At 42.1% G+C, this 72,089-nt stretch overlaps 2 protein-coding genes across 2 annotated transcripts; one reads left to right on the top strand and one right to left on the bottom strand.

The window, feature by feature from the left end:
* The first annotated feature begins 46,034 nt into the window (after positions 1-46,034).
* Positions 46,035-49,611, top strand: LOC147861977 (uncharacterized). Its single transcript, XM_087323032.1, has 6 exons — positions 46,035-46,446; positions 46,777-46,943; positions 47,220-47,913; positions 48,008-48,116; positions 48,265-48,423; positions 48,876-49,611. The coding sequence occupies exons 1-6, from the start codon at positions 46,083-46,085 to the stop codon at positions 49,234-49,236; spliced, it is 1,854 nt and encodes a 617-aa protein (XP_087179158.1). The 5' UTR covers positions 46,035-46,082; the 3' UTR covers positions 49,237-49,611.
* A 5,374-nt stretch (positions 49,612-54,985) lies between these two features.
* LOC147861976 (uncharacterized) lies at positions 54,986-60,331 on the bottom strand. Its single transcript, XM_087322296.1, has 6 exons — positions 59,515-60,331; positions 57,524-57,668; positions 56,791-56,920; positions 56,233-56,266; positions 55,734-55,932; positions 54,986-55,626 (listed from the first exon to the last, which is right to left on the bottom strand). Exons 1-6 carry the CDS (start codon positions 59,728-59,730, stop codon positions 55,505-55,507), a joined length of 846 nt encoding a protein of 281 aa, XP_087178422.1. The 5' UTR covers positions 59,731-60,331; the 3' UTR covers positions 54,986-55,504.
* Positions 60,332-72,089: the final 11,758 nt, after the last annotated feature.

Genomic DNA, 72,089 nt, shown 5'->3' with positions numbered 1-72,089 from the left:
TTACGGGGAGGGGAGCCTATAACCTCGTACGGATCCGACCAGGAGATGAATGGAAGACCGCGTTTCGCACTAGATATGGGCACTTCGAGTATACAGTCATGCTGTTCGGCCTCACTAATGCGCCAACAGTCTTCGAGCACATGGCAAATGATATATTCCGAGATCTCTTGGATGTTTGTTTGATCATCTATTTGGATGATCTATTGGTTTATTCGAAGACCCAAGAAGAGCATGATTCTCATGTACTATTAGTACTAAAACGACTTCGAGAACATGGTCTTTATGCAAAGCTGGAAAACTGTAGTTTTGGGTGCAACCAGGTGGAATTTTTGGGCTATGTCATTTCCTCAGAAGGCATCTCCATGGACCCATCTAAGGTCAAAACTGTGGTAGAGTGGCAGACTCCGCGTTCGATGCGAGATGTGCAATGCTTTTTAGGCTTTGCCAATTTTTACCGGAAATTCATACAGAATTACTCAAAGCTCATTCTGCCTCTCACACAGCTTACTAGGAAGGGACAATCGTTCGTTTGGTCTAAAGAAGCGGACATGGCTTTCGAGAGTCTTAAAAAGGTATTTACATCGGCTCCAATTCTAGCTCATGTCGATCTGGAAAAACCATTCATTATCGAAGCAGACGCATCGGATTTCGCATTGGGGAGCATTCTGTCACAACGGGGTAATGATGAGAAGCTACATCCAATGGCTTTTCAGTCACGCAAGTTTGACGCCACCGAAATCAACTACGAAATTCATGATAAGGAACTATTGGCAATAGTGGATTCTTTTACACAATGGAGGCCTTTTCTAGAGGGATCCTCTCATCAAGTCACTGTATTCAGTGACCACAAAAACCTTGCCTACTTTCAGGACGCTCGTGTGTTAAATCGACGTCAAGCTCGGTGGGCCCACTTCCTCATGCGTTTCGACTTCAAAATTACATATCGTCCGAGGAAGCACGGACTATCGGCAGATGCATTATCACGACATTCGTACCTAGCACCGCATCACGGCGAGCCAGCTTTTGATAACCAAAAGCAAGTAATCTTGGGACCGACACGACTGCAAGCAATACAGGTCTTTGGCATGCCAATGGATTCCCACGTTATCGATACTATATGTGAGGACTTGAAGACCGATGCTTTCGCCCGAGCCATTCTAGCACAAATTGATCCCTCTCGAGCATCTTGTTCACAGTCGCAACCACCAGGTATGTGTTAAGAAAACGTGAAGAAGGCACTCGAGCTCTTCTTATGTGCGCGGCGGATCGTGGTGTGCTAGATCGTTTATTGCTCAAACACAGAAGGGAAGGGGGAAGGAGACTTACCTCTGTAGCAGCCAAAAACTTCTTCTATTTTATTATGCGCAGAGCTCTACTTGCTCTCGTTTGTTTCTCTCTCTTGCTCTCACTCTCTGAGTTCTTTCTCACTATACTCTATCTCTCTCACAGAGTTCTACTTCCTGTATATCTCCTTCTCTCCTTTTTTCTTACTCTCTTACTTTCTACCTAAGTAATAAGTTACTTACGTATGCAGCTAATTAGCTGCCTGTAGCTAATTAGCTGTCAGTCGCTAAATAGCTGTCAGTAGCTAATTAGCTGTCAGTAGCTAATTAGCTGTTTCTCCTTTATGTTCACAAGTAGCTAAATAACTACTATAGCTTATTTCCCAATAAGCATCGCATACCATGTTGAGCTTGCTTCTCAACACTCCCCCTCAAGCTCAACTTATCCTTTCTTGGGGTTATCTACAGCTTCTTTTTCATGATGCTTTTCAGCCATCATATCAATGTCTACAACTCCCATCATGTTCCGAAACTGTGTATGCTTTTCCACACTCAATCCCTTTGTGAGAATATCAGCAACCTGCTGATTTGTATTCACATACACCAGATCAACTTCTCCTTCAATCACTTTTTCTCTAACAAAGTGATAATGCACTTCAATGTGCTTTGTTCTTGCATGGAACACTGGGTTCTTTGCAAGCTGAATGCTGCTCATGTTGTCACACCAGATTGTGACAATACCATCTATATACTCTCCCAAATCAACAAGCAATCTTTTAATCCATACCTCTTCACAAGTGGCTATGGCAGCTCCTCTGTACTCAGCTTCAGTACTAGACAATGCAACAGTAGCCTGTTTCTTGCTACTCCATGAAATACCTGCACTTCCCAATGTAAAGATATATCCACTTGTGGATCTTCTATCTGTTTGGCTTCCAGCCCAATCAGCATCTGTATATCCTTCCAGATTTATGTCCAAATCAGCCCTGTAAAACAATCCATAGTTCTGAGTAGCTTTTACATACCTCAGAATTCTTCTAATGCAGTCCAAATGCGGCTTTGTTGGCTGTTGCATAAATTGGCTAACTAATCCAACTGCATAACTCAAATCAGGTCTTGTTATGGTCAAATAAATAAGGCTGCCCACCATAGACCTGTACATGTTTACATCTTCTATTTTGGCTCCCAAATCAGCCCTCAATTTGCAGTTTTTATCTAGTGGTACTCCAATAGGTTTGCATTCAAGCATACCATACTTTTTCAACATAGTTGTTGCATATTGTCTTTGCAACACACATATACCACTTTCAGATCTGATGATTTCAATACCCAAAAAATATCTCAGATCTCCCAAATCTTTCATATGAAATTTCATTTCCAAATTTCTTTTCAGCTTACTTATCTCATCCATGAAATCACCTCCAATGATGAGATCATCAACATAAATCAGAATCACAACCATACAATCATCTTTCCTTTTAACATACAATGATGAATCAGCCTTTGACATTTTGAAGTCAAGTTTTTTCAGATAATCTGAAAGTTCCCTGTGCCATGTTCTTGGTGCCTGTTTCAGTCCATAGAGAGCCTTTTTCAGCTTACATACATAATCTGGATGCTTCCTATCTTCAAAACCTGGTGGTTGACACATATACACTTCTTCTTCCAAGTTACCATGTAAAAAGGCATTTTTTACATCCATATGATGAAGAAACCATCTTCTGGCTGCACCTACAGCCAGTAATGTCCTCAATGTTGCCATCTTTGCAACCGGTGCAAATGTCTCATCATAATCAATTCCTTGCATTTGGGCATATCCCTTTGCAACCAATCTTGCTTTATGTCTACTTACATTCCCACTGGAATCATGCTTTGTCTTGTAGACCCATTTGCAACCTACCACATTTTTTCCTTTTGGTAACTTCACCAAATCCCATGTTTTGTTTTCAGCCAATGCATCAATCTCTTCTTGCATTGCGTCCACCCATTTCTTCTCAGTTTTAGCCTCATCAAAACTACTTGGATCAGGGATCTGTACCACCTTAGACATGTATGCATAATGCATAGCCATGTATGTATCATAACCAAATCTTTCAACAGTTTTTTTCTCTCTATCTGATCTTCTCAGTTTCTGATTTGCATCCTTCAATGCTTTTTCCATACCAGGGATTTTCAATCCTCTTATACCAAGAAGATCATCCAATGACACATCTGAATCCTCATCTTCCATGTTTTTAGACAAGTCATCCAACATTTCATACTCTGGCATTTTCTGTTTTCCTTTTTTATCATCACATTTTTTGTGTCCACTTTTTCCACTCCAAGAATTTGAATCAGATTTACCATCTGAGCTTTTTGATGGTCCAGAACATTCTGTTGATGTTGGACTTTGCTGTCCAACCTTGCTTCCATCTCTGTGGCAGTCTTCTACATTTTCAGATTTGTCTTTGTCTTCAATCTCATTGTCTTCATCAGTCTCTGGATTCTGTTTTGGACTATACCAGCTGGCTAACTCATCAAAGATTACATCCCTACTTGTCACAATCTTCTTTGTTACAGGGTTATAGCATCTATACCCTTTTTGTTCTTCTGAATAGCCAACAAAAATACATTTTTCTGCCTTTGGATCCAACTTACTTCTTACTTCTGCAGGCACATGTACATATGCAAGGCATCCAAACACTTTTAAGTGTTCTATACTAGGTTTCCTTCCGTAGAAACACTCTTCAGGAGTTGTTTCATGTACTCCCGATGTTATACATCTATTTAGAATATAATTTGCTGTATTTACAGCTTCTGCCCAATAGTACAATGGCATATTCTTCTCTGTCATCAAAGCCCTTGCAATGTTCACCAATGTTCTGTTTTTCCTCTCAGCAACTCCATTTTGTTGTGGAGTATATCTACATGTGAACTGTCTTCTTATTCCCTGATTGCATAGAAAATCAGAAAATTCATTGGAGAAATACTCTCCTCCTCCATCAGATCTTAAACATTTTATTCTTGTACCTGCCTGCTTTTCTACCATGCATTTAAACTTACGAAAACATTCAAACACTTCACTTTTTTCTTTCATGAAGTACACCCATGTTTTCCTTGAGCAATCATCAATAAAAGTTACATAAAATCTGCAGCCACCGATAGATGCATTCTTAGTTGGTCCCCATACATCCGTATGTACCAAATCCAACAAATTTTTACTTACATGTCTTTCATGAGGGAATGGCAACCTATTTTGCTTTCCATATTGACATGCTTCACATATCTTTCCCATTTCACAATTTTTCAGTTTTGGCAGTCCAGCCACTGCATCTTTTCTCAACATATTCTTTAGGGTTTGCATACTTATGTGGCCAATCCTTTTATGCCACATTTCCACATCTGAGACTACACTCATTCCATTTGCAAACATAGCTGAAATCTGTCTAGGCATGTCAACATCCAAAATAAACATTCTTCCTTGTCGTTTTCCTTTTGCAATGAGCTTCCCATTCTTTTCTATATAGCATCCACTTTGCTTAAACTTTACTTGCATACCTTGCTCTACTATCTATCCAACAGAAATCAGATTCTTAGCAAGATTTGGAACATGCATTACATTCAACATATACTTAGTCTTTCCTTTTACTTCCCACAATGGAATATCTCCAACATGTTCTATTTGGTGAGTACTATTATCACCCGTCTGTACATAGCCAGGAATCTCTGGTTCTCTCAACCTTTCAAACCAGTTTGCATGTCCAGTCATATGATTAGATGCCCCCGAGTCTACATACCATGTAAACTCTTCATTACATTTCTGTGAGCTTTCAGCCACTGCTGCTATCTCATGTTGTACCACAAATGCACCATCTTTTTCACAATCTTCACTAGTTTGGGCATAGTTATTCTGCTGTCTCTTTCCTCTTTGCTCATCATTTTGCTTCTTGTAACATTCAGCCTGTGTGTGGCCTGGTTTTCCACAATACCAACAGCCATCATCATTTACATATGTTTGCTTACCTCTACCTTGGTTGCTCCCCCTGCCTCTGTTGTTGTTTCTTCCTCTAATGGTTTGTTGTCCTCTTCCTTGATAACCATTATTGTGGGTTCTTGCTGAGCCAAATCTTCCATGGCCTCTTCCTCGGCCTCTTCCAGCACTATTATATAGGGCTTGCCCCTCATTCTCAAGATTTCCTTTATTTACATCATCCATCTGATTCCTTTCTTCTACTACAAGCATTGAAATCAGATCTGAGAAACTTGGGATACTATCCCTTGTAAGCATAGAGGTTTTAAAGCTTTTGTATTGGGGTCCCAAGCCTCTCAAGCATATTTCTACCTTATCATCATCTTCTATCTTTACATTGATAGAAGCAAGTGATTCACATATGCTCTTTATTTTCAAGGCATACTCATTTATTGACATCTTACCTTTTTCTAAGGTATTTAGCTCAGTCTTCAACTGTAGCTTTCTAGCTTTTGTGTTTACTGCAAACAGTTTTACCAAACTGTCCCAAGCTTCTTTTGGGAGCATAGCATCCTGTATGTGCCCAAGCATCGAATCTGAGATGCTAAGTGAGAGCCAATGCATTACCTTCCTTGCCCCTTGATTCCAATCTTTGAATGCTTTAATCTGTGCTGCTGTGGCATTTTCTTCTGGGATCTCCGGAGCCTCTTCTAGGTCTCCTTCAATGTAATCCCAGTATCCTTTCCCCATTAGGAAATTTGTCATTCTAAATTTCCACGCCGGGAAATTGTTTTTATCTAGTTTCTCTGTAACTATTTGGCCCGCATTCTCTGCAGCCATTATCTCTTCCAACCTAGGTTTTCTGTTACAATTACTTCAACAAGTAACTTTCTGATTCAGATCAGCAAACAGAGAAATACCTTTCTCAGATCTATGCACTTTTGTACTCTTCTTTATGAGCAACTCTGCTCTGATACCATGTTAAGAAAACGTGAAGAAGGCACTCGAGCTCTTCTTATGTGCGCGGCGGATCGTGGTGTGCTAGATCGTTTATTGCTCAAACACAGAAGGGAAGGGGGAAGGAGACTTACCTCTGTAGCAGCCAAAAACTTCTTCTATTTTATTATGCGCAGAGCTCTACTTGCTCTCGTTTGTTTCTCTCTCTTGCTCTCACTCTCTGAGTTCTTTCTCACTATACTCTATCTCTCTCACAGAGTTCTACTTCCTGTATATCTCCTTCTCTCCTTTTTTCTTACTCTCTTACTTTCTACCTAAGTAATAAGTTACTTACGTATGCAGCTAATTAGCTGCCTGTAGCTAATTAGCTGTCAGTCGCTAAATAGCTGTCAGTAGCTAATTAGCTGTCAGTCGCTAAATAGCTGTCAGTAGCTAATTAGCTGTCAGTCGCTAAATAGCTGTCAGTAGCTAATTAGCTGTCAGTAGCTAATTAGCTGTTTCTCCTTTATGTTCACAAGTAGCTAAATAACTACTATAGCTTATTTCCCAATAAGCATCGCATACCATGTTGAGCTTGCTTCTCAACAGTACGGACTATCGGCAATTCAAATACCATGATGGATTACTATTCTTTAATGAACTCTTGTATGTTCCTAATGGTTCTTGCCGCCTTCGAGTAGTCCAAAACTGTCATGACATATATACAGTTGGGCATTTTGGTAGTACTAAAACATTAGATTTAGTACAACGGTCATTTTAGTGGCCCCGTATGCAACAATTTATCGAAGATTTTGTTGAGACTTGTGATACATGTTGCAGAGCGAAAATGCCAAGGCATCATCCATATGGTTTATTAGAACCATTACCAATTCCAATCAAGCTGTGGCAATCCATTGCTCTAGACTTTATCACAGATCTTCCAGTCTCTAAGGGGTTCAAAGCGATTCTAACAGTCATAGATCGATATACGAAGATGGTTCATTTCTTGCCATGTACTAAGGAGATATCCAGTGAAGAAACCGCTAAAATTGTCATGTGTGAAGTATGTCGGCATCATGGCCTTCCCGATAGTATCATCAGCGATCGTGGAGCCCAGTTCGTATCGAAATTCTGGAAGCACCTTTTTAAAATGCTGAAGGTCACGTGTAACCTCTCTTCTGGCTACCACCCATAAACGGATGGCCAAGCAGAACGAACAAATCAAACACTGGAGCAGTATCTTCGTGCTTTCTAAGTTATCATCAGGATGACTAGGTAGATATTCTCCACTTTTCCGAATTTGCCTACAATAACTCTGTCCACGCATCGACTAAAGTTACGCCATTTTATATGCTTATACGGGTTCTCACCCCGGTGGTGTGTCTTTGAAACCCTAAAGTTGTCCACAAATCCTTGAGCAGAGGATCGTTTAGAGCGGTTACGCAAGATACAAGCCGATTTATCTACTCATCTCCAACAAGCTCAACAAACACACAAGGTTTATGCGGATCACCATCAACTCCCATCCAGTTTTAACATTGGAGATCGGGTATGACTACTACGATGACACATCAAGACTACTCACCCATGCGAGAAGTTGGATTATCAGCGATTAGGTCCTTTCCGTATTATAGGAAAGATTAATGATGTCACTTTTCGTCTCGATCTACCTCCGCAACTTCGGATCCATCCGGTGTTTCATAGTTCTCTCTTCGAACCCTATCAAGAGAGCACCATCCCAGGATGTATTACACAGCTTCCACCCCCGATCGAGCTTGAAGATGGACCTGAGTACGAGGTTGCCGCCATCCTTGATTCCAAGATTGTTCGCAACAAGCTCTACTATCTAGTCGATTGGCTAGGATATAGTCCCAACGAGCGTACTTGGGAACTAATAGAGAATGTGACCAATGATCATGCTCTTCTTGAAGACTTCCATCGTCAATATCCAGACAAACCGGGTCCTCAATCCAAAACGACTCGTAACACTCGTTGTTTTAAAGGGGGGGATAGTGTCATGATATGGCAAAACTCGAACCCATGACCTTATGCTACATGGGTCGAGCTCTTGACCATTAGACTATACAGAAATGTTATTTTCATTTTTTATTATAGAAAAATTGATGTATATTCCAGATTTCTCTAGAACATTCTAGAAACTTCAAGAGTATTCCTTAGAACACTATAAAAGGAGGCACAAGGCATTATTTCGAACCAAATCGGTTCAACGCCAGTCTTAAGCCTCCTAGCTACTACTATACATTCTCTTCACATAATATATATATATCTTTTCTTATCATGTCTCTCTCTCTCTCTCTCTCTCTCCCTCCCTCCCTCTCATTCACTCTTTCCTTCTCTCGAGAGTTGTTCACCTCTCTTAGTACTAATACTTCTTTTAGTACTAATTCCTTCTCTGTCTTAGTACTGTTCCTGACAGAGGGAGTTGTCGGATTTCGACATTTGAAAGCCGATTTGATGAAGATATTGTGTAATCTTCGAATGCCAAGCACGCGGTGCTTGCTTGAGGCCGTAGAGAGGCTTCTTGAGTTGGCATACAGCTTTTGGATGAATGTGCGATTCGAAGCTGGGTGGTTGTACCATGTACACCTCCTCGTCTAATTTGCTTTGAAGAAAGGCATTCTTGACGTCCATTTGGTGGAGGTGCCACACTTTTGCCGCTGCAAGTGCGATCACGGTCCGCACCGTCGTCATCTTTTCCACCAGGTCTCTTCATATTCAACTCCTTGTGTTTGTGCGTATCCTTTCGCTACGAGTCAAGCTTTATAACAGTTTACGGAGCTGCCGGCATTATACTTCACCTTGTAGATCCATCTGCAGCCAATTGCCTTCTTGTGCGGTGAGTGGGGAACGAGATCCCATGTCTCGTTCTTGGAGAGTGCTTGCATCTCCTCATTCATCGCTTCGATCCATCGTGGGTCCTTCGCGGCTTCGGAAAAGGTTTCCGGCTCTCGTACTGTTGCTACCTTCATCATAAAGGCGTAATGGTACGCCATATAATTGTTGTAGCCAAATCGGCTTACGGGGTTCTTTTCACGGGCGGATCGGCGGCGCTTCTCGTTTGAGGACAATATGGCTTTCTCCGCTCCATTTGTCCGGATCTCAAGGCCTTCGAAGTCACTATCGAGGGAGTGAGTCGATTCGTTGCCGTCGAAGTGATCGTCTTCATACTCCAGCATTTTCACCTTCCCTTTGTCCATCTTTGGACTTGGCCGAGATGTGCTTTGATTGCTCGGGGGCTCTTGTGGCCCTCTAAGCCTTGTCATAATTGGGCTTTCTTTGAACATGCACGTGAGTCGATCTTCATCTTCTATCTCTATTTCGGCGGAATCCGAGTCGAGCGGAATCAAAGTTGAAGTTGTCTTTGGTGTGTACCAGGATGCAGACTTGTCGAAAACGACGTCTCGACTTACTCGAGATTTTCGAGTTGAGGGGTTGTAGCACTTGTTCCCCTTTGGCTCCAATGAGTATCCTACGAGGATACATTTCTCCGACTTCGGGTCAAGCTTTTGACGCTTCTCGTTGGGGATGTGCACGTACGCAATGGAGCCGAATATCCGAACATGTGATCGGCTTCTTTCCGAAAAACTTCTTGTGCGGAGTAAGTTCGTGCACACCGGATATCGTACACCGATTCATGAGGTATACGGCCATGTTGGCCGCTTCCGCCCAATACGATTTCGGCATGTGCTTTTCGTTAAGCATAGCTCGTGCCACTTTAAGGATGTGTCGATTCTTGCGTTTGGCTATTCCGTTCTGTTGTGGCGTATGTCGACATGAAAATTCTCGCCGGATTCCTTCCTTTCAGAGATACGCAGTAAACTCATCCGAGAAATATTCCTTGCCTCCATCTGATCGAAGACATCGTACATGTCAGCCTGTGGCTTTCTTGACTTCATTCTTAAATTTTTGGAAGTGTCCGAACACTTCACTCTTTTGTCGCATGGGGTAGATCCAAGTGTGCCTGGAGAAGTCGTCAATGAAGGCCACGTAGTATCGGCATCCGCCGAATGTAGCCGTCTGGGCCGGACCCCATACATCGGAATGACTTACGCCGAGTATGCCTTTGCTCACGTTCCGCTCCTTCGGAAATGGGTGCCGATGTTGCTTGCCGAATTGGAAAGCGGCACACACGGCTTCAATCTCGTTCTCCGTGAATGTCGGGAGCCCAATGACGACTCCTTTCAATTGCATTGCCTTGAGCTTTTGGAGGTTGATATGGCCAATCCGCTTGTGCCATAACTCGATGTTGGAATCGACTTTCATGCCTTTTGCGAACATGGCCGATTTTATCTCATGCGAGTCGAGAATGAACATTCGGCCCTCTCTCCGTCCGTGCGCGATGAGTCGGCCCTCTTTTTCGATGAAGCAACCGCCTTTATTAAATCGAACTTGCATTCCTTGCTCTACAATTTGGCCGAGGGAGACCAAATTCTTTGTGATAGATGGTACATGCAAGACATTTTTAATATAAGTTTGCTTACCCTCTTCTCCCAACGGAACATTGCCAATGTGCCAAATCAGGTGCGTAGTGTCGTCTCCGGTTTCGACATAGCCGGGTCGGTCCGACTCTTGAAGTTCTCAAAACCATTCTTGATGCGACGTCATATGGTTCGAGGCACCAGAATTGACGAACCATACGTCTTCTGGACCAGAGGCAATAGTAGAAGTAGATGCTGACATAGAATTCGCTCTATGTCTCATCACGAACATTCCACCGCGATCATCATAGACGGAGTTGATGGCGTAGTTGGTGAGTTGTCGGCTAGTGGAAGCCAACTCGTGTATCTTCTTATGACATTCTTCTTCGTGGTGACCGATTTTTCTACAATATCTACATTTGACCGAGCTTTGTCGGTTCGGACTGGAATGGAAGCTCCCCCTTCTTCCGAAGGTTCCTTGATGGCTTCTGTCTTGATGCCGAAATTGTGAGTTGTTTTCATAAGTCAGGCCTCGTCCGCCTCGTCCTTGGCCAAATCGCCCTCTTCTTGCACGACCGCGTCCTCTTCCTCCGTTCGAATGTGTGTAGAGCATGTGGCCTTCCGAGGTGTTGCTCCTCGTTCGAACATGGTTTTCTTCGACCAACAACATAGATTGAAGATCGAAAAAGGAGGGTGGATTCTCCCGTGCTAGTACGGCAATCTGCATCGCACCGAATCGTGGTGCAAGGCCGCCGAGACATATTTGCACCATCTCATCATCATCCACATTGACGCTTATCGAGCCAAGCGAGTCGCAAAGCTCCTTGATCTTCAAGGTGTAGCTTGTGATGGACATATCCCTTTGTTAGATGTTGTTCAACTCTTGGCGGAGTTGAAGGTTTCTCGCGGTAGTGTTGGCGGCAAAAATCTTTTGTAGATTCTCCCACGCTTCCTTCGGCGTCTCGGCTTCTCGAATGTACCTGTTGGGAGACAGGTCCCTCCAGATGGGAAGGGAGAAGAACAGTGCCAAGGGAGACAGGTCCCTCTCGAAACCGTATGAGGAGGACCCGACTACGGAGAGCCGGATGGTGCAGACCCGGTACGAAACCGTATGAGGAGGACCCGGCTACGGAGAGCCGGATGGTGCAGACCCGGTACGAAACCGGATGAGGAGGACCCGGCTACGGAGAGCCGGATGGTGCAGACCCGGTATGAACCGGATGAGGAGTACCCGGCTACGGAGAACCGGATGGTGCAGACCCGGTATGAACCGGACGAGGAGTACCCGGCTACGGAGAACTGGATGAAGAGACATATTCGTAAATATGTTTTCTGATAGTCCACTGAGGCTATATTTGTAAATAGCCGAAAAGTCATATTAGTATAAATATGACTTAGGGCAAACTTTAGTTGTTGTTGTCATTCTTGTTGGTGCAAGAATATAGAGAGAGCACGTAACTGTGTACAGAGAGAGAGAGAGAAAGAGGTTGTTACCTCTGTTGTAACTGCCGCCTGTGGCGAAGATCTGTGAGCACGAGGTCGGTGCCTCAGTGAACTCACTATTGTATATTCTTACATAGTGACAATTTGCAGCCCGTGGGCTGCCGTGGTTTTTCCCCTAGTTTGGGGTTTTCCACGTAAACATCCTGTCTACCTTTTTCTCTCCTTTGTGTCGTGCATTTGTTTCCCATTTTCTGTGTATGAAAAGAATCTCGGTTGTGGCCGAGCATTGGACATAAGGATCCTTGAGTTCCCGTCAGTACCCGAGCATGTGGTCGTGAACATATGTCTCCAAGCAATACTGTTGAGCGGCAAGCTCAACCGGATCTAGATCGGCTGAATAAGCCTGAGCCGGATCGACATCCGGAAGGATGAAGCCGGATCGGTGAGACGGATCGGCGAGCCAGCGAGCAATTGAGCCGGTGAGCTAGAACAAACAGTAACCGGAAGTCTAGTAGTAGCCTAGACTACTAGGTAGTTAATAGTCTCGTAGTTAGTGTCAGACGCTCAAGTGAGCATTGAAGTACGTGGTACTTCTGTCAGTCCTCTTAGGACTTGTATAAATAGTGTTGTTGAGCACGTTTCATGTAGAGAGAACTATTATTGTTTTGAAATGGATCAAACTTATTCTGCTCCTTCTTTGACTCTCCCGCGTACTGTCAAGCTCTCCATTAAACCTGCGTTCCTGTGTTCGGTTTCCTATTGCTTCCGCATGCTATTCCTTTTTACATGGTATTAGAGTGCGAGGGTGGAGAACCTCTGCAGCCGACATAGCTTGAGAGAAAAACCAACCAAGAAGAACAGGTATAACCGATGGATAGAGGGATGGGTAGCTCGCTTCCGACGGAGAAGCTCGACAGAAACAACTACGCATCTTGGTCCTACAAGATGCACAAGTACCTGCTTGAGCATGGTTACTGGAGCTATGTCGACAGATCTAACGACATAGCACCTGATGTGACACACAAGGACTTCCCAATTTGGGAACAAGCAACAAGCAAAGTGATATACTGCTTTGCGTCCAGTGTCAGAGACCAGCTACTAAGCCATATCCGAGACGCCAAGATGCCCAAAGAAGCTTGGGCAAATCTGAAAAAGGTCTTCGCCGCAAGCATTATAGCCAGGAAGCTTCAACTCAGGCAAGATTTGAGCAATGTACGACAACGAGATATGTTGGTGGCTGCCTACACCACCAAGATTAAAGAAATCTGCGACTCACTCGCCTCCGTCAACGTGAACGTCAAGGAGGACAAGATGGTGCAGGTTTGTCTTGGCGGGTTAGCGTCTAAGTTCGGAGCTTTCCGAATGGCGGTTTGTATGAGGGAGAATACACCATCATTTTTCGACTTACAGTCGATGCTCCTTGTAGAGGAGAAGCACGCCGGTGCGTTAACAAGTGCACCCACCGACAACCAGATGTTGTACACGGAGGCAGATCGGCCCCGTGGGCGTGGTGGACAAGGTGGGTCGGACCGCAATGGTAGTGGCCAACAAGAGCAGGACCGAAGGCATAGAGAACGTGCCGACAGTAGTTCCGAACCCTCCACAAGCAAGGGGAGTCAAGGTGGCGCCGGAGGCTGGCAAGCAAAGGCCGACACGGAATACTAGTACTATGGTAGAAAGGGCCACAGAGAAAGCGAGTGCTGGAAGAAGCGCGCCGATTCGGATAAATCCGGATCCGGCAAGGCCAACAGAGAGAACCGGCAACACTCGCACTATACAGATGGATCGGGAGGATCCAAAACCGGGAAAGCTGGTAAAGGGCCAACCTTGGTGATGAAACACGAGCCTAACTCGAAGAAGAAGACCACTTTCAAATCAGAGGAAGTGTGGTACGTTGATTCTGGTGCATCGAATCACATGACTAGCCACAAAGAGTGGTTCTCCTTCTTGGAGAAACCGGAACAACCGGGAGTCGTCGAAACCGGAGACGACACTCCTCACCCAATCGTGCATGTCAGAGAAGTCCCTTTGAGCCACGTCGGACAGAGGGGGAAGCTAATGAACGTATTACACGTTTCGACTATCACAAAGAACCTGGTGTCAGTCGGTCAGATCGTTGACCAGGGGATGCAAGTGCGGTTTACACACCTTGGGTGCTTCATCCAGGAAGAGCGCCAGATTATTGCGCTAGGGTGCAGAGACAGGAGGATGTTCATCCTTGACACCAATGACATAGGCACCGCTTTGTTCACCAAAGGACAGAAAGTCGAATCGGACATAGACCTGTGGCACAAGCAGATCGGCCACGTCAATTATCGGAGGCTTCAAGACCTGCAAACGAAACAAGTTGTTTTCGGTTTGCCGAAGTTCAGTGGCCGAAAGGCTCAAATATGTGAAGCTTGCCAACTCGGGAAGCAACATCAGCTTCCATTCCCCACCGATCGAAACCGTAGCCGTAACAAGCTCGACGTTATTCGTTCAGATGTATGGGGACCGACGTAGAATGTTAGTCTTGGCGGGAGTCGGTATTTCGTCTCCTTCATCGACGACTACAGCCGGCACACATGGATCTACCTCATTGAGCAGAAGAGCGAAGTCTTTGAGTGTTTCCGAAACCTGCAAAGCTTGGTTGAATGGGAAACTGAAAGGAAGATCAAGTGCCTGCGGTCGGATGGCGGAAAATAATATTTTTCCGGCCAATTCATCAATTATCTGTAGCAAAAAGGAATTTGGAGAGAGTTCAGCTACAGATACACATCGGAGCAAAACGGTGTGGCCGAGAGGAAGAACTGGTCGATGGTCAATGCGGCGAGGGCAATGCTGGAGGAGAAGAGCATGCCCCACTTCTACTGGGCGGAGGCGGTCCGGATAGCCGTCTGCATCCAAAACCGGATCGGCGACAAGGTATCCGCGCATGTGCTGTATTTCGGACGCAAGCCAAATTTGGGTGACCTTCGGATATTTGGTAGCATCGCATATGTGCATGTGCCGGATGAGAAGCGGAGGAAGTTGGATGCAAAGTCGGAGAAATGCATCCTGGTTAGTTACTCGCATGAGCAAAAGGGGTATAAGTGTTATAACCTCCGGACAAAGCAGGTCTGAGTTAGCCGGGATGATTAGTTTGATGAAACGACACCATGGTATGCCTTACCGGCTCCGGCTCCGACTTCGGACCCCGACCCAATACTACACGATGAGGCTAGTGAGCCTGAACCGGTCCAGATAGAAGATGAAGACCTCGACACTCTAGAAGAGAGTCCGATCTCATTTCAGTTAAGTGGACCGAATGAGCGGCTGAGTCGGGATGACCAGTCAGATGAGGAACTGGCGAGTAATGGAGACTCTGCCGTGCTCTCCCCGCGCAAGGAACTGAGGAGACGGTTCACGCGCAAAGAGATGGGGAAGAAGAAGATGTCAGAATACGAAACCGGCAACGTTGAGTCAAATCAAAGCAAATCCGACTACGGAAAGGATGACGATGGATCGTTGAGAATGAAGTCCGAACCGGCCAAGAAGGGCCTCAAACTAGGTAACGACGATAAGTTACACCGGTCTTCCCGCAAGAAGAACACCGTGAAGCGGTACGGGTACAATGAGTACATGGCGCATCACTATGCGTACATGACCAAGCTGGCGGAATTGCGTGAGCCGGGGAGCTACGCAGAAGCGGCAAAGGTCGCAAATTGGCGTGCCGCTATGGAGGAAGAAATGCGGGCACTTGATGCTAGCGACACATGGAACCTCGTTGACTCTCCCCGACACTATAAACCGATCGGATGTAAGTGGGTGTACAAGGTAAAGTACAATGCCGATAGTTCGGTTAACCGGTACAAGGCCCAGTTAGTGGCAAAGGGATACTCGCAGACCCACGGAATTGACTACGATGAGACCTTTGCTCCGGTAGCGAAGATGACGACAGTTCGTGTGGTACTGGCAGTTGGTGCGGCAAGGGGGTCGCATCTTCACCAGATGGACGTAAAGAATGCATTTCTTCAAGGCGATCTTGAAGAAGAGGTCTTTATGACCCAACCCCCCGGTTTCTAGACGGAGATGAACAAGTCGGTGGTATGCCGACTGAAGAAGTCACTCTATGGGCTGAAGCAAGCTCCCCAAGCTTGGAATGCAAAGATCACGCACCAGTTGCGTAAGATGGGGTTTGCAGCCTCCAAGTTTGACTCTTCGTTGTTCATCCGGCAAGTTCCGGACGGTCCGGTTTGCATCTTGTTGTATGTTGATGATCTAGTCATCACCGGACCCAGACTAGATGAAATCAGCCGAGTCAAGTCCCAGTTGTCGGACACATTTGAGATGAAGGACCTGAGGGACCTTCACTATTTCCTTGGGATCGAGGTGATCTGAACCCCCGACGGCATATTGCTCTCACAAAGACACTATGTGTTGAATATGCTGTACAAGTTCGGCATGACGTAATGCCGACCGATCTCCACACCCCTGGACCAGAACAAGAAGCGCTACCCCGACTCCGGACCGGCCTGCGATGAGAAGCGGTTCCGAAAATCGTCGGAAGCCTTAAATAGTTGACAATCACCCGACCCAACATCAGTTATCTGGTCGGCGTGATTAGCCAATATATGCAGAAGCTGACTGTGGAGCACCTTCTATGCACGCATCAAATTTTGTGATATGAGAGCGGCACGAACGAACGGGGACTGTTATACTGGCATGGTAGAACCGAAGAGCTCGTCGGCTACACCGATGCCCACTGGGCCGGCGATGCATCGTATCGCCGATCCACCTCCAACTATATGTTTTCCCTTGGTAGCGCGGTTGTTGCATGGAACAACAAAAAGCAGCCAACAGTGGCCCTTTCGAGCACTGAGGTTGAGTACCGGGGCGCTATCATTGCCACCTGTGAAGCCATTTGGCTACGGCGACTACCGCAAGACCTGCGGATCGAAGTGCCGACCCAGATCCTGATCTACGGCGACAACATAAGCAGCATGCAGCTCACCAAGAACCTCGTATTTCATGCTCGCACAAACCACATAGAAGTGCACTACCACTTCGTGCATGAGCGTGTCCTGAGCGGTGAAGTCGAATTTCGGTATGTTCATACGGATCGGAAGGTTGCCGACATCTTCACCAAACCGCTCGGATTGGACAAGTTGCAGCACTTCACTGAAATGCTTGGTTTTCAGCATCTCGACATGCCACACTTGAGGGGAAGAACGAGCAAAGACACTGGAACGGGCAAAGGCAAAGAAACTGCTGATTGGGCCGGTGAGGGAAGAACCAACAAAGGGGGAGACAAGAAGAAGAAAGGAACCGAGTCGACAAAGGAAGTGGACACATCTGAAAAAGTCGGAACTCGCGGCAGCGGATGCAGAGTGGTGAAGGGCCTGGAATCGAAAGACGAATCAGGAGCGACCGATTCGGACAAGAGCTGGAACAAATCGGAGACAGTCGATTCGGTTCAACAGACGGATTTGGAAGAACCGGATCAACTGAAGGCCAAGCGGACGAGAAGGTGGCGGAAGTTGACGCCAACATGAAGGAACCAACGGGTTGACAAGAGCCGAAGTCACAGCAGCAAGGGAGTTTAATTGGGCCCGTTGAGCAAACAAGCCGATCGAGGAGGTCGAGGTGCGCAAAATCAGAAGGGTCGCATCAAACGGAACCGGACCGGACGAGGAGCGCGATCGAGGTGGAGTGATGCTCGAAGGAGCCGGGTGGAAGGACCGGCGGCCATGGAGACTGACACTATGATCCGACCTTAAGTTGAGCTTGAGGGGGAGTGTTGTGCGGCAAGCTCAACCGGATCTGGATCGGCTAAATAAGCCTGAGCCGGATCGACATCCGGAAGGATGAAGCCGGATCGGTGAGCCGGCGAGCAATTGAACCGGTGAGCTGGGGAGCCGGTTAGCTAGACCAAACAATAATCGGAAGTCTATTAGTAGCCTAGACTACTAGGTAGTTAATAGTCTCGTAGTTAGTGTCAGACGCTCAAGTGAGCATTGAAGTACGTGGTACTTCTGTCAGTCCTCTTAGAACTTGTATAAATAGTGTTGTTGAGCACGTTTCATGTAGAGAGAACTATTATTGTTTTGAAATGGATCAAACTTATTCTGCTCCTTCTCTGTCTCTCCCGCGTACTGTCAAGCTCTCCTTTAAACCTGTGTTTCTGTGTTCGGTTTCCTATTGCTTCCGCATGCTATTTGTTTTTACAAATACATCACTCGGCTTGCTGCTTGCTCCCATGTTGCATAGTCAGCGTCTTCCGGGTTGGGTCGTTTTTCTTGTGCTCCCTTGATGTAACCCCAATAGCCTTGGCCGACAAGGTATTGGTGCATCTTGTATTCCCAAGATGCGAAGTTGTTTCGGTCCAACTTCTCGCTAGGGAGAACGCTCCCTATTTGAGTATTCATTGTCGATTAAGCTTCCTTTCTTCTTTTCCTTCTCTCTCGAACACGAGCTATGTAGTGGTACTACGATAATGATGAGCCGGTTTTTCTGTAACGTTGGCATAGAGCACAACACACGATCACGATGAGGCGAGTGGGCTAGATTGAGCTACCAAATCGCTTTGATACCATGTAAAGAATCGATGGTGATTCTTGTGTAACAGAAGAGATGTGTGTTATGTGTATGTGTGAGAGGAATTAGAGGAGAGATGAAAGAACACAAGATAGATAGAGAAAGGAATACTCAAGAAGATGGTGTATATTTCACAAGTAGAATAAGAATTACAAAATGTAGCATAATAAGGAGTCACAACCGACTTAATGAAGTATGAGGAGGGTGCTTTATATAGAGTCACCCTCTCTCTTCATTAACTTACAACAACCACTCTCTCTCTCTCTTGGGGAATGTGAACACTCATAGCCATGGGGAATATGCAACTCATTAGTTGTGTCATAGAATATGATTCTATGACACATAGTTAATGTGTAGAGAGTAGTGGTGTGACTCTTGACCTTTGAGTAATCATAGATTCTCAAAAGGTGTGTTCATACGTTGTGCTATGTTGAGCTTGATTCTCAACAGAGTTACATATTTGTTGAGAGACAAGCTCAACATTGGGTGCGTAAACGGGTACGTAACCCAGTGCGTAGACTGGGTGCGTAAAACCGTACGCAAAATATGGTTGTGGCGGTGTTTAAACTGAGAGGCCGTTAGAGTGTTATTCCTTGAACGGAATAATTTTTGAAGTATACACAGAGAGAACATACTGAGAATTATTTTGAACATAGTTACATTTTTTGCTCTCTCTCTCTCTCTCTCCCTCTCCCTCTCTTTCTATGTGATTTTTGCATTTCACTGAACTTTCATATTACCGAACCGTGTACTCTGTGTTCTTACGCATACAGTTCCGCACACGTATTCTTTTACATGGTATCAGAGTGTGAGGGTTGAGACTCCTTTACATCCGACAGAAAAGCTTGCGATAAGACAGAGAATTTCCTCTCAGCCACGTCGGGCAGAAAGGGAAACTTATGAGCGTGTTGCACATCCCGGCAATAACCAAGAACCTGGTGTCGGTCGAACAGATCGTTGACCAGGGGTTGCAAGTTCGATTCACACACCTCGGGTGCTACATCAAAGAGGAAGGCAAAGTTATTGCGCAAGGGCGCCGTGAAGGGAGGATGTTTATCCTCAACACTGTTAAGAGTCTATTACAAATCAATAGACCAAACTAAAGTAAAAGAAGGAAAATAGAATGGATAGAAGAACCTGTTCCACCCGACCACCCCCGAGCTATGATCTAGACATAGCCAACCTACCACCGATGTCCCATACCGCCGGATATTAGGATGACTAATACCTTGGAAGAGATAAACACGATGATCGAGACGAAAGCCTAGCCCACACCACCGGTGTCTAAGACAACAGCCTTCTGACGTAATGTGATTATGAGGGTAGCTAAGCCTCATATTTATACCTTTTCCTAGTCCCCTTGAATAGATGTGCCTTTCTAAAAGGCTCTCCATTCATTGGTTGTCCAAATCATGATAGTGCATGCACCTATCACTCCTTCTATCCAATCATTAGTCCCCTTTTTAACATTAGGGAACATACCCTTCACTAATGTAAATATTGGTGACCTACCCTCACCAGCATTATGTGCACATAACATACTCCCCCCTACTTCAGAAGATTGCACTCTTGCAATATAAAGTGAGGAAATTGCGGCTTAAGAGTATGCTCGCGTTTCCATGTGGCATCATCAATAAGTTTATCCATCCATTTGATCTTGAATAGCCGAATCTCTTTAGAACGTAAACGTGAGAGTCAAGAATTCGTTCAGGAACATGAGGTTTGTAAGAAAAATCCTCTAATGTTACAAGATCTTGGATTGTCATGGTGTTATTACCAGAGCTTAAAAATGGTTTTAGACGATTGACGTGAAAAACAAGATGAATACCAACGTTACGGGGTAAGGCAAGGTGATAAGTAGATGACCCAACCCGCTTAAGGATTTCAAATGGGCCACAATATCGTGGGGCTAACTTAGCGCACTTGCCCGTAGAGTCAGTAGGGACATGCAAACAAACTTTTTGACCAATAGTAGATGCACGAGGACGTCTATCCTGATCAGCATAAAATTGAGCACGATCTTGAGCCGTGTTGACATTCTCTTTGGCAATATGCAACATTTGGTTCATGTCTTGCAAAAAATTGTGTGTACTGTCTAATGTATCACGATGAATCGTGACATCAACTAGGGCACGTGGCTGAAAACCATACATCAACATAAAAGGACTATATCCAATGGATGTATGTTTACAGCTATTATAGGCAAATTCTAAGATAGGAAGGTATTGCTCCCACTTAGAAGGGGTTTTTGCTACATAAGCTCAAAGCATGTCCTCAATAATTTGATTAACTAGTTCAGTTTGTCCATCAAACTGAGGATGATCTGCGGAACTCATGCTCAACGTAGTTTCTAGTTTCTTAAAGACCTGAGGCCAAAAGTCACTAGTAAACTTGGAATCTCGATCCTAACAATATCCATCAGTAATCCATAAAAGAGAAATAACTCATCAACAAATTGATAAGCCAATTTTGAGCGGTTTTCATAGGAATAAATCTGGCCAATTTTGTTATTCTGTCAATGACAACCCAAATGGCATCATGACCCCTCTGTGTACGAGGTAAACTAACAATAAAATCCATCGAGATACTTTCCCATTTGTTGTTGGGAATATCTAAGGGATGTAAAAGACCAACAACTTTAAGTCGTTCTGACTTATTAATCTGACATTGGAAGCATTGAGTTACGTATTTATGCACGTTAGAGTGCATCTTAGGCCAAAAAAAAGTACTCGAGATGAGAATGAGTGTGCGTTGTATTCCAGGATGACCAACAGATGGTGCATCATGACATTCATGAAGAATTTTCTATTTTACGTTTGGTAAATCTGGAACATAGACCTTTCCAATACGGTAGAGCAAACCGTTTGTAATGTGAAAGGTCGCCTTCGAGGGTAGGGTGCTAGTATTGGCATCTAAACCAGATTCGGCTTTCGTCTAGTATTTCGAAAAATAACTGTCATGAAGGTATTTCCCTCGAAGGTGATCTAAAAGATCAGATTTTATTTCCATGAAGCTTAGCATGTTAACTTCTTTAATGCAACTAAGAGCATCCGCAACAATGTTCATAGAACCCTTGCGATACCGTATGGAAAAATCAAAATCTTGCATAAGGTCATCCCAACGGCCTTAACGACCAACAAGATCTGGCTGGTCACAAAAATACTTCAATGATTGATGGTCTATTGTAACCACAAATTTATTTCCATAGAGATAGTGCCTCCATGTTTTAAGTGCATGTATTACCGCAAACAATTCTTTCTCTTGAACTGAATACCGAGATTGAGCAACATCAAGCTTCTTACTTTCAAAAGAAATAGGGTGACCGCCTTGATAAAGAACGGCACCAATAGCATAATCATTAGCATCGGTTTCGATTGAGAAAGGCTTAGAAGGGTCCGGTAATAGAAGAGTGAGAGCCAGACACACATGCTCTTTAAGTGTCTCAAATGATTTGTCAAGTTGTTCATTCCATGCAATTGGTTTGACAGACTTACGTGGATGACCTTTTAAAAGGTCAATTAATGGCGTAGTCAATTTCGAATAGTTACAAATTGATTTTTGGATTTTCCCTGAGAATGATCGCAGTTCACAAATATTACGAGGAATGGGCCAAAGTTTAACCTTTTCAATATGAGAAGGTTCAATTTCAACACCAGTCTGGCTGAAAACTCAAATGTCTTTGGATCGATAATGGAGGAGAGTTCAAATCTGAAGAATTTGTCAAATTTTGCCGACAACGCAGCATTCGACGTGAATATACGACACCCTATCGTCCGGAGCAAAACGGAATTGTCGAGAGGATGAATCGGACAATTCAAGAAACGATAGTTTCCATGGTCCAACAGTCCGGACTGTCAGATGGCTTCTGGGTGGAGGTCCTACTTACGACAGTACACATTATCAATATGTCACCGAGTAGGCTTCTAGGACTTAGATACCTTAGGAATTAAACCGAATTACGACAAGCTAAGGATCTTTGGGTGCGAGGCATATGCCCTCATACCGAAAGATGATCGCCGCAAACTTGCACCAAGGTCTAGGAAATGTATTTTCCTAGGTTATGGATTAGATGACGAAATCGGATACCGACTCTGGGACCCCAAGCACATACAAATTTTTCGAAGTTTGGACTTAGTGTTCAATGAGTCGGCTATGCATAAGACGGCCGAAAGTCTTATTGAAGTCCGAAGGGTAACTTCTTCCGAAGTGGCGACCCTTCATGAAGCCCCAACCCATAACACGAGATCGGCTTCACTGTTAGCCGAATCCTCCAGCCCTCACTCGACAACGCTTGACTCGGAACAACTGAATGGTTCGGCTCTAGATTATTCGACTTCGACACCCGATGCGACTAGTCCAACCATACCTCGAAGATCCGAGAGACTGTCGTAACCCCCCAAGAGATACTCTCCTAGAATCTTCTTTACGGATGCCGGAGAACCGACATCATATGAAGAAGCATCGGCATCTACCGATTTGGCCACCTGGCATCTGGCAATGGAGTCTGAGATGAACTCCATCCGAGCAAACCAAACTTGGAACTTGGTCGCACTCCCGAAGAATCGACGTTCTCTTTCGTGCAAGTAGGTCTATCGAGTCAAAGAAACGTCTGATTCGGCCCGCCAAAATTCAAGGCTAGACTAGTAGTTAAGGGTTTTCAACAACAATATAGTGTAGATTTTGACGAAATCTTTTCAGTAGTGGTGAAAATGACAACCCTTAGATTCATGCTCAGCGTTGTGGTAACCGAGGACGTGGAGCTGATTTAGCTAGATGTCAAAACGGCATACCTCCATGGTGATCTAGAGGAGGAAATTTATATGGAGTAGCAGAAAGGCTTTGTGGCACCCAGCCAAGAACATCTAGTCTGCTGACTCAGGAAGAGTCTATACGGCTTGAAACAAGCACCGCGACAATGGTATAAGAAGTTCGATGACTTCATTTAGTCGGTCAACTTCTCAAAGATTAATGAGGACCACTGTCTCTTCATGAAAACAGCTCGAGATGGGTCACCAATCTTGCTCATTATCTACGTGTACAACATGCTAATCTCCAGTTAGCAAGCCGGAGAGCTTGCCGAACTCGTTCAGCAATTGCGGTTGAAGTTTACCATGAAGGACCTCGGTCCAGCAAGACACATTCTTGGTGAAAAGAATAGCATGTGGAAGCTTGTAGACAAACCGTCTCTACCGGATTACAACAATAAACTAGAGAAGGAAGGTTTAATGGAAGCTTAAGAGCAGAGAATACATAGGAGAGAAAGAGAGAGCAAAAAGCATAAAACTCAATTCACAAGAACAACACTATGTACATAGAATGTGCTTAGTGAGCACTTTTTATACAAGTCCACAAGGGAAAGACAAAAGTACTATGTACTTCAATGCTCATACAAGTGGCTGAAACTAATTACGAGGATCATGACTACCTAGTAGTCTAGAAGCTAAGACCTCTAAACGGCCTAATGGTAAACACGTGGGTCCGGCTCTCCGATCCGGCTCTTGGTTCCAGATACTATCCAGACACCGATCTGTCTTTGGCTTATCCAGCCAATCCGGATCCGGTTTTGCTTGCTTGCTCAACACTCCCCCTCAAGCTCAACTTGAGGTCAAATCGTGGTGTTAGTGTCTGGGGCAACCGGTTCTTTCGTCCGGCTCCTTCGGGCATCCTCCCGCCTCACTCGCGCTCCTCGTCCGGTCTAATTCCTCCTTCCGCAACCCATACAATTCTACGCTCCTCGATGTGAATGTAAGATTTGAGGAAACAATGTTACATTTGAGAAGATCAGAAATTTGTACACTCGAGAAGAAGATAAACAAGAAGAAGAAGAATAAGAAGAATATTATATTGATGGTGTCACGGACACACCAAGCGCAAACTAGGACAGAGCATGGATGATGGGACTATGAGCAACGGGTTGTGAACTTGGAGCTAGAAGTGACGAGGAAGAAAGAGATAAAACACAAGGAGACAAGATGGGGCGAAACGAGAACACTATATTGATGTGTCAATGACTGGCGTTGAATCCCTTGAAAGGGACCAAGGAGGTTACAAGTATTTATACTGTGATTCGAAGTACATGCATTAGAATATTCCGGAGAATATTCTAGAACCCTCTAGAACCTTCTCATTCTAGAACTTTCTAAAAACTCCTAGAACTTGAAATAGATAATCTACTAATAATGTACTAAGATATACATAACATGACCATATATTTGGGTGTGTTGGTTAGAACACAACAATTGACTATATACAAGAGTTCAAATCTTTCTGTCATGTCTGTGACATTATCCCCCTCTTTACGGCCACCTTTTCGAATGTGTGGTGTAGGGGTGAGCCGAAAGGGAAAACCAAAGTATGTTGAGATGTGAGTGACTATGAGCAGTCCTCACCAGAAATAGGAGCACGGGTGAACACAAGCAACCATGTGTGGTCGTCACCGGAGACTGGACACCAATGTGAGCGTGAGAAACCATGTTCGGTCCTCACCGGAGAATGGAACACCAACGTGAGTGTGAGCGACCATGTCTGGTCCTCACTAGAAACTGGGCCACCAACATGAGTGTGAGCGACCATGTGCAGTCCTCACCGGAGACTAGAACACCAACGTGAGTGTGAGCGACCATGTACGGGCCTCACCGGAGATAGGAACACCAACATGAGTGAACAACCATGTGCGGTTCTCACCAAAGAGAACAACACCAATTGGCGTGAGCGACCATGTGCAATCCTCACCGGGAATTGGAACACCAACGGACGTGAGCGACGATGTGCGGTCCTCACCGGAGACACGAACACCAACGAGTGTGAGCGACGATGTGCGGTCCTCACCGGAGACACGAACACCAACGGGCATGAGAGACCATGTATGGTCCTCACCGAAGACACGAACACTAATGGAAAGGAGCAACCATGTGCGGTCCTCACCGGGAACTAGAACACCAATGGGCGTGAGCAACCATGTGCAATCCTCACCGGAGACACGAACACCAATGGATGTGAGCGACCATGTGCGGTCCTCACCGAGAACTGAAACACCAACGAGCGTGAGAGACCATGTACGGTCCTCACCGGAGATGCGAACACCAAAGGGCATGACCGACCATGTGTGGTCCTCACCGGAGACACAAACACCAATGGATGTGAGCAACCCTGCACGGTCCTCACCGAGAACTGGAACACTTGACAACAATGACGGCTAGGCAAAGTAGTGTTGATGATGACAACAAGAGGGTTGAAGATGATGATGTCGAACATGAAGCAATGAAGGCAATGATGTTGACGAAGCAACTTTGGAAGCAATGACTTTGACTATGGCAATGATGGAAGCGGAGAAAGAGATGAAGAGGATAAGAAACATAGAGATCGAGATGTTGAGGTTCTGAAGAAACACAAAGACACATATACAAAGGATGATAGAAAACACAAAGATAGGGATGAAGGTGATAGGAAATGCAAGGAAAGTGACAAAGATAATAAGAAACACATAGATAGAGATGAAAGCGGTAGGAAGCACAAGGACAAGGATAACAATGACAAAAAATGCAAGATAGGGATGTGGAAGATGATAAGAAGTGCAGAGATAGAGATGATGGTGAGAAGAAACTAGGAGATAGAGAAGTGAAGGATGAGAAAAAACTAGGAGATAGAGATGAGAAGAAACTAGGAGAGAAAAGACAAAGACGATGACGAAAAGAAACTAAGAGATAGAGATAGCGAGGAAGAGAGAAAACGAAGGGATGTTGATGATGGTAACGCTAGAACCAATGACAGTGACAATGGTAACTCTAGAAGCAAGGGCAATGATGAAGATGGGTAATGCTTCTAGTTTGAAGGGATTCAAACTGTCACAAACACACCAAGTGCAGACTAGGACGGAGCACGGATGATGGGACTATGAGCAACAGGTTGTGAACTTGAGCTAGAAGTGACGAGGAAGAAAGAGATAGAAGTCAAGGAGACAAGATGGGGTGAAACGAGAACACTATATTGATGTGTCAATGACTAATGTTGAATCCCTTGAAAGGGACCAAGGAGGTTACAAGTATTTATACTGTGATTCGAAGTACATGCATTAGAATATTCCGGAGAATATTCTAGAACCCTCTAGAACCTTCTCATTCTAGAACTTTCTAAAAACTCCTAGAACTTGAAATAGATAATCTACTAATAATGTACTAAGATATACATAACATGACCATATATTTGGATGTGTTGGTTAGAACACAACACTTGACCATATACAAGAGGTCAAGAGTTCAAATCTTGTCGTCATGTGACAAATGGTGATGATAATGATATCACATATTGAGCCCCCCGTTACACTAGCCTTGCAACGGTTTTTATAGGTCTATCCATGCTTCTAACGTGCACAAAACCATGGGCTTGGACCCATAGTTTTTGGGCACACAGTTTTTCTTGTGGCATGCACAAAACCATGGTTTTGTGCACACGGTTTTGTACGGTTGTTTGCTATGCCTTTGGAATATGAAAAATATATGTATGTAAAGTACTTGGTAGTAGCCCTAATGGTAAGATAAATGTCTTCTATCTTGGAGGTGCAAGGTTGAAATCTTGCTTGTACCCCTCTATATGCACTTGAATGCCACTAGACCCTAGGCTAATTTTCATGTTTAAAATCGTTTGTGTAATGTGCGTGGAACCACACGATTTCACAATTTCTCCCATTGGACACGCCACATCACAATAGCTCGCTTCTTCCAGCACTCGCTCTCCCAGTGGCCTTTCTTGCCACAATACCAGCATTCCATGCCGGCTTTCGATTGCCGGTTTCCGGCTCCACCTTGACTCCCCCTGCTTGTGGAGGGTCTGGAACTGTTGTCGGCACTATCTCCGTGTCTCTGATTCTGCTCTTGCTAGCCACCGCTATTGCGTGCCAACCCACCTCATCCTCCACATTCACGGGGCCGATCTGCCTTCGTGTACAACATCCGGTTTTCTGATTGAGTGGTCCTCGACCCACTCGCGTGGTTTTCTTCGACCATCAGCATCAATTGCAGGTCGAAGAAGGACGGTGGTTTCTCATAGGTGCAAACTGCCGTCTAGATTGGCCTGTACAGTTGTGCTAGACCACCGAGGCAGATCTGGACCATCTCATCTTCGTGCACCATCACATTGATGGAGCCGAGCACGTCACATATATCCTTTATCTTGATGGTGTAATCGATGACCGACATGTCCCATTGTCGGATACTGTTGAGCTCTTGTCGGAGCTCCAACTTTTGAGCCGTCGTACTTGCGAAGAAAATCTTCCGGAGATTTTCCCATGCCTCTTTCGGCGTTTTTGCATCCCTGATGTAGCCGACCATCTGGTCGTGCACATAGGACGCAATGCAATACAGCACTCTGCTCGATCCTTCCTCCCATGCCGGGAAGCCCTTGTGTGCCGAATCCGGCGCTGCTACATTCGCTCCTTCCACGTAGCTTCAGTATTCGTTGGATAAGAACTGCAAATTTAGGGCTGATTTGGGAGTAGAAATTGCAGATGTGAACATGTACAGGTCTATGGTGGGTAGCCTCATATACTTGACTATAACAAGACTTGATTTAAGTTATGCAGTTGGATTAGCCAGCCAGTTTATGCAATTGCCAACGGTATTAGAAGAATTTTGAGGTATGTAAAAGCTACTAAAAACTATGAACAATTTTACAGGGCTGATGTGGACATAAAGTTAGAAGGATATACAAATGTTAATTGGGTTGGAAGCAAAACTAATAGAAGATCCACGAGTGGATATATGTTTACATTGGGAAGTGCAGTTATTTCATGGAGTAGCAAGAAACAAGCTATTGTCGCATTATCAAGTATTGAAGCTGAATATAGAGGAGTTGCAATAGCTACTTATGAAGAAGTTTGGATCAAAAAATTTTTTGCTTATTTGGGAGAGTATATAGATGGTGCAAGCACAATTTGGTGTCACAATATGAGCAGTATTTAGCTCGCAAAAAACCTAGTGTTCCATGCAAGAACAAAGCACATTAAAGTGCATTTTCACTTTGTTAGAGAAGTGGATCTGTTGTATGTAAGTACAAATCAACAAGTTGCTAACATTCTTATGAAGGGACTAAGCATAGAAACAAATACACGGTTCAGGGACATGATGGGAGTTAAAAGCATTGGTATGATAGTTGGAAAGTATGAAGGAAAGAAGACTGAAGATTATTTTAAGAATGGACAAGTTGAGCTTGAGGGGGAGGGTTAAGAAACATGTTCAACAAAAGCATGTGATGCTTATTGGTAACTTAGATCTTCTATAGTAGCTATTAGGAAATTAACTACTATAGTTATAAGTAAAATAGTTATTTACCTGTTCACAACTATTTAGCTACTCGTTCCTAATTAGCTACTCACAACCAATTAGTTGAATATGTAAATCACTTATATACTTAGGTAAAAGAACTAAGAGTGAGTAGGACAGTAATGTCAGAAGAAGAGAGAGGTTTTTCTATGTAATGAAAAAGAACATTTTTTGGGTTGTTACAGACGTGAGTCTCCTTCCCCCTTCCTTTCTCTCTTCCTTTGAAGCCTAAACAATCCTGCACATCACGATATGCCACTACACTAAGAAGAGCTGTAGCGCCTTCTTAACAAAGAATACAACCGGCCTTGGGCCAGAGACGGAGCTTTAAACTCTACAGACACACGCACAAAACCAATGAGCCTCTAGTCGGGATCACATGGGCTTCCTACGCGAGCAGAGGCCTCACCTTCCCTCACCGAATGCACATAGCAAAAAACCAAAACACTCCACATGCAAATTGGCACCACCTTCCCCTCCAAATCAATGGATGCTTATAACGGTCTTCCTCCCCTCCTTGATCATAGCTAGGGTGGTTGGCTATATCTTGATCATAGCTCGGGGTGGTTGTCTGGAACAGATTCTTCTATCCAATTCACCTTTTCTTCTGGGATAATAAAGTACCTATTATACTCAACTTATTTACATTTGTTTATACAAAGACTCTTTTTATGTGCATCTATGCACACCCCCATTCACACGCGGTCGGCGAGCTTTTCTCCCTTTTGCCGGAATCCTCCATGACAACGGTATGAGACATATGTGGTAGGTTTGTTATGTCTTGATCATAGCTCAAGGTGGTTGTGTGGAACAGGTTCTTCTATCCAATTGCTACATAGAGAGACTAAGACAGAGGACACAGAGGGAAAATACCCAGATACAACAATGCCAAAATATTCAACTAATGTATCAAAGATAGAGAAGAATACAAGCAGTCCCGGGCCTATGCGAGCTTCCTATACGAGCAAAGGCCTCACCTTCCCTCACCGAATGCACGCAGCAAAAAAACCAAGACACTCCACATGCAACCGGCAGCACCTTCCCCCTTAAAACAATGGATTCTTATAACGGTCTTCCTCCCCTCCTTTTGTAGTCCGAGGAGGGTCGGTTACATCAACATTCATGACAATCGCTTCTGTCAATGATTCTCTCCCCCGATTTCCTTCCATCACATCCTATTATTCCCCTCTTTTTGTGGGATAATAATGAACCTATTTAAATCACAATGTCTTGTACTTATTATACTCTACTTATTTACATTTGTTTATACAAACACTCTTTTTATGTGCATACATGCACACCCCTGTTCCCACGCGGTCAGCGAGCTTTTCTCCCCTTTGCCGGAATCCTCCACGACAAGAATATGGGACGTAGATGGTAGGTTGGCTATGTCTTGATCATAGCTCGGGGTGGTTGTGTGGAACAGGTTCTTCTATCCAATTGCTACACAGAGAGACCGAGAAAGAGGACACAGAGGGAAAATACTTGGATACATCAATGCCAAAATATTCAACCATTGTATCAAGGGCAGAGAGGAATACTAGTAGCCTCGGATCGGGATGAAGCTTCGAGCTCTACAGACACACGCACAAAACTGATGAGCCTCTGGTCGGCAGCACACGGTCTTCCTATGCGAACAGAGGCCTCACCTTCCCTCACCAAATGCACACATAAAAAAATCAAAACACTCCACATGCAAACGGGCAGTATCCTCCCTTCCAAAACGATGGATTCTTATAACGGTCTTCCACCCCTCCTTGATCATAGCTCGAGGTGGTCCTTGATCTATTCAATTGCTACAAAGAGAGACCAAGAAAGAGGGCAGAGAGGAAAATACTTGGATATATCAATGCCAAAATATTCAACTACTGTATCAAGGACATAGAGGAATACTAGCGGCCTCGGGCCAGGATGAAGCTTCGAGCTCTTCAGACACACGCACAAAACTGATGAGCCTCTGGTCGGCAGCACACGGTCTTCCTATGCGAACAGAGGCCTCACCTTCCCTCACCAAATGCACACATAAAAAAATCAAAACACTCCACATGCAAACGGGCAGTATCCTCCCTTCCAAAACGATGGATTCTTATAACGGTCTTCCACCCCTCCTTGATCATAGCTCGAGGTGGTCCTTGATCTATTCAATTGCTACAAAGAGAGACCAAGAAAGAGGGCAGAGAGGAAAATACTTGGATATATCAATGCCAAAATATTCAACTACTGTATCAAGGACATAGAGGAATACTAGCGGCCTCGGGCCAGGATGAAGCTTCGAGCTCTTCAGACACACGCACAAAACTGATGAGCCTCTGGTCGGGAGCACACGGGCTTCCTATGCGACCAGAGGACTCACCTTCCCTCACCAAATGCACACATCAAAAAACCAAAACACTCCACATGCAAACCGGCAGCACCTTCCCCTCCAAAATGATGGATTCTTATAACGGTCGTCTTCCCCTCCTTGATCATAGCTCGGGTTGGTTGTGTGGATCAGGTTCTTCTATCCAATTGCCCTCTTTTTGTGGGATAATAAAGTACCTATTTAAATCACAATGTCTTGTACTTATTATAATCTACGTATTTGCATTTGTTTATACAAAGAATCTTTTTATGTGCCTCTGTACACACACTCGTTCACACGCAGTCGACAAGCTTTTCTCCACTTTGTCAGAATCCTCCACAACAACGGTATGGGACGTAGCTCGTCGGTTTGCCATGTCTTGATCATAGCTCGGGGTGGTTGTGTGGAACGGGTTCTTCTATCCAATTCCTACAAAGAGAGACTAAGAGAGAGGACACAGAGGGAAAATACCCAGATACAGCAATGCCAGAATATTTAACTAATGTATCAAAGATAGAGAAGAATACAAGAGCTCTCGGGCCGGCATGGAGCTTCGAGCTCTATAAACACATGCACAAAACTGATGAACCTCTGGTCGGGAGCACACAAGCTTCCTATGTGAGCAGAGGCCTCACCTTCCCTCACCGAATGCACGCAGCAAAAAACCAAGACACTCCACATGCAAGCCGACAGCACCTTCCCCTACATAACGATGGATTCTTATAAAGTTCTTCCTCCCCTCCTTTCATAGTCCAAGGAGGGTTGGTTACGTCACCATTCATGACAACCGCTTCTGTCAACGATTCTCTCCCCCGATTTCCTTCCATCACATCCTATTATTCCCCTCTTTTTGTGGGATAATAACGAACCTATTTAAATCACAATGTCTTATACTTAATATACTCTACTTATTTACATTTGTTTATACAAAGATTCTTTTGATGTGCATACGTGCACACCCCCGTTCACACGCGGTCGCTGAGTTTTTCTTCCCATTGCCAGAATCCTCCATGACAACGGTATGGGACATAGGTGGTAGGTTGGTTGTGTCTTGATCATAGCTTGGGGTGGTTGTGTGGAACAGGTTCTTCTATCCAATTGCTACACAGAGAGACTAAGGCAGAGGACACAGAGGGAAAATACCCAGATATAGCAATGCCAAAATATTCAACTACTGTATCAAAGACAGACAGGAATACTAGCGGCCTCGGGTAGGGATGGAACTTCGAGCTCTACAGACACACGCACAAAATTGATGAGCCTCTAGTCGGGAGCACACGAGCTTCCTAAGCGAGCAGAGGCCTCACCTTCCCTCACATAATGCACACATAAAAAAATCAAAACACTCCACATGCAAACTAGCAGCACCCTCCCTTCCAAAATGATGGATTCTTATAACGGTCTTCTTCCCCTCCTTCATCATAGCTCGGGTGGTTGTGTGGATCAAGTTCTTCTATTAAATTGCCCTCTTTTTGTGGGATAATAAAGTGCCTATTTAAATCACAATGTCTTGTACTTATTATACTCTACTTATTTGCATTTGTTTATACAAGGACTCTTTTTATGTGCATCTGTACACACACCTATTCACACACAGTCGACAAGCTTTTCTCCACTTTGCCGGAATCCTCCACGACAACAATGTGGGACGTAGGTGGTAGGTTGGCTATGTCTTGATCATAGTTCGGGGTGGTTGGGTGGAACAAGTTCTTCTATCCAATTTATTTTACTTTATTGGTCTATTGATTAATAATAGACTCTTAACAATTTCAAAGATTCGGAACATTGAGTTTACGTGTGCAAAGTTTGCAAGTCAATTTACATATTCAAATAGTCATCTCCATTGTGGCACTACACTCTACTTGGTAAAACCAAGCTCAAAAGACTGAATCAATAAGAACCAAATTTATATATTCAAAGAGAAGTAAATACCTTTACTATTCCCAAGGTATATTGCTTGGCGACATGTGTTCAAGATCACATGCTCGGCTACATTCGCGAAGCCAAGACGCCGAAGGAGGCATGGGAAAATCTACGAAAGATTTTCACGGCGAACACAACCGCAAGAAGGCTTCAACTCCGCCAAGAGTTGAACAACATTCAACAAAGGGATATGTCCATCACGACATACACCTTGAAGATTAAGGAGCTTTGCGACTCGCTCGGCTTGATAAGCGTAAGTATTGGCGATGATGAGATGGTGCAAATATGCCTTGGTGGCCTCGCACCACGGTTCGGCGCAATACGAACTGCCGTTCTAGCAAGGAAGAAATCTCCCTCCTTCTTCGAGCTCCAATCAATGCTATTGGTCTAAGAAAACCATGTGTGTACAAGGAGCAACGAGTCGGAAGGCCACATGCTTTACACGCACTCGAACGAAGGAAGAGGATGCGGACGAGCGAGAGGCCGATTCGGCCAAGGACAAGGCGGATGAGGTCCGACCTACGACAACAACTCCCAATTTCGGCCACAAAACGGAAGCCAATGAGGAACCTTCGCAAGAAGGGGGAGCTTTCACTCCGGCCCGAGCCGTCAAAACGCAACCGAATGCGGATATTGCGGAAAGCTCGGCCACCACGAAGAAGAGTGTTGAAAGAAGATGTGCGAATCGGCTTCCACAAGCCGACAACTCACGAATTACGCGCACAATTCCAACTACGAAGAGTATAGCAGAATGTACAGGCACAACTCCGACTACGAAGATCGTGGCGGAATGTACGCACACAACTCCGACCGTGGCGGAATGTTCATGATGAAACATAGAGCAAACTCTATGTCGGCCTCTACCTCAACTAGTGCCCTCAATCCGGAGGACGTATGGTTTGTTGACTCCGGAGCCTCAAACCATATAACATCTCATAAAGAATGGTTTCTCGAACTTCGAGAGCCAGAGTGACCCGGTTATGTTGAAACCAGAGATGACACTACGCACTCGATTCGGCACATCGGCAATGTTCCGTTTGGCAAACATACATGTTCCCACCATCACGAAGAATTTGGTCTCGGTCGGCCAAATGGTTGAGCAAGGGATGCAAGTACGATTCGACCAAGAAGGGTGCTTCATCGAAAAAGAGGGCCGAATCATCGCGCACGGAAGAAGAGAGGGCCGGATGTTCATTCTCGATTCACACAAGATGAAATCCGCCATGTTCGCAAAAAGCATGAAAGCCAACTCCGACATAGAGCTATGGCACAAGCAAATCGGCCAAATCAATCTCAACAAACTCAAAGCAATGAAATCGAAAGGAGTCGTCATCGGACTCCTGACATTTAAAGAGAAGGAGATTGAAGGCGTATGTGAAGCGTGTCAATTCGGCAAGCAAAATCGACACCCATTCCCGAAAGAGCGGAACGTGAGCAAAGGTCTACTCGACGTAGTCCATTCTGACAAATAGGGACCGGCGCAGACGGCTACATTCAGCGGATGCCGATATTACGTGCTCTTCATCGACGACTTCTCCAGGCACACTTGGATCTACCCGATGCAGCAAAATCGGACACTTCCAAAAATTCAAGAATGAAGTCGAGAAAGCCACGGGCCGACATGTACGATGTCTTTGATCGAATGGCAGCAAAGAGTACTTCTTGGACGATTTCACCCCGTATCTCCGAAAGGAAGGAATTCGGCGAGAATTCACTTGCCGACACACTCCACAACAAAACGGAGTAGCCGAGCGCAAAAATCGGCACATCCTCAAAGTAACACGGGCCATGATGAACAAGAAGCATATGCCCAAGTCATATTGGGCCGAAGCTGCAAATACGGTCGTCTACCTAATGAACCGGTGCACAACATCCGGCGTGCACGAGGTCACTCCACACGAAAAATACTTCGAAAAGAAGCCGGACTTATTGCACATCCGGATATTCGGCGCAATAGCGTACGTGCACATCCCTGACGAGAAGTGTCAAAAGCTTGACCCAAAGTCGGAGAGATGTATCCTCGTAGGATACTCATTGGAGCAAAAAGGGTACAAGTGCTACAACCCCTCAACTCGAAAATCTCAAGTCGAGACGTCGTTTTTGACAAGTCCGCATCCTGGTACGCATCAAAGACAACTTCGACTCTGACTCCACTTGACCCAGAATCCACCGAACAAGAGATAAAGGATGAAGATCGCCTTATGTGCATGTTCGAAGAAATTCCGATCACAACCCGACTAAGAGGACCACAAGAGCCTTTGAGCGATCAAAGCACATCACGGCCTAGCCCGAAGATGGACAAAGGCAAGGCAAAAATGGTGGAATATGCAGACAATCACTTCGACGACAATGAGTTGACTCACTCACTCGACAGTGAGTTCGACGGCTTCGATGTACCAATCGGAGCTAAGAAAGCCCTCATCTCTGCAAATGAAAAGCTCTGTCGCTCCACCCATGAAAAGAATCCAGTCAGCCGATTCGGCTACAATGACTACATGGCATATCACTATGCCTTTATGATGAAGGTGGCGATGGTACGCGAGCCGGAAACATTTTCCGAAGCAGCCAAGGATCCGCGATGGATCGAAGCTATGAACGAGGAGATGCAAGCACTACACAAGAACGAGACGTGGGATCTCGTTCCCACCTCACCACACAAAAAGGCGATAGGATGCATATGGATTTACAAAGTGAAGTACAATGCCGACGGTTCCATCAACCGCTACAAAGCGCGACTCGTAGCGAAAGGCTACGCACAAACACGCGGAGTTGAGTACGAAGAGACCTTTGCCCTGGTGGCAAAGATAACGACGGTGTGGACCATAATTGCACTCACAGCGGCAAAAGGGTGGCACCTCCACCAAATGGACATCAAGAACGCCTTTCTTCAAGGAGAATTAGAAGAGGAGGTGTACATGGTACAACCTCCCGGCTTCGAATCACGCATTCATCCAAAAGTTGTGTGCCGACTCAAGAAGCCACTCTACGGCCTCAAGCAAGCACCGTGTGCTTGGCATTCGAAGATAACGCATTATCTTCATCAAATCAGCTTCTGTATGTCAAAATCGGACAACTCCCTCTACATACGAAACAATTCCGCAAGTCCGATCGTCATCATCTTATATGTGGATGACCTAGTCATTGGAGGTGAGCATCTCGTCGAAATCTATAAATTCAAATCCCTCCTTTCCGACAAGTTCGAGATGACAAACATGAAGGAGCTCCACTACTTCCTCGGCATCGAGGTAATTCGGACTCCGGCCGGAATCATGATCTCTCAACGGCACTACATCCTCAACTTGTTATACAAGTTCAGGATGGCTGAGTGCAAATCCGCAGCAACCCCGCTAGATCGCAATCTCAAACTAGATGTGAACTCCGGCACCAAAGCGTGTGAACCGACTCAGTATCGGCAACTCATCGGGAGTCTCATCTACCTCACTATCACTCGACCCGATCTCAGTTATCCGGTCGGTCTCCTTAGTCAATTCATGCAAACACTGCATGATACTCACTTGGATTGTGCTAAGAGAGTTCTACGATATGTGAGTGGCACAATGGACTGTGGCATCCTCTACAAGACCGCGATGCCAATACGACTCGAGGGGTACACAGACGCCGATTGGACCGGCTACAAAGCCGATAGAAGATCAACCTCCGGATTTGTTTTCTCCCTCGACAGCGGAACAATATCCTGGGGCAGCAAAAAGCAACCAACCGTCGCTCTTTCGAGCACAGAGGCGGAATATAGGAGCGCGGCAGTGGCCGCATGTGAAGTTGTATGGCTCAAAAGGATACTCAAGGATCTGGGCGTACCCATCAAGGATCTGACTTCCCTTTATTGCGACAACATGAGCAGTATCTATCTGGCTTGGAACCCGGTGTTCCACGCACAGACAAAGCACATTGAAGTGCACTATCACTTCATCCGAGAGCGCGTTCTAACTAGCGATGTCGACCTACAACACATTAGCACCAATCTTCAAACTACCAACATCTTCACTAAAGCCTTAGGAGCCGACAAGCTATGGCAATTCATGACTGACCTCGGATTGATGACCCCTGACTTGCCAAGCTTGAGGGGGAGTACTGAAGACACTACGCAATAATGTGAGGATTCCGCAACCGCGCAACGAAGCCACGAAGCGTGGATTCCGCAACTGCGCAACAAAGCCGCGAAGAGCCGATCTACCGCGCAAAGCCGCGAAGAAAGACGCAAGCCGAAGCACAGACTTCGCAACTACGCACAACGCAAGCTGGAGCACGGATTCCGCAACTCCACATAAATGTGAGTCGACGCGGACTCCGGAACGCGAGTCGAAGCAGATTTTGGATACCGTCTGAAACCGACCCGACTTGAGCTTGAGGGGGCGTGTTGAGAATCAAGCTCAACTTGGTATAGTGTGTGAACTCACCTTGAGAGTGAATAGACACTCCAACGGTCAAGAGTCACCATTATCTCACATCTTTGTATTCTAGCATTTAGTATGAGTCATAGAATCATATTCTATGACACATAACTTATGATCTTTCACATTCCCCATGCTCCATGAGTCGTGTAGTTAATGAAGAGAGAGGGTGACTATATAAAGCACCCTCTTCCCACCTTGTATTATGTTGAGTCTTTCTCCTTTGTTAATATACTTAACCTTGCGTATTCTCTGTGTTTTACTCCTTGTCTCTCTCTCACTCTCTCTCACTCACTCACTCACATAACATACATCTCTCACCTATTCCGCTACACAAGAATCATATCTGATTCTTTACAAGACCCAATCCCCCTCTCGACTTAGGCGCTGTGAGTATAGGCCACGCCACCTTGGCGCGAGTTACATGGTCTTCCTTACCAAACCAAATGTAGTTGTGGACTAGTCGTTGAATCTTATGTATACTTTCCTTGGAGATTGTCCAGCAAGATAGACTGTACCATGCTATTGCGAGTATTACCAGGTTTGCCACTATGATGTGACCTGCTAGCGACAGTTTTTTTGAACTCCCATGTATCAGCTTTTGTCGAATGGAATGAATGGATAACGGGTGCAATCATAGTCTCTGGCGGTATGTTGAAACCAATTTGGAAGCCCAAATATTTGGTGCTCGCTCCTTGATTGATCCATTTGAAAGCGGGATGTGGGTGCCACGCTGGATGTGTTTCATGAGAAAGTCATATTGTGCAGGATTTGTGCCAATTGATCATGGCATTGGATCTCTTGCAAAATACGACTAACCCACTTTCTAGCTTTTGGAGGTTTTCCAAGTCCCCTTGCAGGTAGACCATTGTGTCATCTGCAAATTCTATATCCAAGATGCTATGGTGAGAATGAGGTACAGGAAGACCGCGTAGGTTGAGATGCCGTGAGTTGAGAAAGCAAGAGAATGCTTCAGCGTATAATAGAAATAAGGATGGAGCTAGTGGACATCCCTATTGTACAGGTCGGAATATTCGGAAAAAGGGGCCCCTTTCACCTGCCAGTGAAACGCAACTGTTGTCGTTCCTATAAAGTCCTGCAATGCCTTTGATCCATGTCTCTAGGATGCTCCGATTTCTAACGAACCCTGTCTAGGACGGATGAATGAGTTGAGGTAGAAGTGGTGTTAAACGGCGTGCCACAATTTTTGCGAGCAACTTATAGACAGTATTGAGAAGAGTAATGGGCCGACACTTGCTAATGTCGTTGGCACTCCCACCACTTTTAGGAATGAGATGTATCATCCCCTGGCCAAATTTCTCCGGCATGCTTCCAGAGGTGATGATCTCCTCATATGCCTGGAGGAGGTCTTCTTTAATAGTGTCCCAAAGGCATGTGAAAAAGTGCGGGGTGAGGCCGTCGATTCCAGGGCAACTATCGGCATCCAGATCCGAGAGGGCCTCCCATATCTCGATGATTGATAGGGGACGCACGAGCCATGTATTCATTTCCGGAATGACTTTCTCGGGTATGCTTTGGAGGATAATATCTTCTCTTATGTCTTCCCCTGTAGCCATAGTATCTTTGGTAAGTAGGCGGTTATAGTAACTTGTGGCAATATTCCTCATTTCGTCACCATCCTTAGTGGTCGTTCCATCCTCTCGGTTGAGGCTATGCATCACTATTCTAGCGGGCCTCGGGCCTTTGGAGCGGAAGAATTCCTTCATGGTTTTGTCCCCTACTTGAATCCATCGCGACAGGCTTCCATGAAACTCCATGTCATAAATTTCCTTTTCCACCATGCCGAGTTCATGTTTGGCCATGGCGACTTGTCCTACGATCCAACTTCATGACATGTATCTCTCTTGGAGTCATTGTAAGGCTATTAGTCCCCGTTTTGTCCTCTATCGCTTCTCTTGAGCATCCTTGCTTCTAGTCTTGACAATCTCATGTAGGAGAGTTGAAGCTCTTGTTAATTTAGCTAGAAGTTGGTCAGATGTTGATGAATCATTGACAGGTAATGACCATTGGTTGGAGAGTTGTTCCTTCACCTCTATAAATGTGTAAATAGTGTGTGGGATGCAAGTCTAGAATGGGCCCCATTTCCGGTGCAATTGAAAATGACCAACTACCGGGTAATGGTCAGAGAAAGTCGTGCTTGGAGCTATGCGACACCACCCTCCCTTCGCTTCTAGAGCCTCGTCCACATAAATGCGGTCGATGCGAGATAGGGTGGGTCCACTATTCCGCCCGTCTGAATGGGAGAATAAGAGAGAATCCATTTTTCGTTGGAAGTTGTCAGAATGCCAGATGTTTCGCAGGTTAAGGTGTACACAGAGCTTCTCCCATTGTTTACGTTCCCTTCTTTGTAGAACTATGGGTTGGTTGTTGGAGCTATCGTGAATGGATTCAATCATATTAAAATCCCCTCCAATGCACCACTCTTCCACACCCGCTATTTGTAGGTGGATGCAGTCCCAGAATGATGCCCTTTCTGTTCTACTATTTGGAGCATAAACATTCATGAAATTCCAGTGTTGCCCTTGGATGGCCAACGTGCAAAAATGTGCCCTACCAGGTATAAGTGATTCCTAGTGTATTAAGCCTTGGGGTAGATGTTCCCGAATCAAAGTGCAAATACCACCATGATTGCCATCCTTCCCTATTGAAGGCTCCCAAATTGTTTGCCATGATCCTGGTAGAAGGTCTCCGACTTCTTTTAACCGCGTGTTATCGAGGTGGTGTTCCTGCAACATGATGATATCAGCAACACTCCCTAATAAATATTCTTCAAGATTCCTTCTCAGTTTCCATCTATTTTGCTAGTCTAGTCGACTTTTGAGCCCTTGCATGTTCCATGTTACAATCTTCATACTCATGGAATGGGGTGGGAGATTGCCAGTTATTCCTGGTGTTTTGCACAACAAGTCGTGAGAGGGGAGCACTCACCATTTAGACATCCTGTCATTTCCAGGGATGGAATGTTGGTCCAAATCCAAGAGTGGAGTTTGTGGGCTATCCGGTGAGCTTCAATAGTCCCTTCCTGCTTCTCATAGAAATAGAAGAAGCCTGGAGTTAGCTAGGTGTCTATGATAATCCGCATGTGGATGTGGCAGAGATGAGGTTCCTCTTCATCCATGGTGCACCAGAATTCTGTGTTATTCCAAAGCTTCTTTAGTTCGTTCATGAGGGCTTCATCTCTTATTTCTGTGACAAAATAGGTTGCATGATTGCATAGGGTATCTTTGATCTTGGACTTGGACCAGTCCTCTTGTGCCGGAAACAAGAGTGGAAAAGAAATTGAGGTCGTCGGTACTCCATTATTGTGTACCGCCGATACATGTACCCTTATTTTGTCCACTATCGTATGCCTTATACCTAGCCATTTCAGGGCATTTTGCGGGTGTGGTTCAAGGTCCTGGCTAGATGTATCACCCTCATTTATGGCTAGGAAGGCTATGATCTGAGGTGTGATATTCAAACTACTGCCTTGGTTTGTTGTTTCTACATTGGGTGCAGCTCCATTAAAGCTCCACATTAGGGTCTTAACATGACTTATCCTTCGTCACTTCCCTGTTTTGTAACCTTTAACGAGGATTTTCTCTTGTGTGTTTGGGGTAACCTTGGGTCTTTCCTTGGGGCTTAAGAAAGCACTGGGGAGTGCTCATCTGTGGGGGGGAGCTCTTGTAGTAGATCAAAACGATTGGGGCTCACTGGCGATGGAGTTTTATGTAGGACATGGGATTTCCCCACCACTCGCCATTCCATCACAGCCTTATCGGGGCGTGGTGGGGGAGGCTTCTGATTTCCTATGGTGTCCCGAACGTCCAAGGTCTCCATGGTGGAATCCTTAATGCGTCTCATGGGGCAGTTCTTTTTTAAATGACCAAGATTTTTGCATGCAAAACATGTCCCGATGTGCCGATCACTTCTATGCGTTGTTCAATCCGTATTCCGTTTTTCCTCGGAATGAGGATCTTCGAAGGAAGTTTGTTGATGTCATGCACCAAGAGGCGGATAGAGGGAGGGTCTAGGTGTTTCTTTGGCCTGTCCGCTAGCGTTAGTTCATCGTCCAACATCATACCCAAGGAGTTTCCAATAGTAGGAAGTAACATGTTGTATTCTAAGGATAATCCCGGAAATAAGATTGTTACCTTTTTCATTGAATCATCCTGTTGCGCGGCTTTCTCTGGGTTAAAACCATGTGTCCATTTACGCATGAACAACCATGCGTTTCGGACCTAGCAGGGAGATATTGCTATCAGGTTCACTGCAGAATCATTGTCCTCTAGTATGATTTGATAGAAGCCTTTACCAAGCGGTTGGACTTCTTTTATACCACGTAGATGTGAATGAAATTTAGCTTGCAGCATATCTCACAACAATCCTCTGTTTGGTCGTGATCCCATCACACAGCATATGATTGTTATTCGCTCAAGGCGCTCTATCTCTTGCTCAAGTAGAAGTTTCTTCGTTATTGAAAATAATCTCAACAGGACCCTAAATTATATACTCCTCGAACTAAAGGAGGGTGAAGCAGCAACGGTGGGGAGGTTGTGACGAGCAGAGAGAGGCTTCTGTGCCCCATGTCTGCAGACCTCCTCTCTGCACTGGCATGGTTCAAAATTGCTCCTGCTCCGGCTCCGTTTCCGCTACTCACTGGCGTGGGTCAAACCTCCTGCGCCGCTGCTCTGCTATGTCGGACCTCCTGGTGAGAAGCTCATACAGCAAACCTCCGCCCTGCACTAGCGCACCGCTCCGCTGCTCCAAAGAGGATGTTTCTCTTCGATCATATCTATATTTATTTGACCCCTAATTTTTTTCTTAACCTCGTTTTATATATATGTATATCACATGATTAGAGATATTTCAAAAGTTCTTTATAAAATAGTGAATTATGGTGAGGATGTTGGCTCTACTTAGTCTTACTTTTCCACACGTTCTCTTCGGTATGCCATATAGAAAACAAATAATGTTTTCATTATGTGAATCATTAAGATGTAATGTTCCATGTATTTTACATCTCTATGGATTTGTTGATGAAAAGCTTATAAACCTACACAATTTAACACAATCAAATAATTGTTCCTTTTTCACAAATGTTTACATCGTTTATCAACTTCATCTTATTGCTTTGTCTCATGCTAGTGCTTGTAGATTTCATGGATTCTGTTATTAAAAAAAGAAATTCTTAACATCACTCACAAGCTAGCAATCATCATCAAAGTTGTTATTAACAAGGATTTGATTCCTTTTTTCTTTTTTCTTTTCGAAGTTGTGATCTTTTAATTTAGTTGTATATGATCATTAACCACCAAACTTGTATTGTTTTTGCAATTCAAAGTGCAGATAATTTATGATTTGTTATCGCATGGTCATTGTGCCCACGGTTTTAAAAATAACATAACCTCCTCATCAATTAATTTAAGAATGGATCAAAGGGAAAACATATGTTCTATTCCTCAACATGAACCTAAGAACCATTCAACATATTCAATTCTTCCTACTACATTAGAATATATTGCCTTTAGTCTTTTTTAATCATATGTGGAATTAAAAATATCAAATCAAATGCAACATGGATTCTGAATTTCATATGTTTATAACCCAATACAACTCCAATCAATTTTATATTGTGAAGGTTAGCGACCATATGGACATACAAGTCAAACTTAAATAAAAATGAATGTTTATTATGTAAATGAACAGCTTTATGAGTGTGTCGACAACTAAGAAACTAGCCTATTTTGTATTCCAAATGGCATTGTCTTAAGGGATACGAGTGCATCTATACCTACTCGTCTTCCACTTGTCGTCATACATGTATAAATGTGCATAAATGCACGACTACTTTCCATTATACCAAAGTAAGCTACCTATTATTTGGTATATGTAAAGATAATGAATGTAACATATTTTCCCACATTCATGTAACTCACGTGATTTCAACATTTTGAAAATTATTGTGGTGCTAGTACTTAATCAATATTGATAAATAACATAATGTAGCATAACACTATAATAATGATGCAATCATAAAATTGACCAAACTTGGTTGAGAATATTGCTAGATGTATTAAAGGTGTACCAATGGTTAAATATTGTATTTCTCATCGCGTAAAAAAGGATCCTTGAGGTTTGTAATGTAATATATTCATGTTGAATGAATTCCTTGAACACACACTTAATCTATCGAAACATCCTCATACGAGTCCATAGTCCAATGTTTAAGCCAACCAATGATGAAGAGGTCAAAAGCATTTGTTGCATGAGATAGAAAATGGCAATCTAGGTTTATTTCCCTCATATTTTGGAAGACAAATTTTTAAAACACTAACAAACTTGAAGGCATGTTAACTTAAGGTTCCAATAATGTAATCACTCTTTTGCTAGCTTATGATATGATTCATCTACTTTGAAATGAGTTAGCATCAAACATAGCTTTTGATAACCAAAATATGGAATATAATGAACAATGGTGGAGCTTATCAAATGTCTAACAATGGGATTTTTCTTAATTTGTTGATTAATATTAAATAGATATAATAATGTGAGATTATACTAGGGATTTAAATCTAGTTGATTGATCAAACTCCATGAAGTTTTATTATCTTTGACTTTTTAGAGCTTTCGAGTGAAAAACTTATTATATACATGCCATAAATATAATATATTTGTCGAACACCTCTTTAGTCATCGTTTTCAAACCGTTTTTGCCAATATGATTGCCATCACATAAGATTTAAATTATTCATTCATGATCAAGTGCTTGTACGATAGAACCATGAAGGAAACATTGATTATTTTACAAATACTTCACATATGTTCAAAGTGTATTTAAAAAAACCATGTGCATAGATTTCTCATGGATGAAATGAACCTTTTCCCACACAACTGGTGGTTCTGAACCCCCCCCCCCCCCATCTTTTAGTTTTGTTTTATGATTGAAACAGGCGTTTTCTTGTGCGAAGTGTGTGTACCATTTAAATGATATCATTATGTACATAAGATATAGAAATGTGCACAAAATAGGATTAAACTTTCTTGCCATGCTAGTTACATATTAACGAGAATGATTGTTTCACAATGTTATTTTATGCTTGGCCTTTGTGAATCTTCTTGTAACCACCATTTTCTATTGACAACTTGCTTTAGATGTCATGGATCTCATGTGCGAGTGTAATTGATGCCTCTTATATAGAGCTTGGCCGTAACTAGTTACTTCATCTAAGTAGCTTGTTCTCCGCATAGTTGGTCAAGGTAGTATATACTTGCATCATATCTAGACCATCGTTTTAATGATGGTCCCTTTGATCGCTTGTGTTAGTGATGGCATCATATTTTTCACCAAATGGCACTATTTGCAATTTTTACATATCCTTTCTCCAACAACACCATCTATGGCATGTTAGCATTGATTTCATCCAACGGCTTGGATGCAACACATGGAAAAATGTAACGAGGATATCCAACCATCCTGAATTGTGACCACCTATAATGTGACAACCAAGACTACTTTATATTCATTTGCGTTCAAACTATATTGAGACTTAACATCCTATTGAAACCATTTGACAATGGAAATGGGATTTATGTTGCCTAAGTCGCCATCTTGTAAAGGTGTGCCTATTATGTTGATCATAGGGTGACATATTAGAACCATGAGCAACAAAGTGCATTGGCAACTTGTGTGTGTGTGGGATGGGCAGTGGGCACATCACCATTTTTGCGGGTTGTGTACGCTTTCTTAATGGTTCATGGAAACTTTTTCACGTTGAAGTGTATCGAGTCGGAACGAGCATGACACGCATTATAATGAGGAGGGCTTAGTTTTTGTGTTAGCCAAGATTAGAGTGAGTTAGTCATGTGGATAGGGCGAAAGCACAACCTTTTATTCATACTACAAGCTGTGCTATAATTATACACTTCATCTTCCTTCGTGGATTGCATATGTATACATATAATATACCTACATACCTTTGTATGCATGTGTGTTGTGAAAATATAGAAAATATCTATGAAGTATTTGTTTGTTATAACATCTCCCCCCCCCCCCCCCCCCCAACACACACCAAAAAAACAACCCATACATACATCTACATATATACATATGCAATACACATATATATATGTATGTATTATGTATATGTATATATATCTATACATATGCATACATATACATATATAGCTACATGTGTGTGTACATACATCCAATTTATCTATAAATAATTATTAGATAACAAAAAATAAATATATACCCCTCTTGACTTTGAAGACACACACGCCTTCGTGTGTGTGTGTGTGTCTCTCTCTCTGTCTCTCTCTGTCTCTCTCTGTCTCTCACCTGCCGCCACCATCTCCCATGGAATCGTTCAAAACCTTCAAATTAAGCACTACTTTGTTTGTGTAAACATGAGAGAGAGACGGCTCCTGCAGGCTCCATGCTTCCTCCATTCCTATTCCTATTCCTATTCCTATTCCTGCAGTGATGATAGTAGTAGAGGAGACCATGGATGATGTCAGCCCTAGTAATACCGCCTCTCGAGTCCTCAATGCAGACGATATCTACCACATCAACACCAGCAATAACAATTTCAATTTCAATTTCAATTTCAATCTCATCAAATCCTTCAGCCCCTTGCTGCACACCGCTCACATAAATCATCATCATCGTATTCATCATAAATATGATGATGATGATGATGCTGATGGTTATAAGGATCATCATCATCATCAGATTCTCTACTCTCCTCGCAACAACAACAACACATTAACTAGTGACGATGAGATATTCGGTGATATCAAGAGAGGGGATCATGAGTTCCTCATCTCGGATCAAATTTTCTCTGCAGGTAACTGTAAGAAATTCAACAATACATGTGTTCAATTGTGAGTGGGTAACGAATCTGAGAGATGATTCCTAATTCTTTGCTGAATTGTGACGGGCTTATTATATCAGGACACGCCTTATCTTCTTTCTATTAGTTTGTGGTGTCATATAATGATTTTCATTTCTTCAATGTCTCGAGTTGATTATTTATTCCCTAGATGATCCTGCTGATATATATAAATGGAGATTAAATTATTTTTTATGTATGCATACTGATACTACATAGAATGGATAACTTCTTGTTTGATTTCCTAAATTGAGTCCTTTAAATTCGTGTTTTACGGAATCATAGGATTTGAAGGTCCTCATCCTGCAGCTGCGTCTTTTAATCACAATGAGAGGAACCATATGAATAACAACAACAACAACAACAACAACAACATATTAGGCACTGCTGCTGTAACTGCCTTCATGCAGCAGCACCTCATAGATTCTCCGATGCTATTTAACTCCGGACAGGTATGTATGTATGTCCACTGTATGTATGTATGTATGTATGTATGTATGTATGTACATATGTGCACATATTATATACATACTACATGCGGGTGTCTGTGTTGTTTCTGAGGACATTGGTGCAGGTCATAGCTCTATCTATCTATCTGTATGTATCTGTATGTAAGTATATGTACATATATGTAGGTATGTTATGTATATATACAGTGTGTATATATATATATATATATATATCTGTATGTTATGTATGATGAGGTGCTGCTTCTTTCCTTCCCCTAGGTACCAGAAGCATCCCCACCCTCCTCAACACAAAAAACTTATGAAACTGTTCCGTCAGAAGCAGAAGAAACGAATGGGGCGAACCAAGGATCCCCTCATCATCATCATGCCATCAATGGCGGCCTTCATCATTCTCTGAAATGTCAAGGAGATTTTGTGTTGATTAAAAAATCACCCCACCTTCAAGACCCTTCTTATAATAATAATATTTCACACCCAATTACTGCACCGCTGCCTTCCTCCCCATATATTGTCCATAATTATAATGCTAGTAGCCCTACTACTACTACTACTACTACTACTAATGGTCCCCAAGATCTAATCACAGCGGCAGCGGCCACTGTGGATGATGAATCGAGACCCAAACCAGAGACCCGACCCTCACCATCCTCCTGTGAACAGGCACAGGCACAGGCACAGGTTTCATGTTCTCGAAGCTTTGCGGTTCCTGGTCAAGCTTGTACTCCCGGGCAGAAACCTAATGAAGATGGCTACAATTGGAGGAAGTATGGACAAAAGCAAGTTAAAGGGGGCGAGTTCCCTCGGAGTTACTATAAGTGTACATATGCATCTTGTCATGTAACCAAGAAACTTGAGCGCTCGTATGATGGACAAATCACAGAAATTGTGTATAAAGGGGAGCATAATCATCCCAAACCACCAACAAGTCGCAGGAATAACTCACGACTACAAGGTAAATATTAGCGAAGGATTTCATCAATGGATAATGTCAGACAAACACAAATTGGGGTAAGTATTGAGAACACGGTTTGGTTTGGTTTGTTTAGGTACTACTCCTAGCGAGCCATCAGTCGGATCAGTCAGTGAAGATGAGGGTGGCGAATTAGCCGAAGATTTTAATGGTGAGGACGACATTGATCCTGGATCCAAACGACGGTAATAATAAATGCACAATCGATTGATCGGGTGTTGTTTCATTAAGTCCCATTGGTAAAGGTGGTGTTAAATTAGGGGATGGATTGTGTGGTGTTAAAAGAGTGATGAGTTGTGGATTGACTCCATTGTATGTATGTGTTATTATTAGGAAACTAGAAAGCAATAATAGTAATGTAAATGCACCAGTCTGGACGGTTCGAGAGCCAAGAGTAGTAGTTCAAACGGCGAGTGAGATCGATATTCTTGATGACGGTTACAAATGGCGCAAGTATGGACAAAAAGTTGTCAAGGGCAACGACCATCCAAGGTTTGGACACAAATGCACCCATCCATGCTCTACCTCTGTTTCTTTGTTTTTGTGAGTGTATTAAGAATGTGTGTTTTCTATGTCGATCTAAGATTTATGATTCATGAGAGGTGGACAAGATTTGCTCTCATCATTGTTTACTATATTATTGGCCAACAAATGTATGTATATATACATACATATATATATATATATATTCACACACACACACACACATGTTAGTTCTTGGGGATATATATGTATATGTATATGATAATATGTCCATGTATATACATATTCTTTTGTCCGGCAAGTTACCGGCCTCCCCATGTTTGGATTTTCCACCCCCAAAAGTGCGTTGTACCTCCTATGAGGATCTCTCCTTTTCTTTACTACATACATTATTACCTATTTGGTTCTTTTTTATGGTCTTTCCATTCAAATTTGGGCCTCATAATTTGGCGGTTTCATAGGAGCTATTACAAGTGCACCCACATGGGTTGCTCGGTGAGAAAGCACGTTGAGAGATCATCCAAAGACCCCAAAGCAGTCATAACAACATATGAAGGCAAGCACACTCATGATGTGCCATCTTCAAGGAATAGCAGTCACCATGAGGCAAGCGTTTTGCTACATGAAACATCTCCTTTCAGGCATGATGGAAACATCCAAAATGCTTTGGAAAATATTGCCAGATTAGAGATTATGCGTGGGATGGGTTCAAGGCCAAGTGAGAGCTATGATCAAGGAGGGAAATTGTTCGAAAGACAAATTGATTTGCTGCCAAAGGAGGAACCTTTATATGTGAATGCAATGGGTTCTTCTATTCTTTAAATATGTTGTAAAAAATGATGCAGTTGACACTATCATAATAATGGATGATATTGAGCTCTTCACTAAATATGTTGTAAAAATGATGCAACTTACACTACAATAATAATGGATCATAATTAAACTTTTCACCAAGAAGTGGTAGGTAGGTATGATACTCTTCCACCTAATGAGAAAGGGACATGTTAGTAGTTCTACTTCCAACTTATTGTTAAAAATAGCCCTTTAAAGTTTATACTATTTCTCTTAATTGGGCATAAGATAACTTTCTTCAGTGAATTTCGAAAGGAGAGGAGATCAAAAGCCATCAATTATCCTCTTTTTGTCTTGTATAATTTGCTCTATCATCAAATGAGTATTTTGATGTTTCGTTTTCTTGGCTCTAGAGCATTTAACTTTATTGACTTCAAGAGTAAAAGCTCGTCATCGTTGGTAATGTTAGACGATTGCATGATAAGTTTGAAGGAAAAAATGATTGTGCAAAAGACCATGCCTCTTATTTGAGCGTTGTGAAAGTTTGGTTATTGTAAATGAAGAACCTATACAATTATGACACTCCTTTGAAACACATTTAATATTTCTCTTCTTTGATTGCCATTCTTGAGTGATAGACATGTCCACTTCTCCTATTTGAGCGTTTTGAAAGCCTGGTTATTTTAAATGAAGAGCCTATATAATTATGGCACTCCTCTGAAACACATTTAATCTCTCTCTTCTTTGATTACCATTCTTATGAGTGATAAATGTCCACTTCTCCTATTTGAGCATTTTGAAAGCTTGGTTTTTGTAAATGGAGACCCTATATAAATACTGCATTCCTTTGAAACACATTTAATATCTCTCTTCTTTGATTGCCATTCTTGTGGGTAATATATTTCCACTTCTCCTATTTGAGCATTTTGAAAGTCTTGTTATTGTAAATAAGGATCCTATATAAATACAACATTCCTTTGAAACACATTTAATATCTCTTTGTCTTTGATTGGTATTCTTGTGGATAGTATATGTCCACTTGTGCCTTCTTTGCTTTGGGCATCTTGCCTCATCCGTATAGTATTAATGACATGAATCATTAGATGCTTTGCACTATCCTTGTCTATATATGTTCTCTAAAGAATCTTTGTTGTTTTGTACTATTAATTTATAGAATATGTACAAAAATTCACATGTTGCATGTAGAACTAGCATATAATGTGAAAATGTACAATTGCAAATGCACTCAAATATAGGAAGCAAGTGTCACACCAAGTGACATGTGTTGAATGCGGTCAACCGTGAATATGACATGCTTGATCTTTTCTCTTGTCGTCTTCCTTCATTCCACAACCAATTGACATCACATGGCAAGTCACAACGCAAAATCACTACATCATCGTGCTTGTTTGCTCACCTTTTCAGCTTCTTGAGGATAAATACACCCTTCAGCTACGCAACATGAAATAAACCCATGCAACAAAGTTTCGACTATCACTAATTTACAAGGTAAGCATGAAACATGTACAAGTTGAGCAAATGAGCATCTCATAAACTTTGGACAACTTGTTTAGTTCTCTCTCTCTCTATCTCTCTCTCTCTCTCTCTCTCTCTCTCTCTCTCTATATATATATATATATATATATATATATATAAAGTGAAAACACACAATTGTATCAATAAATGTGTGAAATACGCTATAACGATACCACAATTGTATCAATAAATGTGGTCACCACTGCAAGATTAGTGGAACATGTTGAATCGCCATTGATAGGCAAGACAAATACTCCACTGAGGAAACAATTTCTACTCACTCCAATAAAAAAATTGCACATTAGAACTCCAACTTTCTTAGCAAAACGTTGACTCCATGTCTACCATCAAAACAACAACATAGCAATCCCAAATCCCAAATATCTCCAGAATAGGAAAATGATCTCCATCTCTAATTTCGGGTCTCTCTCTCTCTCTCTCTCTCTCTCTTTGGTAAAAGCACACAATTATATTAATTGCATGTAAAATCCACTTAGTTACAACACTTCTTAGTCTCCTCTACCTATCATATGCCTATGTAGGGAGAGGGACGTTCTCCAGAATAGGAAAATGATCTCCATCTCTAATTTCGGGTCTCTCTCTCTCTCTCTCTCTCTCTCTCTCTCTCTCTCTTTGGTAAAAGCACACAATTATATTAATTGCATGTAAAATCCACTTAGTTACAACACTTCTTAGTCTCCTCTACCTATCATATGCCTATGTAGGGAGAGGGACGTTCTCCAAAATAGGAAAATGATCTCCATCTCTAATTTCGGGTCTCTCTCTCTCTCTCTCTCTTTGGTAAAAGCACACAATTATATTAATTGCATGTAAAATCCACTTAGTTACAACACTTCTTAGTCTCCTCTACCTATCATATGCCTATGTAGGGAGAGGGATGTTCTCCAGAATAGGAAAATGATCTCCATCTCTAATTTCGGGTCTCTCTCTCTCTCTCTCTCTCTCTCTCTCTCTCTTTGGTAAAAGCACACAATTATATTAATTGCATGTAAAATCCACTTAGTTACAACACTTCTTAGTCTCCTCTACCTATCATATGCCTATGTAGGGAGAGGGACGTTCTGTAATGCTATTAAAAAAACCTGATATGCATTTGGGGAAATGATCCCCACATGCTCTAACATCCAAAAATTCCACATGAGAATACCTTTAAGCTTCTTTATATAGGCTTTCACCCCATGTCTATATCAAACATGAAAGCATTACGCATATTCCAATTGTGTTGTAGACCCCAATAAGGTAAAAATTGGAACAATATCTCCATCTCATCATTTGAACCATTTTGAACATATTGAGAGAAAACCCATTGTTGAGGTCTCAAACAACAACAAGTTAAAACTTGCCAAGTGTCTGATAAGTACTTCCAAATGGTACACGTTATAGGACATTTAATGAACGTATGTGTACTATCCTCCGATGCAAAAGAAACAACTGTCGACCCTAGTCCTCTTGTCTTTAAGGCCAAACCTAATGGGAGCCCACCAATCATGACTCTCCATATGAATACCAGTTCTACGTTGTAATATTTTCCACCACCTTGCATCTTACTTACATACATTCCACAACTTCGCTGCTTTAGGAGATAGCCAAGATAATGATGCCATCGCATGATGATACAATATATTTGTAGTGACCTATAACAAGCGTGTACCATCTTGTAACCGCCAATCCACCCAAGGTGCAAAACTCTCTCTCTCTCTCTCTCTCTCTCTCTCTCTCTCTCTCTCTCTCTCTCTCTCTTGGTGACACCAATTCTTCTCTATGGGGTGGAAATATGGGGTGGTAGCATCCCTAAATCTATGTGGAAAGAGTTTGAAAATGTCCAAAAACATTTTCTTACAAAGTTTCTACAAGTTAAGAAACAAGCGCCCTACACCCTCCTCCTCCTTGAGACGAGATCGCTTCCCATTGAGATCATGGCCATGGAAAGGGTTGTTGAATACATGCTTAAGGTTCAAAAAAGTCACTCACGTTGACTTCCTAGAATTGCTTGGGAAGCAAGCAAAAAGATCCAAAAGCGCATAAAAGCAAAATTTTGTGTTCCGGTTGGATGCAAGATAGAAAAATGGTTTGGTAGATTGGATGCGAGACTTACTTCATGATGCATCATTAGATCCCTCTGTAAATGCGGCCTTTTTGCAACACCAATGTATCATGACATGGGACAAATGTGGAGGCTCACGCTTCACACATTATACTACACATGTTGCACCTAACTACAAAATCATATTCTTTGCGGAACGGGGAAATCGTACACATCGATACATGTTAGAGCCCATACCGTTGTCTGCCATTCGAACCATTGTTTCCATGCGACTTAGCTCACATGCATTGTGATGTGAGACAGGGTGTTGGGGCACCTTTGATCATATTTGACCATGCTTTCCACATCTCTTCGACCGAGCCCAATCCTTGCATGAATTCCTCTCACAACCACAATGTGCACTCTCGATTGCAACATTCACTGGTAAAGTTCTTGAACATCGAGAGTCACTACTCACTTTCACACGTATCACATGAAATGTAATATTTTTGGTCTCATACGTCATATTTGACTCCGAAGACGATAATATAATCTCTCTCTCTCTCTCTCTCTCTCTCTCTCTCTCTCTCTAAGGGTTGCCATTGGTCAACTTAGAATATCATCTCACCAACTTGAGATTGAGCATGGATGTATTAATGGAGTCCCTAGGGAGATAAGGATATATAGGTTATGCCATGTAGAGATAGAGGATGAGTACCACTTTAAATGCAAATGTCCCACCTATGCCGAGATAAGGGCCAAATACCAAGACATACTTGGTTCCTCTCCCACCCTCCCTAAACTTTTAGATACACTAGATATAAAGAAATTAGGCAGATACATCCTAGAATTAAAACAATACAGAGAGAATAAGTTACAAAATGTTGACAATAGGGTTGCTAATGTTCACCAACATGTAACAAATGAAGTCTTTCAGGAACAGGGGGAGACAACAAATGTCGACACACCTACACCACTCGGGCTTTTCCTTGATGAAGCAGAAAATCAAAGAAGAACCAAACGCCCTCAGATGCCGGGTTTCAAAGCAACTCGACGTGATGTAGAAGCAATAAAGAAAATCAAGGAGCGTGAGCTACACCGCCTAGAAGCCATGGTTGGGGCACTCTATACACCGGGACCATGGGTCACACCCACACCAAAACCCTTTGACCTCCCACTTTTTTTCGAGAGGATTGGGTGGAAATGAAATTAGGCTTAGTGCAAAGCCACTTCTTTTTTATCAAGTATATTATGTTTTGTACACGACTAGAACTCTTTTAGCTTAAGCTATTTTTACTTTACTTTTATTTTAGTTTTGATGATTGGATAAATACCCATTCTTGTTGTAAACCAACTGTCTCATGGGCCAATTTTGGCCTTAGAAGACGTTAATATAACTTTCTTTCTTTCTTTCTCTCTACAATGTGAGACGCGATGTTGCGGCACAAGTAGTGAGAGCAATCCACTATGCACTTGCCCTAAACAAGATCAAGGGTTTGAGTAACTAGTATAATGTTTTGCCTTTAATCACATTCGACTATGCTTTGCACACATCTTCGACCAAACCCAATCCCTACACAATTTTCTCTCACAATCAAAACATGCACTCTCAATTTTGACATTCATTAGTAAAGTTTGAGCATCGAGATTCACTACTCACTTTCACATGTCTTACTTGAGAATGTTACATTTTTGAGAAAATGTTATATTTGTGGTCTTAAACCTCTAAAGAGACAATAAAATCTATCTACCTATCTCAATGGAACACGATCCACTTTAGAAAAGTGCATATAAATTATTATGCAATGTTCATATAAGTTTGCCTCTTGAACTAAATGCCACTTTGGCATCTTTTAACCTACTACATCCAACCTACTCTCACTAATAAAAAGAAAGAAAATTTGAAATCTTGTACATCATTGATAGCAAAATATTTGTAACTTTCTACAACCATGATTGAATGCACGACAAGTCAAATATAATTGACACCCAAGAGGTCAAGTTGAAGTATAATTAGTACACCAAACAATGTTCTTGCTACTGATACATGGTTTTCTCTAACCACCACTCATCAAATTACTCAACGAGAACATCCAAACTAGCCTTCCACCACCATTGCAAAAGTTATTCAAACGTTATGTTAACCCAAAAGACCCACCAAGCATTGTGTACGTGGGAGACAAAAATAGACAAGGAGAGTTTGAACTTGAACTAACTCCGAAATTTTTATTTTTGCCTTTTTTAAGAAAACAAAAAAAATGATTTGAGTCATGTCATCTAACAAAAAGATTTTGACCAATCTCTCTATTGGAGTCTGTATATGCCTGATAATGAATCTTATATGTGGATAGGGTCAAAAAAATAAGATGTCCACGCAATTTGATTGATTAACCAAGAGTTAAAGAATGAAGAGTTCAAAACCCACAGCTAGTTGAAGGCACCTCAATAGTGGATTTTACTTTGACCTCGATATTTTTGCCTCTTGATCGAAAAAGATGGGGCAAAGAAAGCTTCACAAAATTGATATATGAGCAAGTAAAGAAGAAGTGTCGATAGGGCTGACTTCTTGCTGCTATATTTGCCAGTGAGACTATTAATCTTCCAAGTGTGTGGGACTATAAATCTTCAGTTAATGGTACTTTCAATAAATGCATTGTCACCGTATCTGAACACCTTTCCAAGAGCATATTTAATATATGGAATTCAAGTGGAAAATTTTTATTGCTCTTCTGATTTAGGTGCTAGCGAAAAATGCTGATTCTGGACTGCCAAAAACTGTGGAGGTGAATTCAATCTCGGACTTCCCGTCGTACTTGGTGAAGAATATCCCACTGTGGCTCCTGCTTTTATAAGTGATTGGTGTTTTACTATTTATATGAACTGTATGTGTTATTCATTCTTGAGAATGAATGCTACGATCACAAGAAAACAAATGGAGATATTTTACCTGTGGATGTGACCGAGGGTGACAGGGGTACAAATCCATAGGGTTGTTGGACGGCCCCATATTGCATCATTTGAGGAAGTTGCATAGGGAAGCCTTGTGAAGATGGTTGCACGTATGCATACAGGGGTGAACTCCCAACCGTAGCTCCAGAGTAAACTTGTGGTGGGTACTGTAGACCACCGTATGGGTTGTACATTCCCTAAACAGGAAAGAAAATATGAAAAAGATTGCATTACAAATTGTAAAAAGTAATGTGACACAGAAATAGACTTTTTATACATGTATCTGACCCATGCCAAATATAGAGTAGCTCTAGCTTTCATAGATTCGGTGGCTATATTAAGGCTATTATCTAAAGTGGTGTTCACACCACAAAAGGGCACAGTGAAACCTGTCCCATACATTATGGTAACATAAGTTTGTCACTCATGTCTCTAAAAAAACGCTGTAAAGAGGGAAGACAGGATCAAGAATTGAAGAGAGAACAATTTTCACGCACCGGTTGGTATACGAGCTCTGGGGAATATGGGTATCTGCAGAGCAATACAATGAGTACATATGAGCCGTCTCTCCCAAAGATTTAATAGGACAGGCATTATGGAAGGAAAAATACCAAAATGTTTTTAAAGTTAAAGTTATAGCCACAAATACCAGCCACATGATTAGGATATAAAACAAAAAAGTGGATTAAAATCAGAAAGTCATCACTTTTGACCTAAAATTGAGACAACTAATTATTGTTTCATGCTCCTAAATTCCTTCTCACTAATGAAAATTTGAAGTTTTTAGAAATTTTAATAGCTTATAGGAAGAAGAAAAATGAAAAAAAAGGGGTGAAGGCAATGATTCAATAGATTTCTGAAATTTAATGTAAAGCTTATTATTGGATAGTGCTCTCACAATACTTGATACTCAATAAAATCCAAGTAAATTTGTTATGTTTTATTAAAACACCAAAAAATATGTGAGACAATGCTATAATTTTTTATTTTAAATATTTGACATAAAGCTTTAAAAGTGCAGTGTCATATGGCCCTTAAATGATACAATTACTCACCCAAAACTTTGGTAAGGGGATCCATATTGAAATGCATAGTTGCCTTGTTGAAAATACATTGGGTATAGAGACCCTCCTCTTCCAACTTGTGGATTCACCGGGGTAGGACCCATAGCTTGAAAATGGTTGCCTGAGCCCGATAATATTAGAGGTAGTTATAGATCAACAAAAACATCTTCACGAACAAGACAACGATCAAGCTGTGCATTTCTGCAGGATGAAGCACAATCAACATTCAAGGGCATCATACAACTCATGAAGGTTTCTCGATTTCCAAGAAAACTAGTTTTTCGGAAAAAAGCTGATGATATCTATCCATTATGTCACAGGATTTCAGGAACTGAATCTACTTTAAGAGCAGATTACCTCAACAAGAAGTGTATTGTTATGCTATATGAATACAAGTGAACTGTCATAACCACAGCTTAGGCAAGACATTACATGGTAAAGCGCAATGTGAGCATTGCCTTTACACATCCATAAGAAATTATAACTAGAAATTAAATACATATAGATGTCATGGTGTAGTCAGATCACAGTCTAAAGCAACTGGAAATAAACATTTATGGTATAGTGGCAATTATATCATTCGTTTCCTGGAAAAAAAGGGGAAGCAACAAATGAAGTTTAAATGCATGTAAAATCCTAAACCCTACTCAACCAGAATTAGCAAACAGATATCTTAGATAGATAACATAAATAGAACCCAATAATAAATCCTTTTTTTTCTCACCACGAACAGAAGAGAATGGTGGGCGTGATGCTCCTCTGTGTTGAGCACCCAAAGAAGCTAGATTGCAATTTGCTCTTCGTCCATCAATGATAGGTGTGGCATCTGCACAGGCTCTTCGTGCGGCTTCAGGATCGCGAAATGTGACCTGGAGAGAGATATAGATTCACACTTTTCATTATGAATCATATTGCCTCTCTAGTTGTTCCTCTAGATTTACTTGGTATATCAAGTGAAACCCAATCCAAATTTTCAATGCTCAGATATATAACAAAAGCTCTAGTCATTTTTCCATGTGAAAAAGAGTCGTTTTTCCTCATGTCTCCAATATTTTGAGCCGCCACAGGCAAGCTGGTAATCCAGGTGTGGTTTTGTTTTTATTTGGCAGGAGGGGGCAGATATTGACATTATGAGCTAGGAGTCCACCTTTCCGCTTGCTTCCCCATAGCATTCGACAATATAAGCCTCTTTTCTATGTAGGTAAGAGTGCACTTTCCCTTATGTTACCCTATAAATATCAACGTTATGAGCTTTATTCCAATGTGAAGAAGAGCCCACTTTCTCACATGATTCAATGTCTTTAATAGAACTGTACATCATTAGCTTGTGCCCACTTTCTCACATAATTCAATGTCTTTAATAGCACTGCACATCATTAGCTTGTGCCCACTTTCCCCAATATTACCTTGCTATATTCAATGTTAAGTTTCTTCCCAAGTTCCAATGACACATGATGTTAGACCAAAATCTGCAATGTGGAGAAAACATATCAGGAAAATGTCTACAATTCCATGGAAAAAACATTTGGCATTTTCCCCTTATGATTCCAGCCACGTTGTGCCCAAGTAACCAGAGACATTTTCCCCCCATGATTCCGGCTTCATTATGGCTAATCAGGACCTGAGATAATATATATATATATGATGAGTCTTAAAAATCTTCTGACATGATATCTGGTTTTTCCCACATTATGACCAATCAAGAGCCACACGATCAATATATATACATATAAATACATTAATGTATATAGATTAAGGATCGAGGATCACCGCCTTTACTGGAAAGGAGTTTCGAACTCAAATTCCAGCCATATTGTGGCCAATAAAGAGCTATCCTTTACATGAAAAGTGTGTAGACAGCGAAGAGTTTTGACATTTTCATACTCGAATTCCAGCCACATTGAAGCTGATTAGGAGCAAAGATGTTTTCCATTTCCCTACTAAAATTCAGGCCACATGCAGCACATTAAGATCTACCTACATTACAATCTATATACTCCAATGATCTGTATCACATGTTAGCATGATCTATATGCACAAGAACTTTCAGAAATCTTCTCGCATTATGCTGGATAAGGAGCTAACAGAATCTTGAAGTTTTAAGACATTTTCCTATGATTTATTGCACATTGCGGAGAATCAGGTGCTAACGTGTTCCATATGAATGAGAAGTCTTATCCATCATTTCTCTATGGTTTTCCCCATATATTAAGAGCTAGCATGATCTAATTAAGAGCCATCCTCATCAATATGCACAAGACATCTTTCTGCACTGGTTTTCCCGCATTACGGCAATTAAAAGATAGCATGATCTATATGCTCAAGTGCTCAGACATCTTTTGACCATTTCTTTTTCATACATTTCAGCCAATTAAGAGCAACATGATGACCTACATACACAAGAAATCGTAAGAGATCTTTTCACGCTGGTTTTTTCACACATTACAGCCAATCAAGAGCTGAGGTGTTGATCTACATATAGAAGAACTCGTCAGATATCTTTTCACTATGGTTTTGTTGCAGATTAGAGTTGATTAAGAGCTAACGTCATCCAAGTACATAAATCTTAGGACAGTTTTTCATTATTTCTTTTTGGTACTTTAAGGCAAATTAAGAGCTAGCATACACACATATTCATAGATCTAGTATCAAGAATCACAACCTTTAAGTGGAAAGAATGTAGAGAGAGAGAGAGAGAGAGAGAGAAACACTTACAAATCCATAGCCTTTGGAGCGACCGGTAGCTTTATCAGTGATAACAACAGCTTCGATGATCTCTCCATATTGCTCAAAATGGCGGCGCATGGCATCACGCTGGGTCTCCCAAGCCAAACCTCCCACGAACACCTTTGTATATCTAGTATCTACTTGCTCTTGTTCTCCACCTCGGCGACGATCTCGGCTACTCTGATACATATTTCCTGCTGCCATTGGATAGAAATGGAAGACAACACAGAAACAAAATAAAAAAATACCTCAGCAAAAATAGATTTATCTTCTTCTTCTTCTTCTTCTTCTCTTTCTATCAGACAACTATCATCAGAATATGGATTGAATTTGTCTCTTCCTTCATCTCAGAGAGCTGTTGAAATATCATGTAGAATTGATCTGTTTCTGGTTGTTCTCAAACGATTATCATCATCGCACAAATTAAATATCTATCATTCTCCTACAGACAACTAGCATCATTGCCACGGTCTTCATCTAGATTAAATCTTTCTCTTCGTTTTCAGATCAAACAACCATCACCATCACGGATGGTTTAGAATCTTTCTTTTCTACTAATCCGACAACTTTCAGCATCAAGTCATATAATGATTCTCTCTCTCTTCCACATGTTCATTGCCTAATTCAGTCTGTCATGCATATGAAGGCCGAAAAGGAGGAGGAGGAGGATGGATGAATGAATGAATAAACGAACGAACGAAACGGAATGAAGATGGAAGAAGAAGAAGAAGAAGAAGAAGAAGAAGAGGAAAGTTTGCCATAAAAAAGGGAGTGTCAGGCCTCACGTTCCTCCTCCTCCTCCTCCTCCTCTTCCTCCTCTAATTATGTAAATGCAGAGACCCCCCCCTCTCTCTCTCTCTCTCCCCTGTGTCTATCCATCTGTCTTTTCCCATTCCTTCAGGACTTCCTTCCTTCCTTCCCCAATATGTACATACATACATACTAACTAGTAACAACTAATAATACTATTACTACATAAGAGTGAGTTCATATGTGCTTTTGAATGAATGAATGCACATGAAGAGAGTCCCCAAGTTTAGTGTCATACAAAGATTTATTTGACCTCCTGCTTTCTTAACCTTAGAATGTTCGAAATGGCCCCCCGTGTGGACAATATCGTGCTTCAAAGAACATATGAAAGTCCTCCCTCCTCACACCTCAAATGCAAGACAACTCCCAAAACCTTCAGAGGACATCCCAAAATCTCCGTGTATAGTGTTGCTCTTGACTTCCAACAATTGTGTAGAGTCTCAATGAATGCACGAAGCATTGAGTAATGTTCAACGCCTAGCGTAAGGTTCTTTATCCTGATGATAACCATGTCACAATTGTCTTGAGTGATTTCGAAAGAACCTCGAATATCATGAAAATAACAATGTGGGCAATATAATATATGTAGTGTCTCTCGAGGATATCTCGTGTGTAAGATCCGCTTAACTCACATCAAAATACAACTTCTTAGAGAAACATTCAAATAACAATTGAAAGTTAGAGTTGTCCGCTAGCCTTAGAGTTAGAACAATCATTCGTAAATTGTTTGAACAAGTGCTTAAATAACGTCAGTATACTTTGAAATCCCCATGTTGACAACATTGTTGAAAACAAATCGAAGACAATCATAGAGAGATAGTATATAAGTAATTGCTAGTACAACATGAGGATTGTAAGGGAAAAACTCCACAAATATAGCACTACTACCACTTCGTGTTATTCTCATGCAAAAGGATGATATCATGCAGGAAGACATGACATTTGGTTGATCGTCTGCTTGCCTTAGTTCAATCAACCAAAGACTCCCAAACTAAAAGAGTGGTAACAAAACCTTGGTAAGAGATGAAAACGCACAAGAAGAATATTAAATGCCACTAAACATGTGGAAATATATGGTGTTGAATCCACTCAAAGGACATTTTGAAATAGTCTAATGGAAAATCCTCAAGTTTAACTGAATTATCGAACGATAACTAACTACTTATTGAATATTACCAAAAGTTTAAAAACCGAAAAAGAATATTTGTATAGAGAAAGGCCCATGTGGATGTTGCAATGCATAATGCACTTGAACATCCGAAAGTTATTCAATGGCAGTCATACAAAGATAGTAGTCAGAAACTTTATAAAGAACAAAACCCAAGTCTAGATGTTTGCATGGTGCAAAATTTGATTTATTGACTGAAACAACCAAAACTTTTCATGTTTGGCTTTTATCTCCAAGTATACACGCGCGCGTGTGTGTATATGTGTGTGCAAGCGTAATCTTGAGTCTTGGGATTATCTCTCTCTACATAACATGAACAACATAATCACAACTTAGACTAATAGATCCCACCCACCCGTCGTCACTTTTCTACATAACATGAACATAATGATGATTTATACTATTGCCTCCCCGCTCAACATGTACACTTTCTCTTTATATGTTTTATTGGTTCATCTTGGATGTGTAACCTTACCACAATATCGAGTTCCATCCAAAGAATGTATCTTTAATATGTTATTCTACGGCGCTTACATTTCAAAGTACAACTCAGCAATCACATCATGCATTTCATAGTGGCAAAGATGTTAATAGCATAAAAAAAAGACCACCTAAAAAGCATCTCCCTCTCCCCACAACATGTACAATACAACTAGGATGTGGACCCCCCTCCCCCCCCTTAAAGGAGCCATTTGCAAGTCATCTCGATCAAATACTTTAATATGGTTCATGTCAAATAAAGATGATCTCTATACATGATAGAATGTACTCATATGACAACTAGCTTATCCTCTAGATTGCTTTACCTTTTTTTTTTGTGTGTGTGTGTGTAAATGAGGTCATGCCTCAATACTCAAAATCGAAGAATCCATAACTAGAGATCAAATTTCAAAATGCTAGAAAACCTCAAAATGTGACCCAAGTTTGGATTTTCTAACACAAATGGTTAGATGCACATCGGTTTGAACATGTGGGTTCAATAACTGTCAAAGTGAACTTGCATTGCATTCTTTCAAATGAATGTGACCATTCATGGATCCTTGCCATGTGATGCTAGTCTCTAGATTGTATGTTTGTTAACTTCAAATTTTTTTAAATTTAAGAAGTTTGCAAGTTTTTTGTCGCAAGTAAGAAGTACAAAATGAAATGGTTGTCATAAAAAGGATGTGTTGTATTGTCATCTCTTGGTAACTTTTCACTTGTTCCCCCATAGATTTGACTACCCACTAGGAATTCCATCCATGTTTGAAGAATTGCAATGATGATTTCCATACATATGTAAGGCTAGCGTAATACCTATTCAACTTAAGACCATTGTAAAATTATAACACAAACCATATGTTTTTAATGGAAACTACAAACTTCTTACATCCCTCAACTAGGAAATTTTAATATAGGAATCTTTTAAGGAAATTTTATAAGCGACACTGTAATAGATTATCATTATTTTGTTTCAAAATACAATGAAATGGGTTCTAATAGGTGATAATCCAATGATCCATTTGAGTTTGTTTCAAAAAATAAAAAAATGTTCCTATTCTTCTTCTTCTTTTTTCCCCAAAAAACACTACTTCGCATTAGTTAGCAAACAAAGTACATCAAAGACCAACCAATTTCAGCAAAACTCACTTTGGTCTTCTCACCAAAGTGATCATAGTCCCCACCCCCTCATTTACAACAAAAGTATCCCATCAACTCTTTTAACATGGTAACTAACGTGTAACACAAACATGCATATTTACAGCTCCTGGTCATTAATGGAAGATCTAGGTGCTTGGTAGTTCCATTTAGGCCATGATGATGATTTGTCCACTATAGGAGAACTGCCCCATTTTAGCAAAAACTTTGACCGAGCTCTTTCTGCTTCATCCGATTCCCCCATAATCGAGTCGTACCGTCCCTGCAACCAAGATACTAGCTTGAACTAGATGTTTAACAACACCTCACCGCTTGGGAGCTTCTATTATTGAAAAACAAACTTACAACGCCTGGTCCAAATGTGCCAAGACCGCATCCATATCTCCTAAAAAAATTCAAAGTTTGTGCCAAGTTGAACTCCAGCACATTGAAACACATTGCCACCCTGCACTATAAATCCATGACCATAGGGGTTAAACTGTTTCGCCCAGCCTTCCCCTGTTAACATCAGCCCCTGTAAGGACTCCCATTCCTATTCCTTTCTTCATTTTACATATGTAGAAATAAGAAAATGTTGTTACATAGGGAAAGCATGGAAGATTAAGGTTTATGAAGAAAGCTCAATGAGGTCATACGTTGGTTGATCCATTAGTTTGTGGATAATAAATTGCTAGATACAGTGTGACAACTATGGTTTGGAGTCTGGACATATGCATCAGGCTTCACAATATATATAAAAAGGGCCAACTACCATTGAGAGGTATATTCTCCCCTTCTCGCCTCCTCTTAGTTTTTTAGTTCCTTTATTAAAAGGTCGTTACTATAATTTGGTATCTAAGCTTTAACATTTCCTTGTTTTTTGTCTTGATGTGACATAGTGGATTCAAGTTTGGGCCTACTATACATACACTTCTTTTTATGATATTTGTTTTTCATTATTAGTCCCCTAGACATGACACACATACCAAAATGAGTCGCCTCCATTATTACTCAATTAATCTCAATATGAAGTGATTTGCAAGGAAATAACATGATTTGGTTTATGTGAATGCTTGTTTTGCATGACAATTTTCTTATTCTTTGTAGGATTTAATAGGAAACACAAGCCAAATGAGCAAGGAAGTATTGCATTAAAAACTCGGTTGTGGATGCATGTCTAAATTGTGGTATTTATTGTTCTTCTTTGGGTAGTTAAATTAGAACCAAACCATTGAGGGGGTTGCTTTTTGTTTGTAATGCCCTACATTATCATAGGCTTGCCGCTTCAATATCATCCTAATTATAGTACCTATATATTTTCTGGCCATTCATTGATGAAGTCATGTTTTAGCTAAAAATCCACATGAAACTCTTTTTTTCCATACACTACTAGAACCAACCTTGGAACATTAATAATTTGATTTGGATTTAAGCTGACATTAACTTTAATTGATTACTGCTTGTCTCATCTACATACTTCTTGCACATGTGAACATAAATTTCTTCACAAATTGCAACCCCCTCACTAAATTCACCCTTAACAAATGATAGATCAAGTAATGTTTTTGGCATCGCGATGTCAACAACCACATGGATGCCATGTCACAAATCTTCATCATTGTATCATTGACAAATCAAGCCTCTCAAATAAAATCAAACCTAATTTGATATCCCCCCCAAAACAAAAAGGAACAATAAAAAAGGTAAGATAGAAAATTTAGAAAAAGATAAAAAAATAAACCATAAGAAAGCATCCAATTTCATTGAAAGCCCTTTCAGAGGTAGAAAGGAGAGAGGTGTAAGTAGTTTTGCTTTTGATTGGAGAGAGATTCTCGGAAAGTGTTGGAGCAAGTTGAAGTTGGGGAGAGATGTTGCATCAATATTTATAATTTCGTTGTGAAGTTGTAACCTTGACGATAGACAAATTCAATGAGAATGTGTACCAAAATCAACTTGGAGTGGTTCTCTTAGAGCATAACTCTTCTTTTATATGGTAGAAGTAGCTTATACAATTGGTAAAGTTCTCCATAAACTTATAACTCATTTTCCATTGTAATTTCTCACAAACGATGTTTTGTTGTGCATGTGAAATGTAGAGCAAGATGTGGACAAGGGAAGGTGGCTCTAATGGCATTGTCCCTAAAGGATTGTGGGAGTCAACATGTGAGTTGGAACTAGCTTTTGCTTTTTATTTTAGGTTTCCTATCTTGAATTGTCTAGCTCCACTTGTAGATACACACTTTGTGTGAAAAATAATGTGCTTGTACTCTTGGATTGTATGTGCTGGATTGTGCAAGTGTTTGTGAAAGTGTTGGGCATGTGATAATGAATTGGTGGAACGAGTGTGTATGTGTGCAAATGTTCATGTGTTTCTATAATTATAAGTGTGATTTTGTATGTGTGTGCATTTATGGAAATATTTGAGTACGAGCACACGTGCAAATTTGTATGCGTTAGTATTAAGCTACACGTATATTTATAAATGTGGAAGTGTTCTTGATGCGGTTATGTGCATGTATTTGTTGGCGTGAGAGCTCATGATCGCATTCGTGTGTGTGAAGGGGTAAGTGGGTTAGCATATGTAAGTATTTATATTTATGTATATATGTGTGGATTTGAATCCAACATCTTATCAACTTATCGTATGGAAATCCTGAAGCTCCTCAGTCGAAGTGAAACAAATTCTAGCAATCACTTGCAAACTTGTATAATTAGTGGTTCCCTATTATTTAGAGTCACATCAAGCATACAATGCACAATTCTTTCCGTTACAGGTAAAAAATAATGAGGCAATCTAGGTTAAATCGCTAAGGAGATTATAATTCTCATATATTATAATAAGTTTTGAGGGAAGTGATCAAAATTACATGAGTTCCTACATAGGGAATATGATCAATGACTTGTCGTCCTGGTTGTTGTAGGCCTCGCATGTGTTCTCATGATTGCTTCCCTAGGATTTTGTTTATTGATAAAGCTTGGGTGCTTGAATTGCCAAACTTGACAATGAGCTTTGTTGCTCATTATATAGGTTTTTGGAGCACTATTCTTGGATAAAATGATCTAATCTTTTAGCATAGATGCATTATGCCAATAAAATGTTCATATGTTGTCGTTCACTTCAGTGCAACTCATCTTTCCCCTTCCTTCTTTGAAATCCTTGAGCTTGTTGGTTCGATGATTATCTCCCTAATCTTCATTTTCCCACTTTTCCCTCTAGTGGTCACTTCAAATAATATCCCAAACTTATTGCAAATAACTTGTCATTGCAATGCTTCATTCACTTTGGACACACCAAATGACAAAATCCACCCCCACCAAAGCACATCCTCTAGTATGTGTCAAAAGATGTTGATGAAGCTAATGTCGTGACAAGGGCCTTCTTTCTCTCCAATGTCCACTTTCCCTTTATTCATATCTTACTCAATTATACAAAGAACCCATAACATTTTCCAACTCCAAGGGAGGCTTCCAAGTAAGGATTTATACATGTCAATGTATGATTGCAAACCTCCAAACAAATAGGAAGTGGCCTGAAGTTCCCATATCTCATAGAATTGTCATACAGAGTGATGTTGGTAAAAAAGAATCATGCATCATATATATTCTATCTAGCCTACTGCATGTCAGTATATGTTAGCAAATTGGAAAGTAAAACTTGGATCATTCCCATGCAACCACGTCCATACATATAGCTTAAGAACCTCCATAGCTAATGAAATCACATCAAGATAGATGTTAAAATCAACCACATATAGAGACTGAAGGCGTGAACCCCATAATGCAATACGTTGAGTGACTTGGTTAGGGGTATAAAATTCCACCAACCACATGACCTAGCCAAAATAAGTGATTTCTATAACAAAAAACTAACCAAGATAATATTTATCCCACACAATTGATAGCACACCTAAATAATGATTACTAAGATGTCCTGCATAGAATGATGAGTATCCATGTAAGTGAATTGTGGACTCCACTAACTTGTTACAATAATGCTCAAGTGCACATAATATATCCCATTGTCTACTCAACAACGTTTCCCATAATATATACTTCTTATGAGGAGAACATTCCTCTCTCACATTTCATGTCACCACTTTCATTCAATCAACAATTTTATGAGTGCACTCGCTCCTTCAGAGCAATTGAGTGTCGAATACGGGTGTATAATGACCGTATTCACATTGCCCCATTTGGACAAACTAGACTAGGACATATTTGTAATATGATGAAAGGGCAGTTGTCCTAACTCAATTAGTATATAACTGAGTTTGTAACTAGTTTGTAATGGTTGTTGGTTGCTGCCATTCTTTGTAACTCTGAGTTTGAATAATACAATTGTAGTTTGTGCCTCTCTCTCTCACACACACACACACACACACACACACACACACACACACACACACACACACACACACACACACACACACACACACACACACACACACACACATTCTGTTGTTGATCTTGATCCTTGTCAAGTCATCTCATTTTTTGGTAATCCTCTGTTCATCCCGACTAAGTCTATCAACTTGTTGCTCTTCACACCTAAGTGCAGTTTCTGATTTTGCATATTGACAAACCCTATTTTCAACATCTGGTATCATAGTAGAGGTTCTTCATTCTGCTGCCAATCATCATTAGTCGACAGTAGACGATCCAAGTCGAAGACAAGACTGACTAGTAGGGCCGATTGGAGGGTCGACGACAAGGCCGACTAGTCGGGTCGACTGGATAGTCAACACTAGAGTCGACTAGTCAATTAGTTGGTTGATTAGCTATTATTGTTATTTAGTATAATAATAGGAATGATAGTAGCAGTGGCTACATTTGTTAATATCCCATACTGTGTATAAGTATAAATACACTTAGGGGAAACATATTAGGGAAGGAAGAGTAGAACAAGTGTGATACAGATTAGAGTGTCTGAGCGTAGTTGTCTGTTAGAGTGTAGAGAGTGCGTGAGAGAGAACGGTGGCGAGTTTGAGCGAACCTGTCAAGAACCCTAAGTGGTTATCCTTTGAGCATAAGAGAAGAGTTGTAACCATTCTTTGTACTCTTTGTGTATAGTGGAAGATCTGTGCTCCCTTGGTTTTCACCGTTTAGGGTTTCCACATAAAACTGTGTGCATTGTATATCTTTGTCTATTTGTTGTTTTTTGTTTCCGCATTATTGTGTATTTCGGAGTTGGTCTTTTTCACAGATCTCTAGGAATGAATCCCATGAAACTGGTATCAGAGCGTAGGTGAAAGATGGAAGGAGGTGTGAGTGGCTTCCAAGGTATGATAGTTCTTGTTGAGAGATCAAGCTCAACTTAGTTTAGTTAGTTAGTCAACACATGTAACTTAGTAGTTACCTAGATAGAATCTAGTTAGTGTGTTGACCATAAAGCCTTAAATAGGATTTTGTACTTGAGTGGGATACATTGTAGATCCACCACTCCATGCTCATTTAATATAGGACTTACACGTTGTACCTATATTCTCCTAGCACATGTGCACCCTTGCACATGAAACCTATATATACCTCATTGAAGGTATTTTTGTATTTGATGATGATAATGCTAAGTTAATATACTTACTCATCCCCCATCTTGTGTTATTGATAAGTGTATCTCTCTCTCTCTCTCTCTCTCTCTCTCTCTTCCTCTCACACATATACACATACATATCACATAATCTTCCGCACTTAACTTTATCACATAACTAGGTAATAATTATTCCTTAATTAATTACCTAAGCCTTAACAGTTCTAAACTCTCAGAACTATGCAGACTGGAAGATAAAGATGGAAGACCTTCTCATAGTTAAAGACCTGTATGAGCCCATCGACAGAGCAGAAATACCCACGGGGGTATTAGAGTCTGAATGGAAACTTCTGAACAAAACGGCGGTGGCCACCATTAGACAGTGTGTCGATATGAGTGTCCTTCAACATGTGACGAATGACTCAAATGCATTGAGATATGGCAGAAGCTGTCAGGTCTATGTGAGAGGACGATTGTCCTCTGTGAAAAGAACAACGTGCGGAAGCAATAGAATACAGAACATAGGAAAACACAGGTTTAATGGAGAGCTTGGACACACACAATACGCGGGAGAGACAGAGAGAGAAAGAGTCAATACACACAACTCTATCAAAGAGAGATAATACTCAGTCTGTACATAGAATGTGCTCAGTAAGCACTTTTATACAAGTCCATATGGACTGATAGAAGTACTGACACGTAGTTAATCACATAATTAGGTACTAATTAACCCATAGTTCATTACCTAATTCTTAACAGGGTATCAGAGAATCCATTAAGTCCACTCGACTCCATGATTGTGTGTTCGAGACACCGGCGACAAAATCCGGCCATCGGCTACCGTAGTGCTGCTACATAGCACGTGTACGTGATTGAAGGAAGAAAAGCAAAAACGAGAGACTACAATCAACATGAACACACAAATGGGTAGCTCGCTCCCTAGTGAAAAGCTAGACAGGAGCAATTATTCATCTTGGGAGTACAAGATGAACAAATACCTCGTCGGCCAAGGGAATTGGAGCTACATGAACGACGCACTCGAAAACAAACCCGATATCACAAACGCCACCTACCTAACGTGGGAGCAAGGAGCGAGTCGGGTAATGTATTTCTTGGCAACATGTGTCCACGACCACATGCTTCGCCACATTCGAGACGCCAAGACTGTTGTCCGCCGGACCTAATGCTTAGACAAATAAAATATATTATTAGAAGCGTTAAAGAAATGCATGTAACGGTTCACGCTAGGAGCGTAATGGACTAAAAGCCTTGTGTATATAAAGGGCGGAAATCCTCTGTAATGGGGGAGCGTGTAATTAGGGAGCTACCTTTTGTAATACAGTACTACTATCTTCTCTGATTCCTGTGTCTGTGTAAGTCGTCTATTGAGTCGGTGTAGTACTCTGTTGGTAACTGTGGGCTAGTAAGTGTAGGATAAGTGTGTATATGAAATCACGCACTAGTGAGATTCGATTGTAGCCGTCTCCCTTCACGTCTAGACGACACACTTTGCTTTGTAAACCTGTTTCGCTTTGCACACCTACGGATCTATTCCTTGCACCACAATCACCTTGAATCTACCTCAAAGGATTGAGAGTAGATAGTGTTCCTAATCGGTAACACTTTTGGCACGCTCGATGAGCAACAAGTTATGGATGACTAGCCGTAGACGCTCCAGAGAATTGACCCGACAAGAGCGACCACTGATAAGGTTTATCACTCGCCAGACAGAAGAGTGCGCTACGCAAAAACCTCGCCTCAGTGACCACGACTGCTCCTTTCAGGAGTACATGGTAGACTCCACACTCACAGAGCAGCATGACGTCAACCACGAAAGCCCTGTCGCCACACGACCAAGGTAGTACGATTAAACACCACAATAGTCCACATCGCGAAAGCAGGAGTCTTCCCCTACAGATCGTCAACACATTGTACAGAATGGCTTTCTCATACCCCCGCTTCAACGGAGAAATAGACGCTACTAGCCACATCCGGCTATTCCTCAATGTTTGAATGCTAATCATTGGGCGCAACGGTTTCTAGACGTGGAAGCTCACGCTTCGAAGATCGCCGAGTTCGGGTTAACTTTGAACGGTCGGGCTGCGTGCTGGCATTCCGAGATGGATTTGGCAGCAATCACAACCTTCGACCAGCTGCAATCGGCGTTCTTGCGTTTTTTTCATAGGAGGGTGCCACAACGTGAAATAATTAGGCAGTTCTATACCATCAAGAAACTTCCCACAGAATCTGTAGCTGATTTTAGTCTACATTTCGAGAGTCTATGGCGGAACCTTACACGTGCCTCGATAGATGAAGAGGCCAAGGAAATGTTATTGGCAACTCTAAGACGGCCTCTCCGGACGATGCTGAACACGCACAGTGTGAAAGGGGAGGCAACCGACATGGTCATCAAGTGAGCATTACAACTTGAATTAGAGGAAGAAGATGAGGGACTGTCCATGGCATCGCTATGGCAGTCGTTACCTCAGGACGAGGAACATCGATTTCGCCAGGCCATTCAGTGTACTGTCTGTTTAAACTCTGGACATTCCACGATTGAATGTAACATGCGACTACATTGCCCAATTTGCCACTCACGGGCACACACAGTGGACCAATGCGAGTATAATATGTTCAACAGGCCCACACCCGTAGTACGACGTATGGAACCACACCAGCAATCTCAAAGGAATGATTCATGATGGCAGGAGGAATGTCCCCAGTATACAGACTAGAATCAGCGAATGGAGCGCCAATATCGTAAAAACCGTAACATCGACCTATACTCTAACGAAGAAGAGTAGGAAGAGGAAGAACACTGGAGTGCCAACCGTTACAATGGGGGGGGGGGCATCGTTACGACAATCGACGACCTACAAACAATCGCCGAGGATTCAACGGGGGCCGTCCAAACAGACACAATCTACAACATAAGGACCAACGCCGTTATGACGAAAGTTCAGAGGACGACCGCTATCAAGAGCCACGACAAGAATACCATCAACAACCCTGGAATAACAGGCGACGCCAGCATAACCGGGATGAACAAGGAGTACCGACGGAAACTAATACACCTTTGGAAGTGGAAAGAGGCGAGTCTAACGTACTCTGTTTCGTGTGTCAACAGCCTGCTCATTACGTGACACAGTGCCCACGTCGAAAAGGAAAGGAGGTTGTCGTGACTACCATCACGACAGAAGTCCAACAAGTCACAACACAACAACAGGCGAAGAATGCAGATTGGGTAGAACAAGATGAGATACGCAAGGCAGCCCAGGCCTGGGTAGACATAGAAAATGCTGCAAACGCAGAGCATATGAAGCACGAGTATGCAAACGACAGTTTGACAATGAAAGAAAATACATCCTCATCGGATCCCATATGGCAAGCATTGGCGGACTGTGAGATAACAATGACCATGGAAAAGCTTCTCCGACTGGT

Source organism: Azolla caroliniana, unplaced genomic scaffold, assembly GCF_043228905.1.
Source record: "Azolla caroliniana isolate FFs.n. ecotype wild unplaced genomic scaffold, voAzoCaro1.0.p SCAF_7, whole genome shotgun sequence".
NCBI lineage: Eukaryota > Viridiplantae > Streptophyta > Polypodiopsida > Salviniales > Salviniaceae > Azolla > Azolla caroliniana.
The sequence above is the reverse complement of the archived record's forward strand: the minus strand, read 5'-3'. Positions and strand labels throughout refer to the sequence as shown.

Coding starts and splice junctions, on each gene's coding strand:
- LOC147861977 (XM_087323032.1), top strand. CDS start 46,083: ATGATAGTAGTAGAGGAGACCATGGATGATGTCAGCCCTAGTAATACC. Junction 47,914..48,007: donor GAATAACTCACGACTACAAG/GTAAATATTAGC, acceptor TGGTTTGTTTAG/GTACTACTCCTAGCGAGCCA. Junction 48,424..48,875: donor AAGGGCAACGACCATCCAAG/GTTTGGACACAA, acceptor GCGGTTTCATAG/GAGCTATTACAAGTGCACCC.
- LOC147861976 (XM_087322296.1), bottom strand. CDS start 59,730: ATGGCAGCAGGAAATATGTATCAGAGTAGCCGAGATCGTCGCCGAGGT. Junction 56,921..57,523: donor ACCATTCTCTTCTGTTCGTG/GTGAGAAAAAAA, acceptor TATCGGGCTCAG/GCAACCATTTTCAAGCTATG. Junction 55,627..55,733: donor ACCCTCGGTCACATCCACAG/GTAAAATATCTC, acceptor TTATAAAAGCAG/GAGCCACAGTGGGATATTCT.